The sequence below is a fragment of the Colias croceus genome, chromosome 1 (assembly GCF_905220415.1).
Source record: "Colias croceus chromosome 1, ilColCroc2.1".
Lineage (NCBI taxonomy): Eukaryota > Metazoa > Arthropoda > Insecta > Lepidoptera > Pieridae > Colias > Colias croceus.
Window position 1 is genome coordinate 9,771,326 of NC_059537.1, and position 52,067 is coordinate 9,823,392.

The 52,067-nt window shown below is 35.1% G+C and overlaps 8 protein-coding genes across 13 annotated transcripts; 5 read left to right on the forward strand and 3 right to left on the reverse strand.

Annotated features, from left to right (window-relative positions):
• The first annotated feature begins 1,268 nt into the window (after positions 1-1,268).
• On the forward strand, positions 1,269-5,759 carry LOC123692249 (pancreatic lipase-related protein 2-like). Of its 2 annotated transcripts, none has more exons than XM_045636983.1 (5): positions 1,269-1,297; positions 4,458-4,628; positions 4,737-5,131; positions 5,208-5,541; positions 5,700-5,759. In XM_045636983.1, exons 2-5 carry the CDS (start codon positions 4,522-4,524, stop codon positions 5,743-5,745), a joined length of 882 nt encoding a protein of 293 aa, XP_045492939.1. In that variant the 5' UTR covers positions 1,269-1,297; positions 4,458-4,521; the 3' UTR covers positions 5,746-5,759. The 2 variants fall into 2 exon arrangements, with proteins under 2 accessions (XP_045492939.1, XP_045492931.1); XM_045636975.1 differs by lacking the exon at positions 1,269-1,297 and adding an exon at positions 2,763-2,798 and having other exon boundaries at positions 4,445-4,628.
• Positions 5,760-7,889: 2,130 nt separating this feature from the next.
• On the forward strand, positions 7,890-9,681 carry LOC123691957 (pancreatic lipase-related protein 2-like). Its single transcript, XM_045636555.1, has 5 exons — positions 7,890-7,926; positions 8,152-8,335; positions 8,605-8,999; positions 9,079-9,412; positions 9,621-9,681. The coding sequence occupies exons 1-5, from the start codon at positions 7,890-7,892 to the stop codon at positions 9,664-9,666; spliced, it is 996 nt and encodes a 331-aa protein (XP_045492511.1). The 3' UTR covers positions 9,667-9,681.
• Positions 9,682-13,425: 3,744 nt separating this feature from the next.
• Positions 13,426-15,559, forward strand: LOC123692898 (pancreatic triacylglycerol lipase-like). The gene is made up of 5 exons (XM_045637793.1): positions 13,426-13,462; positions 13,994-14,162; positions 14,385-14,779; positions 15,092-15,422; positions 15,514-15,559. The coding sequence occupies exons 1-5, from the start codon at positions 13,426-13,428 to the stop codon at positions 15,557-15,559; spliced, it is 978 nt and encodes a 325-aa protein (XP_045493749.1).
• Positions 15,560-16,858: 1,299 nt separating this feature from the next.
• Positions 16,859-18,719, forward strand: LOC123691918 (endothelial lipase-like). The gene is made up of 6 exons (XM_045636509.1): positions 16,859-16,960; positions 17,123-17,306; positions 17,465-17,613; positions 17,687-17,932; positions 18,159-18,489; positions 18,634-18,719. The coding sequence occupies exons 1-6, from the start codon at positions 16,921-16,923 to the stop codon at positions 18,677-18,679; spliced, it is 996 nt and encodes a 331-aa protein (XP_045492465.1). The 5' UTR covers positions 16,859-16,920; the 3' UTR covers positions 18,680-18,719.
• LOC123691657 (sodium-coupled monocarboxylate transporter 1-like) lies at positions 18,485-22,544 on the reverse strand. Of its 2 annotated transcripts, none has more exons than XM_045636164.1 (13): positions 22,021-22,543; positions 21,748-21,907; positions 21,604-21,669; positions 21,473-21,524; positions 21,329-21,396; positions 21,088-21,242; positions 20,873-21,013; positions 20,585-20,803; positions 20,340-20,479; positions 20,135-20,262; positions 19,874-20,040; positions 19,090-19,258; positions 18,485-18,772 (listed from the first exon to the last, which is right to left on the reverse strand). In XM_045636164.1, exons 1-13 carry the CDS (start codon positions 22,227-22,229, stop codon positions 18,746-18,748), a joined length of 1,701 nt encoding a protein of 566 aa, XP_045492120.1. In that variant the 5' UTR covers positions 22,230-22,543; the 3' UTR covers positions 18,485-18,745. The 2 variants fall into 2 exon arrangements, with proteins under 2 accessions (XP_045492120.1, XP_045492129.1); XM_045636173.1 differs by having other exon boundaries at positions 18,748-18,775; positions 22,021-22,544.
• A 285-nt stretch (positions 22,545-22,829) lies between these two features.
• On the reverse strand, positions 22,830-32,698 carry LOC123691628 (sodium-coupled monocarboxylate transporter 1-like). The gene is made up of 14 exons (XM_045636119.1): positions 32,381-32,698; positions 31,469-31,628; positions 31,300-31,365; positions 30,859-30,910; positions 30,146-30,213; positions 29,687-29,841; positions 29,272-29,412; positions 28,674-28,782; positions 28,135-28,244; positions 27,668-27,810; positions 27,087-27,214; positions 26,503-26,672; positions 25,546-25,771; positions 22,830-22,945 (listed from the first exon to the last, which is right to left on the reverse strand). The coding sequence occupies exons 1-14, from the start codon at positions 32,590-32,592 to the stop codon at positions 22,871-22,873; spliced, it is 1,815 nt and encodes a 604-aa protein (XP_045492075.1). The 5' UTR covers positions 32,593-32,698; the 3' UTR covers positions 22,830-22,870.
• Positions 32,699-35,460: 2,762 nt separating this feature from the next.
• Positions 35,461-37,964, forward strand: LOC123692022 (exosome complex component RRP42). The gene is made up of 6 exons (XM_045636648.1): positions 35,461-35,652; positions 35,732-35,928; positions 36,050-36,215; positions 36,375-36,554; positions 37,059-37,279; positions 37,844-37,964. The coding sequence occupies exons 1-6, from the start codon at positions 35,596-35,598 to the stop codon at positions 37,944-37,946; spliced, it is 924 nt and encodes a 307-aa protein (XP_045492604.1). The 5' UTR covers positions 35,461-35,595; the 3' UTR covers positions 37,947-37,964.
• A 22-nt stretch (positions 37,965-37,986) lies between these two features.
• LOC123691669 (sequestosome-1-like) lies at positions 37,987-49,168 on the reverse strand. Of its 4 annotated transcripts, none has more exons than XM_045636191.1 (8): positions 49,060-49,167; positions 48,407-48,589; positions 48,043-48,207; positions 47,563-47,741; positions 45,234-45,918; positions 44,970-45,110; positions 44,535-44,645; positions 37,987-38,648 (listed from the first exon to the last, which is right to left on the reverse strand). In XM_045636191.1, exons 1-8 carry the CDS (start codon positions 49,064-49,066, stop codon positions 38,503-38,505), a joined length of 1,617 nt encoding a protein of 538 aa, XP_045492147.1. In that variant the 5' UTR covers positions 49,067-49,167; the 3' UTR covers positions 37,987-38,502. The 4 variants fall into 4 exon arrangements, 3 of the variants coding, with proteins under 3 accessions (XP_045492147.1, XP_045492139.1, XP_045492156.1); XM_045636183.1 differs by having other exon boundaries at positions 44,535-44,660; XM_045636200.1 differs by lacking the exon at positions 49,060-49,167 and adding an exon at positions 48,891-49,046 and having other exon boundaries at positions 44,535-44,660.
• Positions 49,169-52,067: the final 2,899 nt, after the last annotated feature.

Sequence of the window (52,067 nt, forward strand, 5' to 3'; positions counted from 1 at the left end):
AGGTACAATATATGAAAACTCTATATCATAAATGTTAATTTAGTTAATTTATTCTCGATCAAATACACAAATTCAGCCTTCAGGACCGCCTTCGTTTTTGGAAACGTTGCTGAAAAAAAATGTTTATTTTAACAAGTCATGCTGTCTGATCTTATCTGAATCTGGTTTTTCACAAGCTAATGCTTCGATTAACCATGACAATATTGCTATCTCTTATATCATGCTACATTTAATTATGATAACCTTATTGATATTACTATCTTATTGTGACGTCAATTACTGTAAAAAAATTAAAAAATAGTTGAGGAAATTAGAATTGTTTAAAAAAATCGAAATAGTTTTACCCTTTCGGTACTGAACCCTAAACGCTTTTATTGTGCTATACCACAATATACATAAATTATTGTATTGTCGTACCGATCCTTGATAAGTGAACATAATTTGAATAAAAATTGTCCGTTTAAGTGGGTTAAAATGGGGTACAAACTATGGTAAGTACTTAGTAGAGTTACATTTAAGCATGTTAAATGTAACTCTTGACTACTGCACCCATTACTTCATACGACAACGATACTTCGATAGAGCCGGCTGCACGCTCGAAAAAACATGACTCATGCGGCGTTACCTCTCTCTGAGGCGTTCCAGTGCAAGCGAGAGCGCGGAATGAGCGACAAAGAAGGACAATCGTTGTCACGTTCAACTATCGTCAGTAAACCGACTTTACAGACAACCAATTTTTTATTTGATATGCCATTTATAACTTTAAACTTAGCTGTTTTTTGAATCTTCTTGTGAAAATATTTGCAGTTCTTTTTCAAATTTCCTTAAAACGGGAAGGACTTGATCGGTCGGAGATTTGAGAGCAATTTGAAAAAAACCAATAAACAAACAACCAAGAAAATCTTTATAATTCTACGAACCTTATCATTCTTATTTTAATAAAAACAACAATTCGATTATTGGATAATTTGATTGATGAAAAGCGTAATAAAAAATTATCTAATCTAAAAATAGTTTGAGATCATCAATTACAAAAGAAATGATTATGTCACTTATAACTTGTCATTAGTGACAAAAAAGACATATTAATACAAAAAATCGATCGATCTTTGCCTTTTACCTACCATGGCCAAAAAACAATTCATCAAAATTTCATGACACAGCGTCTTCCTTTTTCTCTTGTTCCTTTTATTGTTTGTGCTAACAGGACTCAGGAGGAAGAAAGGACCGGCGGACATAACAGTATATTACACTTTTACAATATAGCAGCCAAAAGAATTTTCGAAAAGCCTGTTAGGTATTACTTATTGTTCATCTATACATACATATAATAAATCTGTAGAAGGGTCAATTCTGTACATTGAAAATATTGAAAAAATAAATATCAGGGGGTGTTACTGGATCGATACCAAACCCAAATATGTGATTAAAAATTTTTTTGTCTGTCTGTCTGTCCGTCTGTCTGTCTGTCTGTCTGTCTGTATGTGAAGGCATCACGTGAAAACTAACGGTTCGATTTCGATGAAACTTGGTATAATTATACCTTATTATCCTGGGCATAAAATAGGATACTTTTTATCCCAGAAAAATACGTAGAAAAAAAATAAATCATAATTTTTCTTAATTTTTCCGCGCGGACGGAGTCGCGGGCGGAATCTAGTGATAAATAAAAAGAATACTGTCGGGACTCTACTGTCTTTATATCTTTTTTTAATAAAGCTACTTGGTTACGATAGTGCGTTCTTTATCTATTGATTTTTTATAAGTTTTAATACATTTGCAAATAGTTAATACGCAAATGGGTTGGAATCCGTAAATTTTCGAATGAGTGTCGCACGGCGTCTCTTCACTTGGTGAAGTCCTGTGTCTTAAAGTGGGGTAAAATGCAGATGCATTATGCATACATCTGTTTTACTGATCGATTTCTTTCGGTGATCAAGGCCTTCTATGTCCCGCCACACCGAGACACTTTTGGAGACAAAGAAATCGTCTCCACCGGGAATCGAACCCAGGACCGCTCACACGTCAACCACAGTACCAAGGAGGCGGCCAAGGAATATTTGAGTGCATATGACTTATGAGTGTCTATAACGACACGTGGTATAAAATTACTTGAAAATTACAATAAATTAAAAAAAAAAATTGCCTTGAAATGGCCAATGTAAATGAAAATAATCTTCCTACATTTCGAGAGCTCAGAAGACAAAATGCAAAGACAGTGCGAATTATTACAATTTAATGAAATACATACTTATATTATAAATACGAAAGTAACTCTGTCGGTCTGTCTGTTACTCAATCACGCCTTAACTACTGAACCAATTTGCATGAAATTTGCTTAAGAGACATTTTGATACCCGAGAAAGGACATAGGCTACTTTTTACAACGGGATGTAGGATAGGTTTTATTCCGGAAATCCCATGTAAACGGGAACTATGCGGGTTTTTCTTTGACTACGCGGGCGAAGCCGCGGGCGGAAAGCTAGTAAGTAGATATTATTATATTTCAAATCCCTAAACTATAATATCCATGCTCCATATAATTATTATAATACAAAAATATCTTAGACACAAATGTGTATTTTTGTGATGATTGAAAAAAGACAATTAAATATGATAATGAGATAACAGAAAAGATAGATGATTATTATTAGTAAAATGGGCCAGGATATGATAACATTACTTATGATAAAAACATATGTGCAATATAAAAAGGAAAGAAAATAAGTATTAGTCGCAGATTGGGCCCATTAAAATAGTGATGAAGTCCGCGATTCTCTTACTTGCTACCGTTACCTGTAAGTATCTTTGAATTATAATAATATTATGTTGATTGAACCTTTCAACGTAGTGAACATTTTAGTAAATTTTTGATTGCGTAACTCCAATTAATTGATACTCAGAGCCCCATGATATAAATTCTTGACAGGCCAGTAAACGAAAACCATTTTTTTTGGAAAAAATCTTTGTCGTCTAAACTATATTGGCTTAAAAGCAAGTATGTATTTCTACATACTTGCTTTTAAGCTATTTTATCTATAAATTTGCACAATTAAAATATAGATTTGAATAACACTATACGTATTTCTTATCATTATTATTGGAACGAAGTTCCTTATCGCGCGTTGTGAAAGGGAGTTGTCACGACACTTTTTTCTAACTTTTACGACCCTTTTTAAACCTTCGTAATTTTTATATTAATAAAGTTGTCGCGATGAGAATTTGACAAGAAAGTTCAATAGTATTTTCTCGATAGAAAAAAAATACAAAGTTTTCATTGTTATTTCTTTTAATATTCAAAAAGTTACGACTTTTTGTATATTAACTATAAAATATACAACCTATACGTGTACCGAGTTAGAATTTTGAAACATACGATGGTTTTGAAATAAACAAGAAATACTTGAAATTAGCGCGCGACCAGACAATCAAGCGTGAGCCGCCCTCGGCCCTGTACGTTCCTACCCCGATCGCTGCACGAGCCAGTCCCGCTCCAATATATTATATAAAAAAATATTATTATTACTTAAAAAAAAAATGTTATAACCACGTTATTACAATTCCTTCACTAATTAATCGAAAGGAACTTCGTTCGTTTCGGGTCCCTTGACACCTCTCAAGTTTATTTTTTTTGTTTTTATGCGTACGGTCATGCGCAGAAAGTTATGTTATAGATTTTCATGTGCTCCTTTAGAATTTCCACTTGGCCACCTCGTAATGTTTCTGCTCATCTCACAATATTCTAAAAATTGTGTAGTTAAGCAGTTAATTATTTTTACAGTTTAGTAATTAATACTTTCCAACTCATTCTCGAGGAAAATATCTATGGACAAAATGAGAATATAATTAGATTGAAATCATATTTTATATAAATCAGTTAAGCCCCTCAAAAAAATTATGTCAATTGTATGCCACTGAAAATCAGCGTTGTAGCTGCGAAAGGCGCTGATATTCTGTATTTTTCAAAACGAAATAAAATTCTTCCAAAAATATCATTTTTTTTCTCTTTTTCTAATTGTTTTCCCCTTTTATGTATAAAGTTACAACTGCACTTATAATATTTTTGCACACCCCGGAGAGGTAGTGCTCTTTTGTCACCCAATAAAAAATCACGATTCACTAATCGACGATTCCCGAATCAATAGTAAGAGGATATTTCAATTTAAAATCCTGACTACCTAGTTACTGACCTAGTTATAAGGTTGTTTATTTTATTTATCATTAAAAAAGATTTTTGCAAAAAAAATACATTTGGACGTCCATTTATCGGTATGTATTTGATCTGGATATAAATGAGCTATTTTATGAAAAACTCAACTAATTACTTCGATATTTTATTGTCAACTTAGATAATAACTCTCAGGAAGCCAGCCAGCCAGCTTAGCCTTGAATTTCAGTATCATAAACCTAAAGCTTTTGGATTTCCGAATCTTTAATTTTACAGTGTGTACGTGTAGCGTTATCCCCACGATCCCCGGGGACAATAGCCACTATGTGGAAGGAGAAAGCCGCTACATCTGGATGCCTGATGGTGATGGCGTTCCTCACCTCGTAGATCTTCAAGCTGAGGAGGAACCTGACATGAGCAGAAATGCTGGAGCTCGGAATGCATATTGGCTTTTTACTAGGTAAATAACAATTATTTATACATTAAATTAGTCATTTGAATAAGCGTACTTTATTTTACGTCGATGATAATAAGACGTTACAAACAAATCTCTAACTTATTTTTACAGGAACAACCGCAACAACCACCAACTTCTGGTACACAATAACGCTAATTCAGTGCGCAACTCTAATTACCGTAGCAACAGACAAACCAAAGTTGTAGTTCACGGATGGAACAGCAACGGAAATTCAAGAATAAATACTCTGATTACTTCGGCATATCTTGATGTAGCCGATGTTAATGTTATCGTCGTTGACTGGAGAAATGCAGCAAGTGGCATTTACACCACCTCTGTGCGTGATGTTCCAAGCGTAGGACAGAATCTTGGACAATTCTTACAGTTTGTTATTAACACAGTCGGAGGAAATTGGAACAACTTCCATCTAATTGGCTTCAGTTTAGGAGCACATATTGTTGGAAATGCTGGACGTACCGTTGGAGGCCGTCCTGTTCGTATCACAGGTAAATTTTTGGCTTAATATTGGAATATGTCACTGGAATTCTCCTTCAAATATAATTAAATATGTACAATTTGTAGGTCTCGATCCTGCTGGCCCTCAATGGGGCGGTAACTCGCGCGCTCTAAACACTCGTGACGGTGTATATGTTGAATGTATCCACACCGACGGTGGACTGCTCGGCATCTTCGACCCAATCGGTGACACGAACTTCTATCCTAATGGCGGTAGAAACGCACAGCCTGGATGTGCTGTCAGTACTTGCTCTCACAGCCGCGCCTATGAACTTTTTGCGGCTAGTGTTAGGTACAACAACTTCAATGGCAGACGGTGCGCTAACCTCAATGAAGCAAGGAACAACAGATGCACCGGTGCTAATCTTCGTATGGGAAATCGCGACCTAAACAAGCGCGGGTGAGTTAATTTTCTAATTTTATGATATCATATATACCACGAACTGCATTTTTTCCAAATTTTATGAAAGTAGCCATCATTTTGGTATTTGTTATCAGATCTACATAAAATTGGAATATAACTTATGAATAACCTATATTTTATTATTTCTATTTCAGATCCGGTCTATACGGTTTAACGACTGGACGTTCCTGGCCCTTCTAAAGAAACTGTTTGATATTCAATTGGACCGGTAATGTTCACAAAGAAATAAAGGAATAAAAAAGTTTTTGGGGCTGTTTATTGTAAGTTAAATAAAATTTAAAGAAATTTTTTGTTTTTTATTTCTCTTTGGTTAAAGAGTACCGTAGGAGAATAGACTTCTCAAAAAATTAAAAACAATAATAACATTACATATGTAAAACACATGAATCATTTTATATGTAGTTGAGAGTAGGACTAGATTTTAATACACTGAAGTATATATTGAATTTATGTATTCGCTTATCCTTCGTGATGTCTTAACCGATTTTGATGATTCTTTATTATTGGTAAAGGTTATAACGTGTCGAATGATGCCTTGATAAGAAAACAAGTATGATTAATGCCTCTTTGATAATTTAATAGAATTAAAAAACAAAATAGAGTTAATTAAACCACTACAATTTAATGAAGGTCTATAGCTTATCTGTTGATGCACAGACGCACAGTAGATGGGTTGGCAACTATCGCAAGTAAGGAAGGAAACTCCTCAACGGTTTACAGTATATTTTGTTAGGTATACGGTTCAATACGCCATTTTGGCATTTCGTACAAAAATAATACAACATGCATGTGCAAGGACTTATTATGCACTATATACGCACTATAAATAGAAAAAAAATTTTTTTTACGGAAAATTTACACATCATAATCCGTGTTCAAAAATGACCTGAGAAAATTAAGCCGAAAATTGACCACCGTTACCTAACCACTTGTACTTGTACACTCATTATTATTAAAGGAAGTAGTTACATTTTTGAAGTGAAACTTCTTTATCGGGGTTGGAAAAAAATTTTGTGTAACATTTTTCCGTTACGCGCCATCTTTTTCTTATCCCTATCATGCGTGATTCGACGTATTTCTGTAAAGTTGCATATAGTAAATTATTTTTTGAAAAATAAGGTCATAAAGAAGTTTCACTTTTTACGTGTGTACATTAGTACACGCACACATTTTTTTTATAATACTTTTGTTGGCAGGAGAAAGATCTGATCCGTGGCTGAATTTGCCACCTCCCCCCCCCCCCCACACTCTCCCCTGTAATTCCTAAAGTATTGATCGTACAGATAAATAAATACGACATAATTAAAAAAAAATTTGATGTATAAAATTTTCCTAGGAGTACCTAACCCTGGACATGTACCTGTCTGTATACTTTTTACGTAAACCAACCTACGTAAAATTTCGAGTATTTCAACAATTCTAGGTTGTGAACTTGTCAACAACGCGGTCTGTCGAGAGACTGCACGTCTTCTACTCTCGAGAGTAGAAGACGTGCAGTCTACTCTCGAGAGTAGAAGACGTGCAGTTCAAATAATTATAATTTTATTTACTAAACAATAACAACGCAATAAATATACATCACGTAAAAATAATCAATTAAAATACGAGGTACAAATAAAAGGCGAATCCGCAATGACCAGTCAGTACTTGCGTGTTTGAAGGTGGTTTAATGTTTTTTTAATAATTTATTTTAAAATACTAGCTGACCGTGCTCACTTTGTTGGGCTTTAAACTCATTGAAGACTTCTTTGAATGAAATTACGATATTATATCAGAAATTATCGATTTACATCATACGATCAAAACCACAATATCTATAATAAATATTGCGTTGTTGTTTATCATGATTGATCAGCTTAGCTGTTATTTATTCAAGGGGGTAGAGATTTATATTTATCTTTGTAAAAAACTTTTCTTTTTCAAGTTAATCTTGATTAAATTTTATTTTAAATTTAACGTTACGATTTTTTTTTTATCAAGAAATATAATATTTATTTATAGTAGGTAGATAGTTTGCGCTGCATTTATTTACGCCTATGGTCGAATTTAGACTTTAGGCCATTGACACAGTTTAATAACTAGTAGCTAGCCATTGATTAAGAACAAGTAAAATACTCGTCCAATATCTTAAATTCATGTTATGAAAAAAATATAAACATAAAAATTAGATTACAGAAAAGATTAATTATTGAGATTATTGGAGTTACATTATAATGTGCAAAATGGTCAAGGAAGCGATAACATTAATTAAGATAAAAACACATGTTCAATATAAAAGGGAAGTAAATTGAGTTTTCGTCGCACTGATTCGGCCCATTAGAGTGATGAAGTCCATAATTCTCCTACTTGCTACCGTTACCTGTAAGTACTGCATATACAAGTAAACATGTACATTCTTGGTCAACATTTTCATCGGTATAATATTATAATTTTCTTAATATCTATTTTCAACAAAAACTGCACATAAGCACGTCTTATTCTGCATATACTTACTAAAATTAATATTCCTTTATGTAGGTCATTTCCTGTTTCTTTTTAATATTATTTTTTTTGCAATAGTAAGACTTAATAATTACTATTTTACAGTGTGTACGTGTAGCGTTATCCCCACGATCCCCGGGGACAATAGCCACTATGTGGAAGGAGAAAGCCGCTACATCTGGATGCCTGATGGTGATGGCGTTCCTCACCTCGTAGATCTTCAAGCTGAGGAGGAACCTGATATGAGCAGAAATGCTGGAGCTCGGAATGCATACTGGCTATTCACAAGGTAAAACTTAAACATGCAGTTCAAAAATAAAGTATCAAACTTTCATCCTCAAATGTTTTCTGTTTCGAAAATTCACATTAATTAAATTCTGAGACTCGAGCATTTGTTTACAAACCTATTTGAATATACCTTCGAACTCATAAATGTTTACTAACAATGAAAACGTAACTCTGTACTTCATAAGATTAACTTGCGGAAACTACTGGGCATTTGTTTCATTTTGCACCAATCATAATGTAATATAAAATTAATTCTCCAACTTTTTCTAGGAACAACCGCAACAACCATCAAGTCTTAGTACACAATAATGCCAATTCAGTGCGTAACTCTAATTACAATAGTAACAGACAAACCAAAGTTGTCGTTCACGGATGGAACAGCAACGGAAATTCAGCAATCAATCCAATGATTACATCAGCCTATCTCGATGTTGCCGACGTTAACGTTATCGTCGTTGACTGGAGAAATGCTGCCAGTGGTATTTACACCACCTCTGTGCGTGATGTCCCAAGCGTAGGACAGCATCTTGGACAATTCTTACAGTTTGTCATCAACACAGTTGGAGGAAACTGGAACAACTTCCATTTAATTGGCTTCAGTTTGGGAGCTCACATCGTTGGTAATGCTGGTCGTACTGTAGGAGGCCGTCCTATCCGTGTTACAGGTAAATTATTTACTAAATTCTGGTTCAAATAATGTTACAGGACTTATATTTCAAATATTATTAAAAAAACAATTTGTAGGTCTCGATCCTGCTGGTCCTCAATGGGGCGGTAATTCGCTCGCCCTCAACAATCGTGACGGTGTTTATGTGGAAACCATCCACACCGACGGCGGATTGCTCGGTATCTTCGACCCAATCGCTGACGCGGACTTCTATCCCAATGGCGGCAGAAACACACAGCCTGGATGTTGGATCAGTACTTGCTCTCACAGCCGCGCCTACGAACTGTTTGCGGCTAGTGTTAGATACAACCACTTCAACGGCAGACGGTGCGCTAACCTCAATGAAGCGAGGAACAACAGATGCACCGGTGCTAATCTTCGCATGGGAAATCGTGACCTGAACAAGCGCGGGTGAGTTTCTCTTTTTATAATTAATAAAAAAATATATTTAATAAAATGGAATTCCCATCGTAATAAATGTAACTGATGTAATCAAAAACAATTAATCTCGTCTATACAAATTCAATAATGCGATATCATATCCGATCCTCTAAACAAAAATATATAGAAAACAGCAGATAGTATTATATTGTGTATAATATAAATAATTTTATTTCAGAGTGGGACTTTACGGTTTATCAACAGGCAGCTCTTGGCCGTTCTAAGGAGACTGTTATTTATCAAGGCAGTAATGTTCTCGGCATCGCAAAATATATACCTAATTTAAAACTTAAAGATCTATGAGTGTTTGTTATATAATTATGTTAAATATATTGTTGAAGAAATATTTGCATTTTTTTCATACCTATTTTATAATTCCATATATCCGTATAAAATCTGTAACTATACAAGATCAAATCAATTGAGACAAACATGACAATAATTTCAATGAACAAACAATATAATATCATTGAGATAATATTAATATGGAGCAGACACCACGAACAAAATCTGTGCGCCAAGCGCGGCGGCGCGGCGCGCGCGAATGACGGCTAGACAGTCATAGATTATGCGATGTCACTGACTCACCGCTATAGAGGCGACACTTTGTTTCATTCTGTCTATTTTATTGGGTGCCACTCCTTACATGCACGTTGACTTGAAATTTTCTTTGTACTTACTTAATATTTATTTTAGGTATAAACTGACTTTACTACGCGGGGCTAACAATATCTGGCATATAATATAGGATGATGTAAATAGTGACGTCATATGGAATAATTTAATTTTTTCGTGTTTTAGGTTCAGTCAGGGCTATGGGAAGTTTTATTCCTTACAAATTGAGCCTTTTTTAGAAAAAAAAAATAATTTTTCCCTTTCTTCACGGCCCAGACATGGAAACCTTGAATAGAAAAAATATTAATTACTTATCTCTGAACTAGCGGTCCGCCCCGGCTTCGCCCGTGGCACAATATTTCGCAATAAAAAGTAGCCTATGTTCTTTCTCAGGGTCTTAAGATTGTCTGTGCCAAAGGAGAATGCCCATGAAAGTATGGACCACAGTACAGTGTTGCGTCAATGCCAGAGTGGTTTTGGAGGGTTCTTCGATATTCCAAAGATTTTTACCAATTGATTTTTGTGTGATAAAAACAGGGGTTTTCAAGATATTGAGAAAAATGGGAAATAACCTCAAAACTTAAATAACCCCTATTTAGTTAGGTTTATGTGTGATTTAGGTAACATTTTATCGTCCAAAGGTTATTTTTCGATTTACATATATAATCTATGCGTAGAGCTTATGCTTTCAGACAAAGTCTATCTGTTCATCGGCTAGTGTAGGTAGGCACCAGAAATCTTCCGGGACGGATTTCAAGAAAACCTAAATATATACTTAAAAAATGCCAATTGAGTTTTTATTCGGTTTACATGTTGTTGTTGTTGTTGTTTGAATCATTTTTTCACTACATATTCGAAGAAAGAAACAAATAAGAAATAACTGGTTACCTACCAAGCTATGTCATAATAATATTTTTTTTTATATATATACATATTTATATTATTTTACTTCACTATCTTTGTTAAAACAACCTATAGTGTATAAACAATACCCTATAGAGTGATTTTATGTTAATTGATTTTTTTTGTAATTCAATGAAAACAATAATCGATATTAATACATTTAGCTATTTACCATAGTAAATGTAAAAAGTTACCGCTTGGTTACCGTGGTAACCGGTAATGGACACTAAATGTTATAATAACGGATCTAAACAATTACATGTCTTATTAGATTTTACAAAACATTCCCTGTTCAAAATATATTTTCCGATGGTAAGAAGGCCTCTAAATTGCCGAGATTTTTTTTAATAGTATTGTTGTCTTGATGCATGAGAAAAACCAGTACCAAAAATGGGCATTCTCCTTTCATCAAAATCGGTCCAGTAGTTTATGAGCCAATTACAAGCAAACAAACAAACAAAGTTTTCCTCTTTATAATATTAATGCAGATAAATAAATAATAATTCAATTATACGTTCAAGTCAGTAGCTTATACAATATCAATTAAAAACTTGATTAAAATCAATTAACAAAAAAAAATTGGTGATTGAGTAATTGATTTTCATATTTCATGATTTCACCTTTTTTCAATTAACAACCAGTCTATGCTTTTCTAAATATGTAAAATTATTATTTTATACTATAAAAATATACGCCAGCAAATATTACTAACAACACTTATTTCATGCCCAATGTCATATCTTAAATTTTTAATCTATGACAAAATGTCGCCCGCCAAAAATTTTGCTCTAACTAAGTTTTAAAAATTATTATCTAGTTACTTACTGATGAAAAGTTATTCCTTTGCACTTTTCCGTATTCTTTGTATTATTTGTGCAATATCGTAACACACACGTAGGCATATTTGATGCGTTTCACTTTAAAACAAATAAAAAATGAGCGTGACGTTCGCGCCAAAGAGCGAGCAAGCGACTGAGTGCAGTTACGCCACATGACGTATGTTGAGTGGAACATAAGTGATGTAGGCGGTATCGACTCCATATTAATATTATCTCAATGTATAATATGTATATTATTATACAGGTGTCCCACTATCGGTATAAGGGATATAGTAGTTTACATACACTGATCACGTAAAAAATACTTGTAAAAATTTTCTTGCTAAATTTTTCCTTAAAATCCATGTTTTCTTCTCTAGCTTCGCGCAGCCGACATATTATATACCGCTTCGCTAATGTGAGAAATTTGTCTATGAAAACATAATCTTAAAAGTTAAACGATAGGTCACGTGCTGATAGCAAAGCTGGGCGGGTTGCTTGTTTAGACTTTAGGGTGTACAGTGTACACATAGAGTTTTATGAATATTTGAAAAAAAAACTACGTCTGGAATTTTATAAGTATTTTTTACATACTCAGCGTATGCAAAACTATAACCTCCTTTGAGCTTAGTACCTATACCAACAGTGGCACAACCTGTATAAAGAACTCGTTTCATTTTTTTTTTTGTAAATATATAATGTAAGTACATAATATAGAGACAATAATTCACTGCAACCCTTTCGAAACATACAGAATTAAATAACCTAATAATTATAATTTGATCTTAGTAGGTATTCGTGATTTTATGATATTATTTATAATCATGAAGTTATAACTAGAGACAATTAGAAATATTAAATAAGTTAGATAGGTACCTATGTTCTATACATATAAAAATGGTACAAAAAGTGGACATTTTATTATTTGCTAAATATACTTGACAGGCGTAGCATTAATCAAAACAAATAGGAACTAAACATATCATGATAATATGACTTGGCATAGCTTTGTTTCTAGAATAATTGCATAATGGCTATGAAAACATAACCTCACAACCCATTTGTCCTATAGAGTACCACTCTACTGTGAGGACTATTACTTCTGACTTCTTCTTCTCGAAGGTAACATAAAAAAATCTTCAAGTTGTATGAGAATAATATGTACTTCTTATTTTATTAATGAACTTTAGTACAGCCGTAAAGCAAAAACGGGTAGGCTATTAAAATGTTGGTACCAAGACACCATTGGGCACATTATATTCAAGAGAGAAAATTAAGCAATATAGTATATAAGTATATTTTACAGAAAGACGATGTTTCGAATGATGTTATCGAAATTATAATATTTCTAATTTAATAAACTCTTCATTCAATGAAACTAAATCCCAATATTAAATCAAAGACGAAAAGGTGCTACTTTTAAATTTCGTTAATTAAGTATTTTGTTTGTTTCGCAAACAAAGTCACGATATCATTGCATGTTTATTGTAATAACTTCCAACGCATGAATATCACGAAACAGGGAAACGAATATTACGCGTGTTAATCATCAAAAAATTGAGATAATTTTAATCTTTTAATCCAACAGTTATTATTATGTATAAAATAAATTATTTTACTAATATCCTCGCTAAAACTATTAGAACAATGGAAGCTATCAGACTGCTGATATTGTGTTTGGCAGGTTAGTAAAACTTTTTTTTAACCGATGTACAAAAAAAATTACACAGCTTCTCGATACGTTTTGTTCAGGTTATCTCTAAGACAAATAACAACCGAAACTTCGAAATAGAATACCAAAGGCTGTGAGCAAGCGGTGGAGAAATTCACAAACAGTACACTATATTCTAAAGCTGTAGAGTTTGAATTGAATAACTTTTAATGTGTTGGATTGTTTAGCTGTCAAGGAAGGCTCTATGCTATTTAGCCTAGAAATTTTCAAAGAAATAAATAATAGTATCCACGTAGAAAGCTGGTCATCAACTTAACTATTAAAAAGTATATCACTGAAACGTAATTCAAACATTTGTTTCAAAAGGTTGAAAAATTTTATTTTTGGGAGCAAACGCTATGTTAGCTAGCTGACCCATGCAACTTCATCTGCTGCGTCTGAAAAGGATTACCTATGCTCAATTTTTTTGTTAAGTAAACTATTCTAATATCTCCAATATTTGAATCATGATCTCAATCCTCTACTAAATTTATACATTTTCAGTAATAACTGTGAGTGCAGTTCCTGCGCCACTAAAAAATGATGGCAATCGCTATGTTTGGTTTAGCGACGACGACGGAGAATCCCAGCTCGTGGATTTAGTAGCCCCCGTCGACGAAAATTTGTTAAATACAAGAAATGGAGCAAATAATGCCTATTGGTTATATACAAGGTTTGTTTTCAGAATCAAAGAAACTGAAACATTTATTTATTCAATTGGACTTCTAGAAAGAAGCACTTTTGAATCTTCATAACATGGTTGTACCATTTACCAATTAATTTTATTACATTATTACCATTTTTCTTCTCCTTATAATCCAAATTTAACTAATTCTTTTTTTGATACTGCATTAGTTATTAAAATATTATTCTTAAAAATTATTATAATTTTCAGGAGAAATACAAATAATCCTCAATCGATCATAAATGGTGACGCCAATTCCGTCCGAAATTCCAACTACAACAGTAACGTGCCACTGAAGATAGTTGTTCACGGATGGACAGGCAGTTTAAATTCAGTCTTAAACGCACGAATCAAAGATGCATTTCTAGCAATTAGTGACGTCAATGTCGTAGTCGTTGATTGGCACGCGCTAGCAGCAGGGAACTATGTGACAGCCGTAGTAGGGGTACCAAGTGTTGGTCAACATCTGGGCAATTTTGTTAATTGGCTGCTGAACACAGGCGGTGGCAACTGGAACAACGTGCATTTCGTCGGCTTCAGCTTAGGTGCTCATATTGTAGGAATTGCTGGTAGACAAGTTGGCGGGAGAGCCAGGAGAGTGACAGGTATGTAGATCGTAAGGCTGGTTGCAGAGCTTGACCGACCGTCAGTGCGTACCGTCCTGACGATACGCATCAACAATTGTATGACTATGACACTAATGCGCATGACTATACGCGTGCGTATGATCGGTCTAGCTATGGTTTTATGAATTTCCATACATATGACAAGCGCGACTGACGTACGCACTGACGGTTGGTGAAGCTCTGCAACTAGCCTTATTCTCAATATGTAGATTTAACTTCAGTTGACTCTATTGGTTAGAAGCTACAAAGGAAGAAGAAGACATTTCACTTTGGGCATCTGTTCCATTTCAGGTCTGGATCCAGCAGGCCCTCTATGGTACACAAACTCGAACGCATTAAACCGTAACGCAGGACAATATGTCGAAGTAATTCATACAAATGTCGACGCTATGGGTATACGGAGTGCTATTGGAGATACAGATTTCTATCCTAATGGCGGAAGACACCAACCTGGCTGTAATAACGACCAGTGTGCGCACAGCCGAGCATATGATTTATTTGCTTCTAGCATCCGTACCAACCATTTTCAAGGTCGATTATGCTCTAACCTAAATCAAGCCCTTAGCAACCAATGTAGTGGAAACACCTTAAATATGGGAAATGGTATATTAAACAAAAATGGGTAAGTTAATTTATACAGATAATTGAATGAATTATATGTTTAAAATATGTTCTTAGTCAGAGTGATCACTAAAATCTCATTGTTGTTACAGAAATGGAATCTATGGTCTCAGTACGGGAAGTAGTTGGCCATACTAAACCTAAATTATATTTTAAATAAAGTGATTATTAAGTATATGTGGTATTTAATTGTACATTAACACTTTATTGTGCATGAAAACAAAAACAATATGATAATGGATGACATTAAAAATATATTGCTTATTTTATAAAGTTCGAAACAAATATAGAAATAGTAAGGATAAGTTCAATTGATAATTTCAAAATTAATTATTTCCTATTTATTATTACCATGTATTGAAGACAGGAAACGCTAATACAAATCGTTTATTTTAATAAAACGTAGATTAGTGAAATTTCTCAGTTTCGTCGTTAATGACCTTGGATAAAACATATTTTTACATGACAAATAGGTAATATTAATCTTAATGAATCTGATTTTTCGAATAAACTTATATAATTGAGTACAAATAATTACCTACATATATTAAAATAAGATAATCGAGGTTAAAACCAGTAGGTAGGTACAATAGAAATTGTTTATTTTAATAAAATGCAGATTTGTGAAATTTCACAACAATTGGGATCTTTGATAAATATGTTTTGACATAACAAATTAATAGTGAATTATAATATACTTATCTTGATAAATCTGTTAAATACGAGATTATTAACCTACGTATTATGTTATCAAAATTAAGTAAAAAATTCCAAAAGTTTGATACGGTCTACATTTTTCTCCATGCTTGTAAAGGAGCAGTCTACACACATCCTACCAATATTATAAATGCAAAAGTTTGTGAGGATAGGTTTTATCCCGGAAATCCCCCGGGAACGGAACTATGCAGGTTTTCCTTTGAAAACGGGGGCGAAGCCGCGGGCGGAAATCTAGTACAACATACTCCAAAAATATATTAGTTACCTAGTTAGGATGGTATTATTCTACACGAGAAATTAAATTATAGATTACTTACCTTGTTTTCATTTATGCGAAAGTTTGTATGGATGTATGGATGTTTGTTACTCTTTCACGTAAAAACTACTGAACCGATTACGATGAAATTTAGCACACATATAGAGGGTAACTTGAATTAACACATAGGTTTTTATCCCGGAAATCCCACGGGAACGGGAATTATGCGGGTTTTCCTTTGCAAACGCGGGCGAAGCCGCGGGCGGAAATCTAGTTTTCAATATTCAGACATTGTTCTATAAGGTATTTTTTATAAATATATAATCACATGTTAATTATTTAAGATAATAATAGTTTACAACTATAATACAATTAATAGATTAATTGATAAGCCTTTGAGTTATAAATAACAAATAATTAATTATAGTTTGTTCGTGACCGTTTAACTACTTACATTGAGATCGAAGTAATTTTGTGATCAATTTAATATATTTTAACTTCTTCAGATCTATACCAAATTTAAGTGATGATGAAGCTGCTCTTAGTAACATTAGGAATAATATCAGGTAATATTTTTCAGGCATTTAACTGATTTTTTTTAAAGAATGGAAAAAAATAGATCACACGTGACTTGCGTTCTATTTTTTGTATTCATTAAAAGTTTTCATACAGGTATGCATGTTTCTATAAATAATTTTATATTTCTTTAAACTTTATATTAAAAACAGTAAGCTTCGGTGCGATTATCAAACATCCAATGGAACATTATCAAGAAGGGGATAGATATTTTTACTTTCCCGGAGACGGTGATAATAGTCTACATTTAGTGGATACTCTAGAACCAGTCGATTATGTGTTTTTGGATGAGTTTCGGCGAAACTCCGCAAATTATCCATATTGGTTATTTACGAGGTAAGTTCCTTCGCTAATTTTCATATTTCCTAAAGCTACATTGAAATTGCAACAAATTGAAGTGTTTGTTAAATGCTAATTCTTTAACAATAAGATATTGAAAGAATAAAAATTAGAATCTTTAGATTTTTAAAATAATAAAGCATAATATGTTTCAGACATAACCCTTCAACGCCGCATGTACTAGATTATGGAGACAAAGGCTCAATTTTTAATTCGTCTTTCAATAAGTATAATCAAGTTGTATTTTTAGTACACGGTTGGTATGGTCACGGCTATAATATGATGAACAGAATTCTAACCGATGGTAAGCAACATACCGATCAAAGTAAAAAATATATACATATAGAACCCAATGTTAATTATTTTTACTTCTTCAGCATTTTTACATAAACACGATGTCAACGTCATAGTATTAGATTGGAGTGATCTTTCAACTAGAAACTATATTACGGCTAAAAAAGGTGTGGCCGTTCTTGGTGAGCAGCTTGGACGATTCATAGTGTGGCTGAATGAAGAATTTGGTGTTTCTTATAATAAAATACATTTGGTTGGATTTAGTTTGGGCGCTCATATGGTTGGCAATGCAGGAAGAACAGTCGGGGGATTAATTAGGAGAATAACAGGTAAATAAATATACTTACTAAAGAATGCAATGAGAGTCTTGGTTATACAAAAACTAAATGATATTCCCATAACTTGGCTGCATAAAGTTGTTAATAACAAAAACAATTGACAAGTGACATTTATGAACAAAATACCACCATCATTTGTTCATATCCAATCAACGAATCATTTACAACATAAAATTTAACATACTATAGATATTAATACACATAACCAATTAAACAGGCCTCGACCCAGCTGGTCCTCTTTGGAAAAATGATCTAAATCGTCTCCGTAGTTCTGATGCTCAATACGTAGAAGTAATCCACACTAATACAGCTTTATATGGGTTCTCTGATCCTTGTGGTGACGCAGACTTTTATCCCAATGGAGGATCTTTAATGCCTGGCTGCTGGTTCAACGTATGCTCCCATAGCAAAGGATATGAATACATGGCTGCCTCGATTGTACACAATCATCTTCTAGCACAAGAATGTTCTAATATACGTGACGCAAGTTATGACAAATGTTCTGGAAGCGTCTACCCGATGGGCAATAGTGACTTGTCGAAATCAAGGTAAATATTTGAGGTAGAAATGTAAAAGCAAATCTATTGAGGTGACCATTTCATGGAAAAGAGTTTATAAATAACTGAAAACATAACAATTGTTGATTTTTAAATTTTTATGCTTTGATTAATTGTGTGTTTTTGTCTTTACAGGTCAGGAATATTTAGGGTAAATACGGGTACAGAATTTCCTTTTTAAATTGTAAGGATAGAAATTAATAAAAATAATATTTTTATAACTTGTTTATTTCATTTATCTGTCACCTCATCGCTTCATATCCAATTCATCTACCTACAAGAAAATAAAAAGTAGTATAATTAAAAATTGTGTGCGTGTATTAGTGTACACACTTAAGAAGTGAAACTTCTTTATGAACTTATTTTTCAAAAAATAATTTCATATGTGCAACTTTACAGAAATACGTCGAATCACGCGTGGTAGGGATAAGAAAAAGATGGCGCGTAACGCGAAAATGTCACGCGTAACGAAAAAATGTTACACTAAATATTTTTCAAACCCCGATAAAGAAGTTTCACTTCAAAAAAAACATTATTTAATTTAGTAACAATAAAATAAAATTTCATATGAAAATACAAAAAAAAACTCACTCTCCTTTTCCCCGATATCCAATGTCTCAAACACGGCGCGAATAACTTCGCTTCAATAGAAACTCTTTTCTGGGGCCTTAGACTAACCAGACATGCTACCAAAACTGTGATCATACAACCAAAAGCCGTAAACCATAAATAAGATATGCGATAAATGTACGGCACTACACTGAAAATGAGAAATAAACAACAAATTCAATGATGGTTAATATGTTCATAATAAACTCCCATTAAATATTAGTTTCAATAATCTAGTTCTATAACTAAAGGCTAAATATTTCAAAAACGATCACAATTTATACCTAGGTACTAGCTATGCCCTGCGCAGCTATTTTATCCGCAGTGTTCCGCTGCTTTTGGTCTTAGCGTGATGATAAATTATAGCCTTCCTCGATTAATGGGCTATCTAACACGTTTTTCGGAATGGGACCAGTAGTTCCTGAGATTAGCGCGTTCAAACAAACAAACTCTTTATCTTTATAATATATCGACCGAACGCTCTTTTTACAATATCCAAATGTGAAAGATGTATCATTCAATCATTATTAATTTATTATTAGAACGATCATAGTTTTCAAGGTACGTTTTATCAGTTACTTAATAATAACCTCTCGTCGTTTAATCTAATTATTTAACAATGTAATCAATTTCTATTATCTTAATACCTTGGCCTAATTCTACGTGATTGATATCAAAGGTACCTTGAAGGAAAAAATATAAGACTTCTGTCAATTTCTAAAAAAATTAAACATCTGCTTATAAGTCGTTAAATGTCAATACAAACCTTTCTTGATCGGAGACAGATGGTAATAAATCGAAGTCATACGTGCAATTGAACGTAAATCTTTCCTTCTCTTTGAATATAAGTAATGATTGCACTTGCGCAAGCTGCGACTGCGCCGCGACCCACCAAGCGGACGTCAAACCAATGAATCCACCAGTAAGAGCACTCTTTAACATAGAAGAAAAGAATAATAGTTTCAATAAAATGTAGGCATGTTTATTGTAGTAAAATTAGGAAAATGTATTTATCAAAAAAACTTACAGTTCCATCTATAAAAGGTAGAAAAAGTCCCATTAGAAATATCCCAGCAAGTGGTCCCATCGAAGCTGATGATAAGCTTATTGTCAATTGTAAGACAGAGCCTAACATTTCTACAACGAACACCAAGCCTAAAATACATTAATTTTAGTTTAACACCAAATAACCACTAATATTATTTTTACAAAGAGCAGAAAACGATACATACCCACACAAATGCATCCAAGTATGACAACAACTGCACGTATTAATATCTGTGTATGTTTTTGGTTTAAATCTTTAAAAAAAGGTTTCCAAAAATCTTCCAAAACTACAGCAGCCATGGAATTAAGACCAGTTGATAAAGAGCTAGAATTAAGAACAATAAGTTAACATCTTTTGATGAACCACATGTATTATTTAAAGGAATATTATAATGTGCAAAAATTTAAAATGCAGTTGATATATTTTTACCTAAGAGCAGCACTAAATACTCCAGCAACAAACACTCCTGGTATACCATTCCAATCACCCAAAATATCCATTACTAACAATGGCAATAGCTGGTCTTTTGCTAGAGCCAGTTTCGAGTTCAACGGATCACAGTCATAATAACGAGCATATGCCAACAAACCACTATATCCACACAAAATTAAAATTAAAAAAACTCCACAAAGAAATCCCCACACCGCCCTGAAATATAAATCTGAATTGAAAATAAATAAATAAAATAAGTTGAATATTACAGAAAATTCACCTCACTTTTTGGATGATCTTAAATCTGGCAATGACAAAAATCGTTGCATCATAGATTGGTTGACTGCTATATTTCCGATCCAATAAAAGGAAGATCCAATCGTGACAGCGTAAAATGAATGTCTTTCTGTTAAGTCAAAGCTGAAACTATAGCACGGCTTATGAGTAAAAAATTGCTAATATCGTAAATTAAAAGTTACTCAGAATGTTTTAGAGCTTACGGTGGATGTTCTATTCTCCCACTATTCCAATTTCTTTTTAATACTTCCTGAAAACCGCCAACGTTTATCGTTCCTTTAATAATTACTAAAAACATTGCTCCAATCATAACTATAGTTTGAAAAACGTCTGTCCATACTACGGCTTTTAAGCCTCCCTAAAATTAAGAAACAGTAAATAATTACAAGTTATAAATATTACATCTATATTTTTTTTTTTTAATAAAAAGAATAAAAAACATACCACTGATGTATAAAAAATGCAAACAAGACACACGATCGGGGAAACTATGTGTATATTTACACCAGTCACTAAAAAAGAATACGACATTAAGTTTCAAAAATTAACCATCAATATAATTAAAGATCTGCTTATATTTTATTTAACCTTGATTGAACGCCAAAGCAGGAACATAAATAACAATGGGGAGCCAGGCCATCTGAAATATTATAATTGGTTAGAATAATATAATAATTCTTCTACAATGTTCACAGTAAAAGTGTAAAATTTAGGATTACCAAATAAACGGTGAAGAGAACTGATCCAAAAACTCTTATCCTCTTATCGTAACGTAATTCCAAATACTGAAATGTAAATGTTATAGGTTTTAGAATTATAACATACTACAATTTTATTAATGAAACAAAAAAATAACTACGTACTTCGTAAGCTGATGTTAGATTTAACTCGTGTAATACCGGAATAAATGTATAACTTATGACAATTGACATAACCAGGGCACCAATAATATTGAAAACGTAGGAAGTACCAAATACGTAAAGTTCTGTTGGGATGCCCAAAAGGGATATTCCTGAAATAAAACTGAAAAGATACTAGAGTGTAGTTGAGCTTGAATTATAATTTTAACCATCTATAATAATTATCAATGTTAATTACTCTAAGAAGTTTTGAAACAACATAAATGATTTTCTTACCTTGCTACAAGAGAGAAGCAAACGGGAAGAAGTGACATATTTCTACCACCCATCAAATAGTCTTGCGCTGATTTTTGTTTATTAATAAAACCGAAATAGATACCAACACCACCACAAATACCCAACATAATAACAAACACGGAATAATCCATCCATGAGAAATGTTGATAGGTCGCCCGAACTTCGGAAACACTGAGTTTTTCAGACATTTTAATTAAAAAAAAATCTTTACATTGAACGTAAGAGACGAGTGTTTCCTTTGACCTTTAAGAGCACAACGGCAAAAGTTCCGAGTGTAGCAATTTTTCAATTAGGTACCTCCCGCGATTTTTCTACGCGACTTGTAGACGACCTATTTTTGTCCTGTTATTCATTGAATACTTCCGTTTTGCTTATAATAGACTTAGGGATCATCTGACACTTGTTTTAGCTCTAAAATATTAATAAAGATAAAACTCTTCTAAGTTTGTGAGGATGTAGAAGGTGATCTCTGGATGTACTAAGCTGCCAGTTTTATATCCAGGCTCAACTACAAAAGGGCCAATCGGCCAGCATTACATACATATTTAGATTCTTATACATTGAGTTAATATACGTACTCAATGTTCCTATACGACCAAACGAAATAAAATGACCATATAATGTTTAACGAGCTTGATGTTTAAGCTATTGTTTGCTATTTGCAAACAATTACGCTCAACGCTGCATTGCCATTCTGTACTGAACCCCGTTTTTTGTGAATTCGCGCTTATTGGTCGTAAAAAAAAATAAAAAAAAATAATGAATTTAGAATACAATAAAATAGTACATAAATTACGAAAACATATATTTATAAATAAAATAAATAATTTCAGTCTCGGTTTGTGTCTTGTGCGTTTCCTTGAATAGACTGCTTGTTTAGTGATGTAGATTTCTGCTGCTTGTCCTACAAAAATAAATCTACAATTAAGCATTCATATAAAATAAAATTAAAGGCTCTTTCACCTCCATCTCTAGATAGGTATGTCATGTTTAGCTTATAAATAATGTATGAAAAAAAATGTGTGCGTATACTAGTGTACACACGTAAGAAGTGAAACTTCTTTATGACCTTATTTTTCAAAAAAAATAATTTACTATATGCAACTTTACAGAAATACGTCGAATCGCGCGTGGTAGGGATAAGAAAAAGAAGGCGCGTAACGGAAAAATCTCACGCGTAACGCAAATATGTTACACTAATTTTTTTTTCCAATCCCGATAAACAGCTTCTTACTACATGTCACAATAATTATACGGCTAATATTGAAAAGTCTCTTAAAGAAAATATTAAGTACTTCTGGAAATACACGTCTTCTCTAAAAAATTCTAATTCAGGGTATCCGCGTGTCATGAAGTTCGCGAATTCTAAATCTGACGATCCAAATGTTATAGTTGAGATGTTTTCAAAATATTTTCAGTCAGTTTTCGAGCCAACATCTGCTGCGGCATACAATGTGGATAATATTCTCACAGACGATCATTATGATAACACGCACATAAATATAAATTGCATTCGTCTTACCAAATCCGAAATACGCACTGCCTTGCAAAACATCGATCATAACAAGGGTCCAGGACCAGACAAAATAGGCCCAGTTTTTCTCAAACAAACCAGTAAAACACTCTGTACCCCTTTGGAGATTATCTTTAATAAATCCTTGAGTTCTGGCTCCTTTCCAAATATATGGAAGCAAGCATACATAACACCTATCTTTAAATCCGGTGAGAAAAATGACGTAGAGAATTACCGCCCCATTTCGATACTTTCGGCCATTCCCAAAGTACTCGAAACTTTAATACACCGTCACATCTATTCGAGTTTAAAACACCTAATCTTAGACCAACAACATGGATTTGTCGCTGGTAGGTCAACCGTATCGAATCTTCTCGTCTTTTCCAATTACTTGTTCAATGCACTGGATCACAAACAACAAATAGAAACTATATATACGGACTTTAAAAAGGCATTCGACAAAGTAGATCACTTACTCTTACTACAAAAATTGTCATTTAATGGAATTAAGGGAAATCTACTGCGCTGGTTTGCCGCGTATTTAAGCAATCGAGTCCAATCAGTTGTCATTAACGGTTACACTTCCACTCAAGTTGCTGTCTCCTCGGGCGTCCCACAGGGCTCGATCCTCGGGCCCCTGCTTTTTGACTTATTTATTAATGACATTTCACAATGTTTTGAAAAATGTAAATTTTTACTGTATGCAGACGACCTAAAGTTGTACTCTAATGTTGTTGATTCTAAGGATTTACTCCATATTCAGGCCGATCTAAATAGATTGGATGATTATTGTAAACGTAATAAATTATTTTTGGCTTACAATAAATGTAAACATATTACTTTCTCTAAAAAAATTAAAAAAATTCCAACAGTATTTAATCTGGGAGGTCACCAACTGGACTCGGTTTCCTGTATTCGTAATCTCGGTGTCCACTTCGACGAATGTTTAATACTTGATCAACATATAGACCACATACTCACTAAGTCTTACCGCATGTTGGGCTTCATTACACGCGTTACTAAGGCTTTCAAGAATAGAGAAGCTATTATATGTCTCTACAAAACTCTTGTACAATCTCAATTAGAGTATGCATGTCCCATCTGGAATCCGTTTTACGATATTTATATAAATAAAATTGAGATGGTTCAAAAGAAATTTCTACGCATTTTAAATTTCCGCCTAAGTGGCGGTCGGCAACATTACGAGGATCTTTTGCGTCGTTACAATCTTCTTTCGTTAAGTCGGCGCCGAAATTTAATCGATTCTCTCACGTTAAGAAAAATATGCGTAGGAGAAAAGCCTGCTCAGAACTTCTTAGTTTAATAAATTATCGCATCCCATCCAGATCAACGCGCTCAAAAGATTTATTTCATATACCGACCGCCAGAACCAATATGGGTCTTCGTGTGCCCCTTCACAGAATGTCTAGTTTTTATAATACTTATATGAATAATCTTGATATGTTTTCTTGTTCCTCTTCGTCTTACAAAGCAAATGTGAAAAAACTGCTATTGAACACATAAGAATGTTAATGGTACCTACCTCCGTCTTTATGTAACTACTCATGTTTAATATTAATTAATTATTATCAACTAGGTATGTTTTCCTTGTCTCTCTTATTGCTAGGTGTTGGCAAAAATAATATATGTTCACAGTGGAAACACCACAAGGAGACATCTTCATGTATCTGTATAGTTAATAAGATCTGTTTTGTTTTATATATGTATGTCTCTGTATGTTTTCCAATAAAGAAAAATAAAATAAATAAAAATAAAGAAGTTTCACTTCAATAAAATAAAGTACCTATTGAATTGACTATCAGGGACATTAAGAGCAAATGGTGATAAAGTTTAATGTGGGACTACATCGAGAATAATGCCAGTAATGCAAACATGAGAAGCGTTTATGTGTATTGTCATGCTGCATGAGGGACAAAAAAATGAAATCATGCCACCTGAATATTACATTTATAGGAAAAGAGTTTTCTTACCTTAGGACACTTATAAGCACAAATAAATGGTTCTTCCTTCGGATGAGGTGGGTCTCGAAATAATTTCCTTATCTGTGGAGCGAGAAGTTTAGGCGCGGGCGGGACGTAGGCTTTTCCCAAAGCTTTGCTTACACCTGATATCAACATTCCTATACACATTGTTATCACACATCCAGAGAGCGTATACCACATGTATGATACATGTAATATTGGATTGACTTCCACCCTGAAAGAAATTATCGTATTGTAGTTACCAACTGTATGAACATTTTAATAAAAGTAAACATGATCTTTGATAACTTATTAGGTGTCAAATCTAGGAATCATGAGTAATTGAAGTTAGGAGACTTGTTTTCGCAATAAAGATTTAGAATAATGTGTGTTCTGAAGTTATTTTCACAGTACCGCAACTCACATAACAAATAACATAAAATTAACAGCTGCTCTACCTTTTATTTTTATAAATAAATATAAATAAATATTATAGCACATTATTACACAAATCGACCTAGTCCCACAGTAAGCTCAATTAAGGCTTGTGTTGTGGGTACTAGGCGACGATAAATATAATATTTAATAAATACATATATAGATAATAACACCCAGACCCAAGAACAAATAATTGAGTTCATCACACAAATATTTGCCCTGACCGGGGATCAAACCCGGGACCGTCGGCTCAGTAGGCAGTTACTTTACCACTGCGCCAACCGCGTCGTCAAAATAGAATTGCTACTCACATAACAAATAACATAAAATTAACAGCTGTTCTACCTTTTATTTTTATAGAATTGCTACTCACATAACAAATAACATAAAATTAACAGCTGCTCTACCTTTTATTTTTATAGAATTGCTACTCACATAACAAATAACATAAAATTAACAGCTGTTCTACCTTTTATTTTTATAGAATTGCTACTCACATAACAAAACACATAAATTTGACAACTCTACCTTTCAACCGTATCCACATTATTGAATTCCAGTGTATGATTATACAGACATCCATCTACACTGAGTGGCTTATGTGGGTGGGTGATGTAACCGCTGGCTATAGCCAACTGTGCTGATAGACACCACCACGCCATTGATACTAAACCAGTCATTCCTCCTATTAACGCTCCCTGCACAAAATATGTTTATTTTTGTAAAATGAGATTTTTTTTTATTGTCAAAAAACGATTATGGGATGAGAAACTGCGTCTTTGCTCCATAGTAAATGCCGATTCAAATCTTCTACAAAAAAATATGTTGTGTATTTTGTTGTTATAAAATATTTATTGATCGAATTTAAATGCTATAAAATTATAAAAATGTAAAAAATTGTTATTGGGATTTGAACTACCTACAAGAAGTGCGGGTGTTAGCCCGTATCTGACATAATTTTGGATTCTAACGGACAGATTCTTTTACTTTGTTCATAGCATTATATTGTCTGTGCTTTATTTTTATTTATGCACATCTCTATGTGCATTAAAAGTACCTAGTATATATGTGTATAATATAATATAAGATAAGTGTGTACTTAATGTAATTACCAGTCCATCTACCCAGGGCATCAAGATCCCCATAGTGAACACCCCAAGCTGGGGCCCCATAGTTATTGCTTCCAATGTCATCGTCAATTGGAGAATTGTTCCCAATTTCTCAACTATAAATGTTAATCCTGCAATTTTAAGTCGATTAAAATGCTATACAAATAATCAATGAACACAAAGACGCTTCGATCATTCGATCAATCAACAATAGTTCGAATACATTCCGTATATATTTGGCTTTTGTAATAAATACTTCAACAGATCCATTAATCACATATCTATTGAAGTAGGTAGGTTTTTATCAATTCCTACGAGTCTAAATCTTCAGAATACACATAACGTTATAACTATCAATAAAGATATAATTAAATTAAACCGGCTACTCACGTACCTGGGCAGGGGCAATATTGGAACAATCTCGGTTGCACGGCGATTGGAGCAATTTCAGCTGCCTATGCAAGCACCATTTAGAGAACAGAACAATTTAGAGATGTATTGACACACAATTAAGGAGCCAATTGAGGGTGCAATTCCAATGTTGCCCCTGCTGCAGGTACGTGAGTAGCCGGTTTAACAATCACCTAAGCAAAGTACTCCGATGAAAATGACAACACCTCTCAGCAACCAACTGGTCTGACGGTCAGACAATTTCCTCTTGAAGAATGGCTTATAAAAGTCTTCAAGCACCACAGCTGACATCGAGTTCAAGCTCGTTGATAATGAACTAAGAATAAAATAATTTCAATGTAAAATTTTTCACTAAAAAAATATTTAACTTATAATTTAGGCCAATTCCTTACGCGCTTTACATCAATGAAATAGCGACATTAATGATGTAAAAAAACCAACCAGTATTAGATACGCTAATAAATATAATAAAGGTACATTTTCCTCTACTTTTTCGTCTGATGGGAATACATCCTTTTTAATTTATCATTAATTTTATAAGGTAACAAATTGTTATGTATTAATAAAGTTAGAGTCTGGATATACTAGCAACAGCATTTATACGAGTAAAGATAGTTTTTCCTTCATATAACTGCTTTACCTTAAAGCTGCACTGAATATCCCAGCAAGAAAAACTCCTGGTAGTCCGGGAAAGTCTCCCAAAACGTCCATGACTAGAAGCGGCAATAGTTGATCCTTTGCCTTCGCTAACTAAAAATATTTTTGGTCTGTTATTAACTGCATAGAAAACCGAGAAAAAGATATCTTCCCTTGAATTCGCTCGCGTGATAGCCATAAAAAATTCCATAAGTTATTACAAAATCTATCTTCATATCAAAATTACAGCACATTAATTGAGTTTGAGCAGCTTTCACCATATTACATATATTTAAACACATCTAATCGAACTTTTGAGTTTGATAAATAGGCAATATAAATTATTATTGAAGTTAAACTTCTTTATCGGGGTTGGACAAAAATTTAGTGTAACATTTTTGCGTTACGCTGTAGGCGTGACATTTTTGCGTTACGCCGTAGGCGTGACATTTTTGCGTTACGCGCCGACTTTTTCTTATCCCTAAGTTTCACTTCTTACGTGTTTACTCTAGTACACGCACACATTTTTTTTTTATACATTACCTTTGTTTGCAAAGGATCGCAGTCGTGAAATCTAGCATAAATCAGCAATCCACAATACAGACAGAAACAGTAAAGTATTGAAATTCCAATACAGAATAGAAATACCGACCTGAAAAAAAAGTTACATAAAAAAACTCATTAGTTTTAGGGCTTGCTGATAAAGTCTCTGCTAGCTTATTTAATGCTTTTGAACATGTACCTAACTATAATTATTATTGTTATGCCGTGCATAACATATTAATTGATATTAATATTGTAACTAGCTGAAAAATATTTAAACAGTTTTGAAATTAGCTTATTAATTACTAGCTTTCCGCCCGCGGCTTCGCCCGCGTTTTCAAAGAAAAACCCGCATAGTTCCCGTTCCCGTGGGATTTCAGGGATAAAACCTAGCCTATGTTACTCGTGGATAATGTAGCTTTCGAATGGTGAAAGAATTTTTCAAATCTGCCAAGTAGTTTCGGAGCCTATTCAATTCATACAAACAAACAAACAAACAAAAAATCAAACCTTTCCTCTTTATAATATTTGTATAGATTTGTTAAAAAATCCAAAAGTAAAACTAGAGAAATTTCCGAAATAACAGGAAACAACTTACAATTTCGCGCCTCGTAACGTAGGGAGAGCTAGATATCGTTGAACCATAGTTTGATTAACTGCATTTGCTTGTAACCAATATATTACCCCTCCTATAACCAAATTCCATATTGTGTGTCGTGCTGTGGGATTGAAATCCCAACTAAAAAAGAAAATAAGAAAATATTTTATTTAACTATCGAATGTATAAGTTCACGCTAGGAAGTTAACGTCATCGATAATTGCATTATTGCATATTTTAAAATTTTCGTCTTAACTAAAAACAAATATTTATTAATTTAAAAAAAATTCAAAGAAAAGTATTCTTTATTATTTATGCACTGTAAAGTTAATAAAATCATCATTTAATAACAAAAACGCTTTTACAGACAGAAAGTAAATTTAAAAAATAACGTATTTATTTAAAAGATACCTACTTGGGTGCTTCAATCCTTCCACTGTCCATGTTCCGTTGCCATACAACACCGAATCCTCCAATATCTAGGGTACCTTTTATAGCAACTAACGCCATCGCCCCTACCATCACAGTTATTTGAATAACGTCAGTCCAAACGACTGCTTGAAGACCACCCTTAGGAAAGAATTAGGTTTACTAGAATCAGGAACAAAAATAATTATAAATAATAGGGACTGCGGTTCTGTTATCCGGATATAAATACTTAGGAAGTCTAGGTCGACTTCCTAATTATCTATACATTTAACGATTTTGTGACGATATATTATTTTGTCGCATTTTTAAGCAAAATTATCTCAAATTTAATGCATATAACTTGAACCATCCTGGAGTAACATATGATACAGGTTATAGGATAATAAATCGTTAAATTTGCAGATGTTATGAGTAAGTACTACAAAGTAGGATATAAAATACTTACAGCACTCGTATAAAATATACAAACTAAGCACACAATTGGCGTTATTATGTGAATATTAACTCCAGTCACTGAAATATAAAATATTTTTCTGGTTAAATACTCATTAATATTACAATTAAATAGGGTCAATGTACCACTAGCTGACCAAGCGCCAATACATGACCAAAATTCAAATATACGCGCCAATTAAGAAAATACGGCAGCCCCAGATGATAGTTTATTGTTTTTTCTATAAAGCAACATCATCTATAAAATAAAAATAAATTATTTATGATGATTATATTATTTATAATGATTTATAACATTTAATAAAATAAACTTCAATATAAATACAGACTTTTTTTATTTATTAAACAAAACTAATGTTCGAAGAAGGACATTTTGTCCATTTTGAAAATGGTCAACTTTTAGAGCAATGATGGTCAGATATTGGTGATCAGTGGTCAGGTATTGGTACTTTTAGCAGAAGTAACTTTCAGAGTAGTTTTCATAAAACCTTTAAAGGTTATCAAATTGATACTAAGAACAATAGTTGCAGTGACTATTCAATTATCTGTGTCCCAAAAATAAAATTGAAAGTAAAACAAATAACCCGTTTTTTATATATAGCTAAAGATAAAACCGCTTAAATGGTCAACTAGTGGTACATCAACCCTAAATGTCACATTATAAAATCAGATTTCAATGATTTTATATTAAATCATCTGCATTACCTTGATTAAAAGCCAGTGCTGGCACATAAATAACAATTGGTAACCATCCTATCTGAAATAAAGATAGATGAATAAATCACTGAATTTCTCTCGTATATTGGTTATAACTTATAAACTTACAACTTTTAACCCATATAATCTATGATATATAAAAGAGCTAGATACGTTACCCGCTCTCTATTTTGGCAAGAAAAAACTCAGGTAAGTGCCCGAGTTTCACTTAGTCACGCACCATTCAGCGTCGTGGCTGGACGTTCTTTTTGTATTATAATCGGCAGTTGTTATTACGAAGTACATGAGTGAGACGTGAAAGAGAGAACAACTGTATTGGTGATAATGCGTTAGTAAGTAGGTATGTATTAATTACGCTGTTTTTTAGTGCAATGATGTTGGCGTATGCCGCGTCTACTAGTATAATAGGTCATTGCATATAATACTCACCATTGCAAAAACGAAGAGCATTGAACCGAATAGACGTACTTTATTATCAAACCTCAATGATAAATACTAGAAAAAAAATTGATAAATAAATTAATAACTTATACCTATACATTATTTGACTTAAAATAGTGACCACAATTAAAATTAATTATTAAAATTTCCTTCGTACCTCATAATTTGAAGTCATCTTAAGTTCGTGAAACACAGGAAGGTATATTTGAGTCATGAAAATGGACATTAGAAATATTCCGATAATGATGTAAGAATATTGCGTCCCGTACATGTACACTTCTGTTGGTGAACCCAATAACGTTATTCCAGAAATAAAGCTGAAAATTGTAAGCACCGTAAAATATTATTTATACTAGCGGTCCGCCCCGGCTTCGCCCGTGGTACATATTTCGCAATAAACGGTAGCCTATGTTCTTTCTCAGGGTCTAAAGATTGTCTGTGCCAAATTTTACCAAAATCGGTCCAGTAGTTTAAATGCGTGAAAACCATACATACATACATACAAACCTTTCCTCTTTATAATATTAGTATAGAAGTATAGATAATATAGTAACACACGATAATAATATACGCTCATAGATATTAGATGGAATCCAATTTGGTGAATCTATTTTTTATTTTTTAGTATTTAAATGGAAACGAATGTAGACTCCTGAGTAATTAATATTCTAAGGTTTATAACGTTAAACCGGTCTTTTACATTTTAATTAATGATTGAACTTTTTAGCGGGAGTAACTACTATAGGTATTGTAATTGATACCACTCCCAACATAAATTAAATAGAGTAGGATTTAGAGTAGGATATTAAAAGCTGTAGGTAAGCATTATTCAGGTCATGGAAAATTATAAACATACATTTTCCATATTATCGTACTGCTTTTCGAACACGATGCTTTGTTACAACCTGAATAAATATCTACGAGCGTATTGCAGTAAAAGTTTATCGAGTGAAAATATAGGTATGCCAGATATGTTAAATTATAATTAGGGATGCTACTTGCTAGTGAAAATGATCTAGTTCTAGCATATTGCTATAAAGATATCAGAAGAATTCAATGAACTACTAACCTGGCTACTAAAGACATGGATACGGGCAACACTTTCATATTCCTTCCGCCAAGAAGATAATCGTTCTGCGTCGTCTGCTTTTTGAAAAAGCCCCAGTACACACCTACGAAAGCACTTATCGCTAACATAAATATGAAAACTACGTAATCCACCCAAGAAAAATTTTGCATTTTAAACACCATATCGGCGACATTGTCCTGTGTATCACCCATATTAAATGTTCTTTTAAACAAGGATAATAATCTTCCAGCGAGGGATCCACGATTCGAATGGCAAGTGAACCCAGTGTGTAAATTCAATCTGTTACAATGAAAAAATTACGATAACTCGCAATTTAAAAGAGGATGTTGCGAGATCCCCCCAATAGTTACTAGCATTGAATCGGGATCGGTCTAACTGATCTTGTAGTAAACATGAACCTTGACATTGCAAAGGGTATTAAACAATTAACATTGGTACTTTGTTCAGATTGGCTTTTAAAAAATGGTAGCATTTTTTAAACTTGACTATCGTTTATTATAACTTTAATAGTAGGATTCAATTTGCATATCGCTATTATAGACGCCAATTTTCGGAACCTGGGTTTAAATTGTAGATAACATGTTGTGCTATAATTGTTTTAAATTCATGGGCGTAGCCACGGTGGGGCAGGGTGGGGCGCTTGCCCCACCCAGGCTTTGACCTGGAAGGTACCTAACCAAATCTAAAAATTGAATTATCCAGGTACTAACTACTAAGCTTAATATCCGTAAGAAAATTTACACTCGATTCTCGAAAGTCGACAGTCGACATCGAGTCGAGACCTAAACATTAGGCGGCGTATCCATCTGCAAGTAAACTTCTGCAAGAACTGTCCGACAGTCTGTCTGACAGCAGCTTGCATGTGTAAACTATGTTGCAAGTTCTGTCGCGACAGTTTGTCAAGCGCTTCTTGCGAGAAGTTGCGACAGCATGTGTAAACATGACTGCGTCTACTCGCGACAGTTCTCGCAGCTTATCGGTCTAGTTCCGTATATCTCGCAGCAAGCTGCAAGTATCGCCCACATGGCTTTTGATTTTTGTTTATTTGAAATTAATGAGTCGTGAATGCTCTTGTGAAGAATGAAGAAACTATAAAGTCAATAGGATTATATGAGATCTTAAGATGGAATAATGTGATTATTTTTTGAAAATGAAGTGAAATGAAAATTTATTTGTTGAGTTGTGGTTACAAAGTTTTTATAATAAATTTCATGTCCGCACAATTCACCAACAAATTGGCATACAATATATTTATATTATGCTTATCTAATTTTATAATTTAACTAAGTTATTATTTAAACAATATATTATTTACATTAGTTCATTAGATCATTTTACATTAAATAGTACACATTATAAATTATAGTATACGATTTATTTCACAAAATAGAATAGAAAAATTGTAACAGTAATTCCTATCCCGTCACTCGCAAGATCTGGTGTGTAAACACCTCCGCGATAAGTTGCGATAGTATGATCCGCGAGCTTCTCGCACGACATTTATAGCAGCAATAAATTGCAGGATATGTAAACGATATTGCAAGTAACTCATGCAAGACTTCCGCGAGTTTACTTGCAGGTGGAAACGGCCCCTTAAACTATGTAGCAAGTTCTGTCGCGACAGTTTGTCAAGCGCTTCTTGCGAGAAGGTTGCGAAAGCTTGTGTAAACAAGACTGCGTCTACTCGCGACAGATATCGCAGCTTATCGGTCTAGTTCCGTATATCTCGCAGCAAGCTGCAAGTATCGCCCGCACGGCTTTTGATTTTTGTTTATTTGAAATTAATGAGTCGTGAATGCTCTTGTGAAGAATGAAGAAACTATAAAGTCAATAGGATTATATGAGATCTTAAGATGGAATAATGTGATTATTTTTTGAAAATGAAATGAAATGAAAATTTATTTGTTGAATTGTGGTTACAAAGTTTTTATAATAAATTTCATGTCCGCAGAATTCACCAACAAATTGGCATACAATATATTTATATTATGCTTATCTAATTTTATAATTTAACTAAGTTATTATTTAAACAATATATTATTTACATTAGATCATTAGATCATTTTACATTTTAAAGTAAGTACACATTATAAATTATAGTATTTATAATATGTATATGTATAGCGATTTATTTCACAAAATAGAATAGAAAAATTGTGACAGTAATTCCTATCCCGTCACTCGCAAGATCTGGTGTGTAAACACCTCCGTTATAAAAGTTGCGATAGTATGATCCGCGAGCTTCTCGCATGACATTTATTGCAGCAATAAATTGCAGGATATGTAAACGATATTGCAAGTAACTCGTGCAAGACTTCCGCGAGTTTACTTGCAGATGGAAACGCGGCCTTGGTATTATCTACATTGACTGACTAACAAATTGTCATACGCCCAGCGACCAAACGGCTGAAGATAGGGACACATTTTTGGATCTATTTCAATAAGGTGTTTTGAATAAGATACACAGGAAAAAAAAATAGCCTGAGGCTTCTATGTTACATGAACTGTAAGATAAATGAGTGTAGTACAGTTAGTTACCCCACTAAAGATAGTGGGGATGGATAAGAATCCAATTTCACTTTTGTTTTACGTTACACATTGTGTAGAACGTGTCACGGCCCATATTTTTTGAGTTTTAACTCAAAAAAATATGGGTATGGGTAAAAAAAAGTTTCAGAAAATATTACACAGAATAAAGCATGTATAACTATCGGTTTAAATGTGTGGGTTTGGCGACACTGGTTTTCATACTAATTATGACATTATAGCACTTCTATTATGTTCTTACTGTTCTGTGTGTATAACTATCGGTTTAAATGTGTGGGTTTGGCGACACTGGTTTTCATACTAATTATGACATTATAGCACTTCTATTATGTTCTTACTGTTCTGTGGAATAAAGTGAGTGTTTTGTGCCTGTTGTCGTCTTGTGAGTGTTATAACCTTTAGAACAGCCTAAAATAAAGTTTAACCTGTTTTTTTTTTTTCATAAATGGCAACACATTTATATAAAAAAAAAAAACTTTTGAATTTTGACGCATGTCAGTTGTCAATAGAATTGTAAATTGTAAACATAACCAACAAGTTTGTGTACATCGAATTTTCTTTAAAAATTAAACAAATACAAACTGAATATAATTTAAAACATATAATTTTTTTTCTTCTTAAGTTCTTTCTTACTTTTAATTTATAAAATGGCAGGAGTATTGCTAAGTCAGACTGAAAAAACATATATACTTCATGGGGTACAGGTGTGTAAAAGAATTATTTTATGTATTATAAGTTTATATTGTAAACAAGTTATCTTATAACATCGTCATGTAATTTTAGGAAGACTTCCGCTCTGATGGGAGATCTAATATTGACTATAGACCCATGGAATTGGAAACAGACGTAGTCAGTCATGCAAGTGGCTCGGCGCGTTTACGGTTGGCAAATACAGATATTCTGGTGGGTGTAAAAACTGAAATTGATGTCCCTAATCCCGACAAACCCGGTCTGGGAAAAATTGAATTCTTCGTAGATTGGTAAGTTACAATTTTATTATATAAAATGGGAAAATTATATGCTTGTCTAGTAGCTGCCCTTTTGTCTGTTTTTTATTTTTCTTAATTAGATTATTTGTGCTTTATCGTGTATTACTTCCAGTTCCGCAAATGCCACACCAGAATTTGAAGGAAGAGGTGGAGAACAACTCGCAAGCACTATATCAAACATGTTACAAAGAGCGTACCAGTCTTCTCAAGCATTTAACTTAACGCAATTGTGTATATTTGAAGGAAAACAATGTTGGAAACTATATATTGATATTTTAGTAAGTATTCAAAATGTAATTCAAGTATTAACTAATAAAACTCAAAGTTTACAAAATTTGTGTTACATATTTACAATGTATGTATTCATTGTTAAATTTATAATTAAAATGAAATGTTTGGTATTGACGATTATAATAATCATGGTTAATAATTTTCAGATATTAGAATGTGGAGGTAACTTATGTGATGCTGTGTCCTTAGCTGTAAAAGCCGCACTATTCAATACAAGAATACCTTTTGTTAAAGCAGCTCTCATGGATGGAGGAAATGTAGATTTACAACTATCTGATGATCCATTTGATAGCAAGAATTTGAATGTTGGCACTGCACCATTGCTGGTAACATTACTTTTTGCCGTGACAACGTCTTATAATTCAATAGAGCCGGCTGCACGCCCGAAAAAACATGACTCATGCGGCGTTACCTCGCTCTGAGGCTTTCCAGTGCAAGCGAGAGCCCGGAACGAGCGACAAAGAAGCACAATCGTTGTCACGTTCAACTATCGTCAGTAAACCGACTTTACAGACAACCAATTTTTTTCTTTTAACTGTTTAATTTTTTAATAAACTCATACTGATAACATCATTAAAAATAAGTACTATTCTATGTATATCTAACTTGATGACAATTAGGGCAGCCATACAAGGACCCCTTCAAGCATTTGAGACCGACGGCTTGAAGGTGCGACCGCGCGGTGAACTATAGGCTTTCATTGTTTATCATACAGAGAGATGAACAAATGAGTGTCAAAATTGTCATGAAATTAACAAAAAAACAGTATTTTAGTTCAAAGTTCAAACCAATGCAGTGCAATATTATACAATCAAAATCAAATATTTCAGGTCACACTATGCAAAATTGGTGATAAATGTGTAGTAGATCCATCAGCTGAAGAAGAAAAGTGTAGTGTTGTGTCACTTATTGTTGGTGTATCTGGCAATCCTAGATATTACACTACAAATGCATCGGACACTGAATTAAAGTCTAAATGTACGACGATTGGCATGTTAGGTGCAGGCAGTGTGGCCCCACCAACATTGAAAGAAGCTGTCAGCCAGGGAATGTAAGTAGTGAAAGGATATTTGAAATTGCTAAAAAAATATAAAATTAAAATAGATATTGACTAAGGGCCGAATTTGCGGAACCCAATGATTATTGCTATATGACAAAATATAATGCATGGAAATTTCCGTCAAATACGCTGTACTGAACAATAGCATGCGGAAAAATTTTAATATAAAATAAACAAGGCATTTTATTTTAATATATTCTGTAATTTTGTACAAAGATTAATTTAAGTATTATCTTTCTGTATTGTCAGTCTACAATCTTATTAAACACTAGCTTTACGCCTGCGGCTTCGCCCGCGTTTTCACAGAAAAACCCGCATAGTTCCCGTTCCCCTGGGATTTCCGGGATAAAACCTAGCCTATGTTACTCGTGGATAATGTAGCTTTCGAATGGTGAAAGAATTTTTAAAATCGGTCCAGTAGTTTATGAGCCTATAATTCATTACAATCAAACAAACAAAGTTTTCCTCTTTATAATATTAGTGTAGATATATGTATATTTATTATTTATATCTTATCTTTATTTCAACTATTAACACCATTCAATGTATTTTCAGCATTGCAGCCAAATGTTTAGATGAAGCACTTGGAAAAGCTCTTTTACGAGAAAAGGCAGAAACAATCAATTACAAAAAAGAATCATATGGATTTCTCAAATAAATATTTTATTTACAAAAAGGGTTTGAATTAAAACACAATATTGCCCATATACCTTTATTATATTCTAAGGAAAATAAACATTTTTCTACATGAAACCATCACACTTTATCACATTTTTATCAGGCCTTACAATCAGTCATAACATGTCTTTCCATAATATGTCAATGTTAGCTACATGAATATCATGAAGTTGTCATTATATCAACAAGATATATAAACGAAATATATATCTTCATATCAATAAGAAATTATATTTAGAGAACACAAAAATACCATATTAGGTATGTAATTTTCCATTTTATATAAACAATAATAAAATAAAAATAACTGAAATAATTAATACAAATTAGGCAAGACATTCAGTCATAAAACAGGTAAATAACATATTCTATTACCATTGTCAATATAATTTTAACTTATGATATTACTTCTTATCTATGCAAAAAATATGTTTATTTGAAGTATCTATTTGGGGCTATGATATGATGCCCCAGATCTAATAGAGAATAATGCAATAGAAGAGAATAAAAGTATTTTATATTCTTGATGAATATAATTACTTCTTAGCATTGATAGGAGTCAATAGGTCAAGAACAGCAGCGATATTGCCATCCTTGCTCTCAAGTAGTTGAGTCAACCATCCTCCTTCATTAGTGAAGCCCATTGCAATCATCTGCTCAATGGCCGCTTGAATATGAGCCACTGTAAAAGAAAGTTTTATATTAAAATTATTTTTCCATACATTTAAAAAGTACATGTCCTCATCAAGTTTTCCTTCTTTGTTATACATACATATAATAATCCCCATAAAAATAATTACCTCATTTGCTCACATGAACATTATAATTTTGTTTTTAACTAGTTACAGAAATATAAGTTATGATAATAATATGGAACAATGCATATTGATTAATGCAAATACATAAAGTGGGACACCAAATATTTATTACGATTAGAATGATATCATTCTGACTCATTGTTTTGCAAATGTATATGTTTAATTATGTCCTTTATAATTGAAACTTGATAATACTTATGCATAAAATTATTACGTTAATTATTTTATGTCGATTGCTATGTTTTCAAACAAACAATACTTACATTTATGTATCAAAAAGATAGTAACACCATCTATTACTCAAGAATGGCTGAACAGATTTAAATGGTATAACATTGAAGGTTGAAAGTACTTTATTTACTTTAACACACATGTTATTAAGATACATTAACACATAAAAGTTATAACATTTTCTTACACATTATCAAAATACAATTAACGGCGTACGCGCTGCTGCGCGACGCATAGGTAACTCTTAGCACGAAAAAAGAGTCATGGCCGACTGTTGCGGCCCGCGCCGCTGCTAGGGCGAGCGGGGTACGCGGTGCCGAGGCGGGGGGGACGGAGAAGGGGCCCACCCCGGGTTACGATTGAACGTCAAGTACAGCGCGTTACACACTCCCCCTTTTGACCAGGGAAGGGTCTCCCGAGAGGTCAAACAAAAAGGACAAGCGCGCTGCAGTTAAGTCACCTTCCGTGGACGACCTCTATTACGTTTAGGAATAATCGGCTCAGGACATTCACCCTCCCTAGCATGGTAAGGACGCAAATCTGACACATGATACTTACCGACGATTTCTCCTGTCTTATCATGAGCTAGGAGGTAGGTAGTGGGACTCACCTTTTTAGAGACGACGTACGGTCCATCTCGCTTTGGATTAAACTTCGAAGTGACTCCCTTTGCGGCGTTACTAAGCGTGTGGGTCCGCATTAGGACTAAGTCTCCTTCCAGGTATTCATGGATAGACATCCGACCCTTATCGGCATATGTCTTACGGGCATCTTGTTGCCGCTCTATAGTCTCCTTGGCTGCCGAGACGCTATCTGCGAGCTTGAGCAGGTAAGGCGTAATTTGGGGAACAAAGTTCTCGGATTCCACCACTGCTCTTAGGTCTGCCTGAGCCGTAATGGGTGACCGTAGCTCACGACCGAAAGTCAGGTAAGCTGGAGTATGATCTGTAGACTTAGTAACTGAACTATTGAAAGCAAACCGTACGAACGGTAGTACCTCTGGCCAAGTTTGATGACGACCTTCCACTAAGATTGGCGAGCTGAGCCTTTAGATCCCTATTTTTCCGCTCAACGGGATTCGCCTCGGGATGATACAGTGGCACCAGACTTTGTTTGACACCTAGAATAAACATCGCCTTCTGCATAACATCTGCCACAAATTGCACTCCGTTATCAGAAATCATCCGTCTAGGAAGACCAAATCTCATAAATACCTCATTGACCAGAGTTTTAGCACACATCTCTGCTGTGGCTTCGGTGAGAGCAAAGACTTCCACCCACTTACTAGCGGTGTCCTCCACTATGAGGATCCATCTCTCACCTTGGGGTCCTTTAGGCAACGGACCAAAAAGATCAGTTGCGATAGTTTCAAACCTTTGAGACGGGACAGGAGTTTGAAGCAAACCGGCTGGTTTGAGTGTTGATGGCTTGTAGCGTTGACACTCGGTGCAGGTCTTCAGGTACTCGGTTACAAACCGTCTCATCCCAGGAAAATAGAAACGTTGCGAGATACGGTGTATTGTTCTATCAATACCACCATGAGCGGCGGTAGGTGAGTCATGACATTCTATCATGACTTCTTTCCGCAGGCTCTCCGGTACGACGAGTTGAGGCTCCTCGGAATCAGTATCAGGTACATACCGATACAGAACACCTTGATTCAGGAGATAACCTCTCTCAGACCAGCGATTTATATTAAGTTCATCCTTACCTTCAAGGTCTTGGATGATTTTTGCAACTTCCGGATCGGCTAACTGCGCATCACGGGTGGAGGTTGCATTCCAGCGCGGTACATCAACAACAACAGGACAGATAGCCGATTCAGATGCAGGACCATCTGATGTCACGGGACGGCTGAGCGTATCGGCAAGTACATTGACCTTACCTGGGGCATAGTCGATACGCAGGTCGAAAGATTGCAACTTCAAGGCCCAACGCACTAATCTGCCACTTGGGGACTTGAGAGTGAAGAGCCATTTCAAAGGTTGGTGATCTGTTATCACGTTAACCTGGTGACCATCGATGTAACCTCGGAATCGTTCTACTGCCCACACCACTGCGAGAGCCTCCCTCTCCGTGGTGGAATAATTCTGCTCGGCCGGAGTGAGCAGACGGCTGGCATATTCAATTGGATGTTCCTGATTCGGTGACTCCCCCTGGAGTAAGGCTGCGCCGAGTGCATAATTACTGGCGTCAGTCCGCAATACGAATGGTTTCGTATAATCCGCTTGAACAAGAATAGGGGCCGTGGTCAGGAGTTTCTTAAGAGTTTCAAAAGACTTACCTTGTTCCAAACTCCATACCCACGCCTGAGACTTTTTTGTTAAGCGAGTAAGTGGTTCAGCCACCTTGGCGAACTCTGGGATAAACTTGCGGAACCATGAGCAGGTTTGGAGAAAGGTGCGAAGTTGCTGCAGGTTTGTCGGTTCCTTCATTTCTATAACAGCACTTACCTTCTCTTGGTCTGGTGATATACCATCATGAGATATCACGTGCCCAAGGTATTTGAGTCGGTCTCTGGCAAACACACACTTCTCTCGGTTGGCTCGAAGCTTGAACACACGGAGACGCTCAAATACAGCACGCAGATCTGCTAGGTGGGACTCCAGGTCTTCCGAAATCACCAAAAGATCATCCAAATAACCTAAAATAGTCTTACCGCCAAGAGTAGACCCTGATCGGAAACGATCTATAAGCCTCTGAAACGTCGCTGGCGAATTCTTAAGGCCAAACGGCATACGTTTGAAGCGGTACATACCGAAAGGCGTGACGAACGCCGTTTTGTCACGATCGGCGGTACTCACCTGCCAGTAACCACTGCGAAGATCCAGGGAACTCATTACACAACCCTTCTTGGTCGACTGTAAGAGCTCGTCAATACGCGGCATGGGGTATGCATCCGTCTTAGTGACCGCGTTCAACTTTCGGTAATCGACACAAAACCTATACGTACCATTACGTTTTGGTACCAAGACACATGGTGCTGCCCAGGCGGATTCACATTCCTCGATCACGTCCTCCGCCAACATCTTGTCTAACTCGGCGCGCATGACCTCCTTCTTGGCAGGCGTAACGCGATACGGGGGCGAAGCAATAGGCGGATGGTCGCCGGTATCGATGTGATGTTCCGCAAATGGAGTCGGCTCTCCGACTATATCGAAAATATCTGAGTACTCACATAAAAGATTCTGCAAACCCCCACGCTCCTCCTCAGTCAACAGCGCGCCCTCATCTTCCCTCAGTAGGTTGAGAGAGGCGCAATCCACCACCTCACGAGAACTCTCCGTCAGTAGGGGGTGAACGAACTGAGGCCGATCAGCTGTATACCATGTCATGGAATCAAAATTCAAAACTAACTTAGATTTACTAATGAAATCTATCCCTAATAACGTTTCATTGTTTGACGCATCGGGAAACACAACAAATTCAACAGGAATACACAAAGACATACAATTCACATTAACACATGTTAACAATACAGTTTTCGTACGAATACTACCATCAGCCAATCTAATTGACATAGTCTGTGATTTAAATTTAACATTTAAACGTAACAATAATGCATATAGCGATGAACCCGCGATACTACGCCGGGCGGCAGTATCTATAAGCGCTGAACCACAATAACCTAAAATCTCAATATTTAAAATAGGGCGGTCTTGCGCGATGGTATTATTCGACGTACTACAAACATTAAAACAATCTTGTGTCGTAGTTATTGAATAAAATACATTACGTAAAGGTTGTGGTTCATTTGAACTATTAACATTACAACAACTGTTTACATTACAACTGTGAACATTACAATTTAAACTCGATACGTTATTTTTACATGTTGGACAATTTGTTCGTACATACCCTTTTTCACCACAACCATAACAAACAAGGCTAGACTTATTATTATAAGAAGACGATACTTTATAGTCTTTCTTTGGACACAAATCACGCGTATGACCTCGACCTTTGCAATACGCACAAAATAACTTTGTTTCACTCGCGGTATTATTTTTAGCGACACTTTGCACTTCGTTACACATATTATTACGTACGGATTGAACCTGCGAACGCGCGATCGACTGCTGAGTACCACTGAGCGACGGGGACGTCACACCGTTTCCCGCCAAATTGACGCACGGAGCGGCGGCGGCGGCGGCGGCGGCGCGCGGCGGCCGCGTACCGGCCTCCCGCACGTGCCGCTCGCGCGTCGTCCCCGCCGGCGCCGGCTGCGATGAAGTACTTGCACTGGAACTTTCCGTAATGGATTCTTCTATATCTCGGGCTTTGTCGATTAGCGACTCAATACTGCTAACCATACCTCGAGGTAATCGCTTGCGAATACGTTTATGTAATAATCCGTATATCATATCTATCTTAGCTTCTTCGGGTAATACGTAAGGAAACTTAGCAATCATGCCTCGTATACGTATGATGAAGGAGTCCGCGAGTTCTTCACTTTGTTCGTTAGCGAATATCTTCCGATATAGCTTATGAGCCGGACACGGAGTACCATACATACTTCGTAATCGTCTGACGGCTTCGGACCACGAGGACACTTCCGTCCGGATCCCTCTCCACCATACTGCAGCCTCACCATGGAGCAGCATCGGGAGACCACGAAGCGCAAGGTCATCGGTAACCATTGCACACTCTTTGTACATCTCGACGGAGTCGATGAAGGCTTCTACGACTTCCGGGTCACGGTTAGAACCATCGAAGCGTGCCGTACACTTGGACATGTTCCCTGTTTTGTTAGTCGACGACGGTGTCGGTGAGGGCGTCGGCGCGGAAAACCCACCTGCCGCGTGCGATGCCATGAGGGATTCGACGAGCTGCCGATTTGCTTCCGCCTGAGTCTTCGCGAAGGCGGTAAGAAATGAAGTCAGCTGGTCACCAGACATGAGCACTGGCGAAGGTCTGTTGGTATCTTCATCCGAGCTGGACTGCGCGTCAGCGTCACTTGCCTTTGTGTCCGTTCGTACTTTACGTGGAGGCATCTTCACTCTTTACGTAGGTACCAGAGAACAGGAACACAGGAACAAAGAAAGCGAAAACCGTTAACGGTCGACCGGCACAAACTTGTTTAAACTGGTTCGCGGCCGCGAGTTGGAGCGCCACTTATAACATTGAAGGTTGAAAGTACTTTATTTACTTTAACACACATGTTATTAAGATACATTAACACATAAAAGTTATAACATTTTCTTACACATTATCAAAATACAATTAACGGCGTACGCGCTGCTGCGCGACGCATAGGTAACTCTTAGCACGAAAAAAGAGTCATGGCCGACTGTTGCGGCCCGCGCCGCTGCTAGGGCGAGCGGGGTACGCGGTGCCGAGGCGGGGGGGACGGAGAAGGGGCCCACCCCGGGTTACGATTGAACGTCAAGTACAGCGCGTTACAATGGTTTATTAAATATGTCAGTTCAAATAGGGATAATAATTGTCAAATTTTGAATATCTTCCACAATAGTCGGTCGTAGCCAGGACAAATAGCTAGTAATAAATGAGATACTAACTTGGGTGTCGTTCCTGGCGACCAGTGGCTGATGTTTGCTTGCCAGCATCCTTAGTCTTTGGTTCTTCCGGAGCAGTCGGCTTCGGTTGTTCTGGAACTTTCACCGCAGGCTCTTTGGGATTCAACACTAAATGTTATAAATGACAAATAATGATGTGAGTATTTGAGCGTTGGGAAATTGATAATTTGATTCAAAAATCATCTATGATAGACATCAAATAATTATTGAAAACTATTACATATATGTATTCAATGAAAGAACAATTAAAATAAAATAAATACATATATCTTATTCTTATTACTAATGTTATTATCAAAACATTCAATTTACATTATTGTGATAAATGTAGACATGTAAATGTATTGACATTTAGAAATAATAACGAACTCGAAATATATTTCAATTTAATAGCTTTTTGATGGTTATAACACTTACCAGCTGTGGCAGTATTGAGAGGCGGGTAGAGACTTTGGCCCTCGTTGATTTGCACACGATTTTGGAACTCCTCAGGCAGGTTGAAACCAATGGGAGGGTTTGTTTCTGCGCCAGGAGCCTTAGCTTCAGAATCCATAAGATCTGTAAAAAAGTAAAAATTTCAAAGAAAATGGAACAAAAACAAACACTTCACATTTATACTATAAAGTGAAATTAAAAGTAAAATATCAATTTAATCTATTAATTATTTACGAAATAAAATACCTTTGTCATTATTGATAACAGTCCACTCATCAGTTTTGTCAGGGGAATCCTCTTTCTTCGACTGAGCTGCTGCATTCGAAGTTGAGGACACTTCTGAAGCCACACTTTGCTTATCAGCGTCAGACGCCTTCCTGTCCCCTTGGCCCATTTCCACATCAGTCTTTTCCTTTGCAGCAGATGTCGATGGCTGTTGCGGCATAAAAGCATTCAAGTTTCCACTCAAATACATGTTCAAAAGTTTTTGAATGTTATCCATGTTCAAATTATCGGGTGTGAAAGGGCATTGCGGTCCCCTGGCCGATGATGTTTGCTGAGCGTTTGCTGATGCGGAGGCGGAAGCAGATGCGCTAGCCTTTGAAGCTTCAGCCTGACTTTTAGGGGTTTCATTAGCGGCTGTCGGGGTTTCCTGGTTTGCAGTAGGTTCATGTTCAGTTTCAACCCCGACGTCCCCAGCTAGGTTCGCAAATTCGTTCATATAAGTGGCGAATGTTTCCAGCCAGCTGGTGCGTGGCCGGCGTTGGTGTTCGTCACGGGCCTGGCGGCGATGATGGCCGTGGTGGCCATGATGCTCCCGCCGCTTACTTTCACTCTCATGACGTTGCTTCTTGCAATGTTCCTCGTTGATTTGATTCAATGTTTTGAGGAAATGGCGCGATCGCTTCACTGCCGCCTTGATAACGGTGCGCTGTAAATTGTAATTTATGCATTTATCTGTGTCGCGTGTTTGAACACGTGAACCGGTTGGATGTGATCCTTTACTAATCGATTCGACATACGGAAAGTATGTAAAGTAATAATGTTAGGTATGCCAAAAGAATACATTTAATATTGTTATCGAAGTTAAGTATGTAAATTTTCCCTAGCACATTAATTGGATACAGAGGCCACTTGTCTCTCGAACGGATGGAAAATTTCCAGTTCGTTGCACTTATGTACACTTTAATGACTTTAATGACTGCGAATTTACAAGGATACCTAATAAAATAATATCTTTACCCATTTATTAAAAAAGGCTTATGCAATTAAATAGTGAACCTTCGAAATGGATGAAAACTTATTTATTTACGAATATTAAATGCGAACTTCTGTTTACTAATAATAAGGTACTTGTTTTAATTTCATATGCATTATTTGAAGGGACAAATATGTTGAAACTACGCACGGATTCCAAGGTGAACATGAACAAGTCTAGTCTACACTTGACTGATTTTGTTGAAAATATAATATGAATTTCACAGTGACTGATGTTGAGAAATAGTGGCGCAATATAGTGATACTTGCATGTCACCAAAATAGAAATGTTGATTTGAACTTTTATTAACCGACTTCAAAAAAAGGAGGAGGTTATCAATTCGGCCGGTATGTTTCTTTTTTTTTTTATCTATGTACACCTTAGATCATTACTTAATGATCTAAGATGTACACCGATTACTCCGAGGTTTCTGAACCGATTTACGTGATTCTTTTTTTGTTCGATGCGGGATGGTGTCGAATTGGTCCCATAAAAATTTTATTCGGATAGGCCCAGTAGTTTTTATTTTATGAGCATTTTTGTCTGTAGGTATTTGTAAATTTTGCAAGTGCAAGTTTGAAGTCGGTTGTTTTTAACGCAGTTATCACTTGTAGCAACTTAATATTGCATCATAAAACCCTTTTTTAACTAGATTGTAGAGCATTTTGCATAAATTGTAATGATACATTTATATTTCAACACATTTATGTTAATTTATTATAATCAGCAAGTCATGACCTCAGTATTTTCATTATTCGGCAAACAAAATAGGTATAATGTGATGAAATAATATCAAAAATCACACAAGACAAAGAAATTACGGACAGCATGGGAATGGGCAGGCCAACGACCTCGCTTTTGCGACACAAGTCGAAGCCTACAAACGAACGGCCATTTGTAGCACAAGTTGTAGTCAATAATTGATATAGTTTAAAAAACGAAAAAAAGCACGCTTTAACCGAACTAAACATGAAATTATTGTATTGTTACCGATCTTTGATAAGTGGACAAAGTTTAATTTAAATCTATCCGTTTCCAGTGGGTCAAAATCGAGTGTAAAGGAGTAGATTACATACAAACATACACTGGTGAAGTTAATAAAAGGATGTTAAAGAGAATTAAAACACTAACTGCATAAGAAGAGACACTATTCAATATTCAGCCAAGTGGCTTTCTGTTAGCGTAGCGTTCAATAGAATAGACTACGAATGTATGAGATTGACGTAAGCTGTAGATAAATGTATCTATATGGCAGGTACGACTATCAGAGCTCGCGTTTGGAGCACAAATCATAGACAAAAAGAATAAAACACTTACAGGTAGTGAGGGAACAGGTACTCGCACCATGCAATGCTCAGGGTGCAGGCCGGCGGACTCGCACTTGGAGCACAGGTCGTAGTCATCGCAGAAGGTGCACTTGTAGCGGAAACCCGTTATGGGAACATCGCAGCCGTCGCACACTACGCCAGAGTGAGGAATGTTGGGTCCAGTGGAAGCTAGATTAAAAACAATCTATGTAAAAGTTCATTTAAAACAAATTCTTGAAATTACTAGAACTTTATTAACGTTTAAGTAAAGTATGCAAAAAATAAATTACTTTTGTTAAAATTAATATATTTATGTTAGTACAGTTACAAGTCCTAACAAATTTATTGCAACTTTCGAAAATCATTGTACTAGAAACATCTTCCAACGTACAGTTCAATTATCAATGTTATAGGGCACTTTATCTATTACACAACAATACAAAGGATGGCATATATGTGACACAATTTTGTTTATTAAGAAAGTACTTACGTCCTGCATTATTATCAGTAACAGCAGTTATAACAATGTCACAATCGTCATTGTTATTATCCCCCTTGGTGTGCACATGGAGCCGCTTCAAATCATCTGACATTGACGTCAGAGCAATCATCAATTCATCGTCTGATGAAATTGTCACATCATCACCTTCTTCATCTATTTAATGAGAAAGCATTTTTGTTAACTTGCTCATGTTTGATTATTAACTAATAAGCTATAGATTGTTTTTTTTTATAAATAATAATTATAAAAACATTGTTATGTACATAAAAGTTTTAAAATAATGATTTTAATTTTTTTTTTTTTTTGATAAAAAAAATCCATTATTTAATATTTTTTTAAAGAAAGTACAAACCTTTCCAAGAGACAGTGAAGCTCTTTCCCTTAAGCTTAGGGTAGATATCTTGAAGCTTAGCACTCAAATACTGAAAGCTGGTTACAACACCTCTTTCAATCCCAAACCTTCTTACTTCTGGCTTCTCACTCCCATTCCAGAATGTATAAACTTTAAATTGAACCTCCATTCTTGTTTTCTGAGCTATAAATTAAGCTAAGTTAATACACAGATTACTAAGATACAAATCAAAAATGTTACCTATTGCATGTAATGACTATGACGCGATAGTTTTCAAAGAGGCCATTTTGTTGATACCACATAAGTAGGTACAGCCATTTTACTTTCTATTAGTCTAGATCGTATGTATTTGAAAACGTAGACAAATCGAAAAATACGAACTGTAATAACGCTCTAATTTTATTTTATAATAAACTTTTCAATTTCAAAACAATATTTATATGAATAAAAAAAATACATTTTAATAAATAAATGGAAAACATACCTATCTCGTCTAAATGTACACAAAATACAAAATCAATACAACACAACAAAACACAAGAGACAGCGCACCGCGTCAGCGAGAATAATATTATATATGGTGGGCTACGCTCAGCGCTCTGCGGTTATATACATACGATGAATGGTTTCAATTTTAATGATTCATCACTTACCGAACATTGGAGAAAAATATTACTCCGTTGTGCAATAGGAATCAGGTTTGTTTTTGTTGTTCAAAAACAAAATAGTCACGTCACGCAGTGACTAATGACTTGTGACAATGACAGCACTTTTTTTTTAATAATTTATTCATAACCATGGATACAAGTCCTTCAGTCGCAATCTTAAAGTAAATGACAGCACTCGCGTGTTGCTAGATGACTAAAAATTAATGCAATCTCAAATTGAGTTTTTTATAATCTCCCATTACGATGTGGAGGAAGGAAGGAAGGTAGAATTCCTCCATTGAAAATGGGAGGATCCTCGACCAGTTTACTCGACTGGACAGCCGTTAAGGCCCTGATGTATGTTTGACCACCAAAACTATATATGAGTTATAACAATTATTGTGCCATAACAAAAATCGTTCCACATGATAGCATTTCCTGTTGAAAGTAAATATAAATTTAAAGATCTGGAATGTTCTGCGAGCCCTTTTACACTATAACATAGTAAAGACAACAGAGACTCACATACTTTCGCATTTATAATTTTAGTAGTATAGTCGCGATTCCCGAATACACATACAACAAAATTTCAAAATCAATCAGAAAGTGAGAGTGAGAGAGAGAGTGTTGCTGGAGTAGGGCGTGAAGAGATAAAACAAGAGCGCAACGAAAGTAGTTTATAAAAATTTTTTACAGTTATTAACCGACTCAAAAAAAAACCGGCCAAGTGCGAGTCGGGCTCGCGCACAAAGGGTTCCGTAGCAGCAAATATAATAAATTACAGTTAAATCAACCTATCTCAAAAACTATAAGAGATACTTTGATCAAACCAAAAATCGTTGAAAGAGTTAATTAGCATGCATCACCTCTATTTTTTTTAGAATTTTATACCCCGTAGTTATAAAAATAGAGGGGGGGGACATACTTTTTACGACTTTGAGAGCTGATATCTCAAAAACCGTTCACTTTAAGAAAAATGTTTTTTAGAAAACTTTATATCATTTTAAAAGACCTTTCCATTGATACCCCACACGGGTATGTACATCGAAAAAAAAAATTTCATCCCTCAGTTACATGTATGGGGGGCCCCACCCCCAATTCTTTTTTTTACTATTTAGTGTCATATTTTTGTAGCGGTTCATACAACACATATTCCCATCAAATTTCATCACTGTAGTACTTATAGTTTCCGAGTAAATCGGCTGTGACAGACGGACAGACGGACAGACGGACAGACGGACATGACGAAACTATAAGGGTTCCGTTTTTGCCATTTTGGCTACGGAACCCTAAAAAGTGAAGGTTATCAATTCGGCCGGTATGTCTTTGTTAGTTTTTTAGGGTTCCGTAGCCAAAATGGCAAAAACGGAACCCTTATAGTTTCGTCATGTCCGTCTGTCCGTCTGTCCGTCTGTCACAGCCGATTTACTCGGAAACTATAAGTACTACAGTGATGAAATTTGATGGGAATATGTGTTGTATGAACCGCTACAAAAATATGACACTAAATAGTAAAAAAAAGAATTGGGGGTGGGGCCCCCCATACATGTAACTGAGGGATGAAATTTTTTTTTTCGATGTACATACCCGTGTGGGGTATCAATGGAAAGGTCTTTTAAAATGATATAAAGTTTTCTAAAAAACATTTTTCTTAAAGTGAACGGTTTTTGAGATATCAGCTCTCAAAGTCGTAAAAAGTATGTCCCCCCCCTCTATTTTTATAACTACGGGGTATAAAATTCTAAAAAAAATAGAGGTGATGCATGCTAATTAACTCTTTCAACGATTTTTGGTTTGATCAAAGTATCTCTTATAGTTTTTGAGATAGGTTGATTTAACTGTAATTTTGGTTAAGTTATTGTGCTTACACTGAAAACGATGGCTGAACCTTATAAGATAGATCAAATAAGTTTATTATATTTGCTGCTACGGAACCCTTTGTGCGCGAGCCCGACTCGCACTTGGCCGGTTTTTATAAATGTACACCGATTACTCCGAGGTTTCTGAACCGAGTTACGTGATTCTTTTTTGTGTTTGATGCGGAATGGTCTCGAATTGGTCCCATAAAATGTCAGTTAACTAAGTACATCGAAGATTTCAAATTAAAATATAATCCAATTATTCCATCAGTCGTCATAAGACTTATATTGAAATAAATAAGTACTATATAATTATAAATTATATTTTAACATCGTATTACGCAAAAAAATTTTAACACATCACATCACTAGCTCGCGACTATCTACGCGTTATCGTTTACTATGCAGTACATTGCTTCTTGTAAATTGCCAGCTGGCAGGTATAAACCGATCTATACTTGGCGCGATGATTCTAGATCGCTCGGCAAAAGTGGAGAGGGTATGCGCAGTGTTCAATTTTAAGGTCTCTATGTAGACATGTGGAGTGAGGAGCGGGTAGGTGTGCGCCGACGGCGACTCGTTATTGGTAGGTTTAAGGTTAGTCGTTCATCTATTCCCGCGCTTCGTTCACGCGTCTCGTGCCTCTTGAGTACTGTTGCGCACAGCTTGTATTATCGCGACTAATACCTAGAAGAAAAAATAAAAATGGTTAAAAATAAAATTTTAAAACGGCAAGCTAGAAAAATGGTTTACGACGTGAATTGTTACGTTAAAAAGAAACGAATGAAATGTAATAAATATAATAACTGTTTACTTTTGTTTTTTAATTTTTCTTAATTTACCTACTTGCAAGATAAATTACAAGTAAAAACTAGTGTTATCAACTTATCATAAACTAGCTTTTACCCGCGGCTTCGCCCGCTTTTATTAGCCTATACCCGTCTCCAGGGTCCCAACTTGCTCTGTATCAAAATTCATCAAAATCGGTTTTGCCATTTAGGCGTGAAGATATAACGGACAAACAAACTCACTTTCACTTTTATAATATTAGTATGTTAAGTTACTAAAGTTAAAAAATACGAAATAAGAAATGCTTAATAACACGCTAAGAATTTCCGTGCTCGATTGTACACATGCGCCGACTGCCCCCACTAC

Excerpts from the sequence above, each read along its gene's own strand:
- LOC123691628 (XM_045636119.1), bottom strand. The coding sequence starts at position 32,592 with ATGGGTGATACACAGGACAATGTCGCCGATATGGTGTTTAAAATGCAA. Across the intron at positions 26,673-27,086 it reads TGCCCTGGGTAGATGGACTG|GGAGCGTTAATAGGAGGAAT; the intron begins GTAATTACATTA and ends TATTTTGTGCAG. Across the intron at positions 25,772-26,502 it reads AATGTGGATACGGTTGAAAG|GGTGGAAGTCAATCCAATAT; the intron begins GTAGAGTTGTCA and ends AATTTCTTTCAG.
- LOC123691957 (XM_045636555.1), top strand. The coding sequence starts at position 7,890 with ATGAAGTCCATAATTCTCCTACTTGCTACCGTTACCT. Across the intron at positions 8,336-8,604 it reads GCATACTGGCTATTCACAAG|GAACAACCGCAACAACCATC; the intron begins GTAAAACTTAAA and ends AACTTTTTCTAG. Across the intron at positions 9,413-9,620 it reads CGTGACCTGAACAAGCGCGG|AGTGGGACTTTACGGTTTAT; the intron begins GTGAGTTTCTCT and ends ATTTTATTTCAG.
- LOC123692898 (XM_045637793.1), top strand. The coding sequence starts at position 13,426 with ATGGAAGCTATCAGACTGCTGATATTGTGTTTGGCAG. Across the intron at positions 13,463-13,993 it reads GCTGATATTGTGTTTGGCAG|TAATAACTGTGAGTGCAGTT; the intron begins GTTAGTAAAACT and ends ATACATTTTCAG. Across the intron at positions 14,780-15,091 it reads GAGAGCCAGGAGAGTGACAG|GTCTGGATCCAGCAGGCCCT; the intron begins GTATGTAGATCG and ends GTTCCATTTCAG.
- LOC123691918 (XM_045636509.1), top strand. The coding sequence starts at position 16,921 with ATGATGAAGCTGCTCTTAGTAACATTAGGAATAATATCAG. Across the intron at positions 16,961-17,122 it reads AACATTAGGAATAATATCAG|TAAGCTTCGGTGCGATTATC; the intron begins GTAATATTTTTC and ends TATTAAAAACAG. Across the intron at positions 17,307-17,464 it reads CCATATTGGTTATTTACGAG|ACATAACCCTTCAACGCCGC; the intron begins GTAAGTTCCTTC and ends AATATGTTTCAG.
- LOC123692249 (XM_045636983.1), top strand. The coding sequence starts at position 4,522 with ATGCCTGATGGTGATGGCGTTCCTCACCTCGTAGATCTTCAAGCTGAG. Across the intron at positions 4,629-4,736 it reads GCATATTGGCTTTTTACTAG|GAACAACCGCAACAACCACC; the intron begins GTAAATAACAAT and ends TTATTTTTACAG. Across the intron at positions 5,132-5,207 it reads CCGTCCTGTTCGTATCACAG|GTCTCGATCCTGCTGGCCCT; the intron begins GTAAATTTTTGG and ends TACAATTTGTAG.
- LOC123691657 (XM_045636164.1), bottom strand. The coding sequence starts at position 22,229 with ATGTCTGAAAAACTCAGTGTTTCCGAAGTTCGGGCGACCTATCAACAT. Across the intron at positions 21,908-22,020 it reads TGCTTCTCTCTTGTAGCAAG|TTTTATTTCAGGAATATCCC; the intron begins GTAAGAAAATCA and ends GTATCTTTTCAG. Across the intron at positions 21,243-21,328 it reads GCATTTTTTATACATCAGTG|GGAGGCTTAAAAGCCGTAGT; the intron begins GTATGTTTTTTA and ends TCTTAATTTTAG.
- LOC123691669 (XM_045636183.1), bottom strand. Across the intron at positions 47,742-48,042 it reads TACTGATAATAATGCAGGAC|CTTCCACTGGACCCAACATT; the intron begins GTAAGTACTTTC and ends TTTTTAATCTAG. Across the intron at positions 38,649-44,534 it reads TCGCCAGGAACGACACCCAA|TGGCTCATATTCAAGCGGCC; the intron begins GTTAGTATCTCA and ends TTTCTTTTACAG.
- LOC123692022 (XM_045636648.1), top strand. The coding sequence starts at position 35,596 with ATGGCAGGAGTATTGCTAAGTCAGACTGAAAAAACATATATACTTCAT. Across the intron at positions 35,653-35,731 it reads ATATACTTCATGGGGTACAG|GAAGACTTCCGCTCTGATGG; the intron begins GTGTGTAAAAGA and ends ATGTAATTTTAG. Across the intron at positions 36,216-36,374 it reads AACTATATATTGATATTTTA|ATATTAGAATGTGGAGGTAA; the intron begins GTAAGTATTCAA and ends AATAATTTTCAG.